The sequence below is a fragment of the Copadichromis virginalis genome, linkage group LG1, assembly GCF_057382275.1.
Source record: "Copadichromis virginalis isolate Kocher_CV1m ecotype Utaka linkage group LG1, C_Virginalis_male_GT1.1, whole genome shotgun sequence".
In the NCBI taxonomy this organism is placed as follows: Eukaryota; Metazoa; Chordata; class Actinopteri; order Cichliformes; family Cichlidae; genus Copadichromis; species Copadichromis virginalis.
Window position 1 is genome coordinate 10,968,983 of NC_140618.1, and position 56,548 is coordinate 11,025,530.

The 56,548-nt window shown below is 38.6% G+C and overlaps 3 protein-coding genes across 4 annotated transcripts; 1 reads left to right on the forward strand and 2 right to left on the reverse strand.

The window, feature by feature from the left end:
• The first annotated feature begins 14,120 nt into the window (after positions 1-14,120).
• On the forward strand, positions 14,121-32,934 carry slc12a4 (solute carrier family 12 member 4). Its single transcript, XM_085450515.1, has 24 exons — positions 14,121-14,536; positions 22,193-22,290; positions 22,380-22,511; positions 22,870-23,016; positions 23,392-23,446; positions 23,663-23,793; positions 23,954-24,195; positions 24,456-24,670; positions 24,934-25,098; positions 25,456-25,554; positions 25,677-25,734; positions 25,867-26,041; positions 26,368-26,486; positions 26,699-26,797; positions 26,945-27,064; positions 27,253-27,357; positions 28,523-28,691; positions 29,377-29,572; positions 29,845-30,014; positions 30,283-30,414; positions 30,753-30,860; positions 30,985-31,172; positions 31,344-31,477; positions 31,583-32,934. Exons 1-24 carry the CDS (start codon positions 14,401-14,403, stop codon positions 31,672-31,674), a joined length of 3,285 nt encoding a protein of 1,094 aa, XP_085306641.1. The 5' UTR covers positions 14,121-14,400; the 3' UTR covers positions 31,675-32,934.
• Positions 32,935-33,192: 258 nt separating this feature from the next.
• On the reverse strand, positions 33,193-40,487 carry dpep2 (dipeptidase 2). Of its 2 annotated transcripts, none has more exons than XM_085450526.1 (11): positions 40,384-40,487; positions 39,779-39,926; positions 39,558-39,684; positions 39,318-39,447; positions 37,824-37,974; positions 37,287-37,356; positions 36,462-36,638; positions 35,376-35,460; positions 35,224-35,299; positions 34,080-34,215; positions 33,193-33,970 (listed from the first exon to the last, which is right to left on the reverse strand). In XM_085450526.1, exons 2-11 carry the CDS (start codon positions 39,922-39,924, stop codon positions 33,767-33,769), a joined length of 1,302 nt encoding a protein of 433 aa, XP_085306652.1. In that variant the 5' UTR covers positions 39,925-39,926; positions 40,384-40,487; the 3' UTR covers positions 33,193-33,766. The 2 variants fall into 2 exon arrangements, with proteins under 2 accessions (XP_085306652.1, XP_085306645.1); XM_085450519.1 differs by having other exon boundaries at positions 39,779-39,962.
• Positions 40,488-49,548: 9,061 nt separating this feature from the next.
• Positions 49,549-51,872, reverse strand: LOC146718342 (ribonuclease P protein subunit p25-like). Its single transcript, XM_085450536.1, has one exon. The coding sequence runs from the start codon at positions 51,073-51,075 to the stop codon at positions 50,245-50,247; it is 831 nt and encodes a 276-aa protein (XP_085306662.1). The 5' UTR covers positions 51,076-51,872; the 3' UTR covers positions 49,549-50,244.
• Between the last annotated feature and the right edge of the window lie 4,676 nt (positions 51,873-56,548).

Below are 56,548 nucleotides of genomic sequence, written 5' to 3' on the forward strand. Positions count from 1 at the left end.
AAAAGGTGAAAAGTACATTTATTTCTACTTACAGTGGCTTGCAAAAGTATTCGGCCCCCTTGAACTTTCCCACATTTTGTCACATTACAGCCACAAATATGAATCAATTTTATTGGAATTCCACGTGAAAGACCGATACAAAGTGGTGTACACGTGAGAAGTGGAACGAAAATCATACATGATTCCAAACATTATTTTTTTTACAAATAAATAACTGAAAAGTGGGGTGTGCGTAATTATTCAGCCCCCTGAGTCAATACTTTGTAGAACCACCTTTTTCTGCAATTACAGCTGCCAGTCTTTTAAGGGTATGTCTCTACCAGCTCTACCAGCTACCAGCCCCCTTTGGTCTGAGTGCAGTCAGTTGCCCATAGACATTGCCTGATCTGTGCCAATGACTAAATATAGTGCACCTGTGTGTAATCTAATGTCAGTACAAATACAGCTGCTCTATGATGGTCTCAGAGGTTGTCTAGGAGCTTATTGGGAGCAACAACACCATGAAGTCCAAAGAACACACCAGACAGGTCAGGGATAAAGTTATTGAGAAATTTAAAGCAGGCTTAGGCTACAAAAAGATTTCCCAAGCCCTGAACATCCTGAGGAGCACTGTTCAAGCGATCATTCAGAAATGGAAGGAGTATGGCACAACTGTAAACCTACCAAGACAAGGCCGTCCACCTAAACTCACAGGCCGAACAAGGAGAGCGCTGATCAGAAATGCAGCCAAGAGGCCATGGTGACTCTGGACAAGCTGCATAGATCTACAGCTCAGGTGGGGGAATCTGTCCATAGGACAACTATTAGCTGTGCACTGCACAAAGTTCAAATTCAAATTCAAATTCAAATTTTATTTGTCACGTACACAGTCATACACAGTACGATATGTAGTGAAATGCTTGGACAACTGCTCGTGATCTAAAGAAAACAAAAAAGGAAAAGGCTATGAATAAGAAAGGAAATAAATATGAAAAATTAAAAAGGGTAAATTTAACTAGGAAGGAATAAAATATAAATTAAGGTTAAAAATGAAATAACTGTACAACACAAATTAGAATGAAGGGTAAATTTAACTGGGAAGAATAAGATAAAGATAAATATATAAATTAAAGTTGAAAATAAAATAACTGTACAACAAAATACACAATACACAATATAGAACTATATAAGAATGTATGAAGAAATCTAAATATAAATAAATATATACACAATAACAGCAGCTGTACAAGTATTAACCGGAAATGAAGAATATAGTGACCAGTGTTGTGCAAAACCAAAGTCCAGAAAGTCCAGTGTGTGTGTAAGAACCATATGTGTGGGTCAGTACTGTGTGGTGGTGTGATTGAGAGACCGTATTGCCTGCGGGAAGAAGCTCCTCCTCAGTCTCTCTGTGTTGGTCTTCAGGGAGCGGAATCGCTTTCCTGACCTCAACAGAGAGAACAGTCTGTTGTTGGGATGGCTGAGGTCCTTCACGATCTTCCTGGCCTTGGTCCAGCACCGCCTGCTGTAGATTGAGTGCAGGTCAGGGAGCTCGGAGCGGATGGTGTGCTCAGCTGACTGCACAACCCTCTGTAGAGCTCGTCTGTCCTGCATGGTGCTGTTCCCGAACCAGGTTAAGATGTTTCCCGCCAGGATGCTCTCTATGGTGCACGAGTAAGTTGGCCTTTATGGAAGAGTGGCAAGAAGAAAGCCATTATTAACAGAAAACCATAAGAAGTCATAGCTGGACTGGCCATCGGGCATACCGGGCACTTGCCCGGTGGGCCGCTGGCGATTTTTTGTTTTTATGGGCCGATGGATTTTTTTTTTTTTAGGAAGGGTATATATAATGAAAGGTGTTGGATTGGCCAATTGGTCATGATCGACTCTGGGCTGGACCAATTACAGCCGAGGAGGCTGGATGCACCCTCCCCCTTGTTTAGCAATCACGTGATTTTCGCGCATTGCATGCCGGGAACTCGTGGCAAAACAATCCAAGTGCCGCATCAAATGCAAGCGTTTGCAGCACCGCAAAACGTTCATTCTCCGGTTCCAATACCTTCTTGTTTTTTCTTTGCCGCACAAAAAAGGAATGTACAAAACAAAAGGAGAACAATGCCGGTCCGTACAAAGACAGACTCGACGAAAAGACAAAGAAAAATACGAGGAAAAAATCAAAGGAGTGAAAGGGTCAGACCCTTAGGAGCACCCAGAGTGGACAAAAGACGTCAGCGTGCTGCTCAACTTTCACCACGCTCAGATTTATAATTATAAGGTTCTTGGAGTGAGTGCACACACTCGTGAAGTTTAGTAACTTCAGATCACTGCAACAAGCCCAGGTACAGTTTACCGACAGATGGGTGCAGGACCTTGAAATGCACCGTGTAGAACGAAAGACCATCGTACATATCATAAGTTTACCAGTCTCACAAATCGTCCTCATAAATACACATTCGTTAACCGTTTATTAATATAACCTTTGAGCTCAACGGTAATTAATTAGTAGTGGAAATAATTTCTGGTAGCATCACAGAAATGTAGCAGTGACAATAATATTGTATGCTGTAATCGCACTGGACAATTAGTGATACAAAACAACTGTTTTACCCTGTGAATAAAAGTATATGTTTTTGTCAATGTACCATAATAACAGAAGCGAAACGCAATATTGTGTCAGGACAATTCACTATTTATGCACAATAAACAAAGGAGCATAGCGCGACAATTTCTGTTCAGCGCCAGACTTGCTTGTAACCTATATCACCAATTATGTTAAGAAAAATGACGCATTAACTACAACAAAACTCTGACCTTTGTGGGAATGCTTGGAGCAGACTAACATGTGAGCTGAAGTGTTCTGAGACGTTATATTTGGTATATCCAGACCATCCGTCGGCTCTTACTTCGGAAACATGGCTTAAAAATTTTCTCTTCAACGACGTAATCCGATAAAAAAAAACGATCTCTTTACCCGTTGGCTTCCCGTGGCTGTCATGCGACCAGCTATTGCAGTTAATAATACAACAGCTTCTTGGCATTTTTTGGGTTTCTTTTTATCGCTAGTACCTCTTGCCACAAGTTCCCAGAATCCTTTGCGGTTTTACCCCTGAATGACGTCACATTTTCAATCTTTATCCTGGTGGGCCGGTCTCTAGTCTAAATGCCCGGGCCGATTTTTTGTCCCAGTCCAGCCCTGTAAGAAGTCCCATTTGCAGTTTGCCACAAGCCATGTGGGGGACACAGCAAACATGTGGAAGAAGGTGCTCTGGTCAGATGAGACCAAAATGGAACTTTTTGGCCAAAATGCAAAACGCTATGTGTGGCGGAAAACTAACACTGCACATCACTCTGAACACACCATCCCCACTGTCAAATATGGTGGTGGCAGCATCATGCTCTGGGGGTGCTTCTCTTCAGCGGGGACAGGGAAGCTGGTCAGAGTTGAGGGGAAGATGGATGGAGCCAAATACAGGGCAGTCTTGGAAGAAAACCTCTTGGAGTCTGCTAAAGACTTGAGACTGGGTTGGAGGTTCACCTTCCAGCAGGACAACGACCCTAAACATAAAGCCAGGGCAACAATGGAATGGTTTAAAACAAAACATATCCATGTGTTAGAATGGCCCAGTCAAAGTCCAGATCTAAATCCAATCGAGAATCTGTGGCAAGATCTGAAAACTGCTGTTTACAAACGCTGTCCATCTAATCTGACTGAGCTGGAGCTGTTTTGCAAACAAGAATGGGCAAGAATTTCAGTCGCTAGATGTGCAAAGCTGGTAGAGACATACCCTAAAAGACTGGCAGCTGTAATTGCAGCAAAAGGTGGTTCTACCAAGTATTGACTCAGGGGGCTGAATAATTATGCACACCCCACTTTTCAGTTATTTCTTTGTAAAAAAAAATAAATAAATAAATGTTTGGAATCATGTATGATTTTCGTTCCACTTCTCACGTGTACACCACTTTGTGTTGGTCTTACACGTGGAATTCCAATAAAATTGATTCATATTTGTGGCTGTAATGTGACAAAATGTGGAAAAGTTCACAAATACTTTTGCGAGCCACTGTATATGAAACTTTTGCAATAACTTATATCTGGCACTAAAATCTCCTTTACAAATTTGATTGGGCACTGTCTATAATATGTGTGTGGTATCCTGCTTTGCCACCCTTTCCTTGCGATAAGACTAAGCATGTGCATGTGTGAGATGAGACATTTGACTAAATTATCTGAGATGTTTTCTCATCAGACACATTTGTAGTCTCATCCAGGGCATGTGGAAGATGCAATCCACAGAAATTACAAAGAAACAAGGTGGCACATAAAGGGAAATACAAATATCCTGGAACATATAAAGGTGTTTAAAATGTGTATATGACTCGGGGGAAGGGAACACTGGTTCTTTCCCCTATTTTCTTTGTGTCCTCTGACCTCTTCATCACTCTATCAGGAATGTGGCTGGAGCTCTTTTCCAGGTACTCCAGCAATCTTGAAACCAATATTCAAATAGAACTAGTGTCATGTCACTGAGACAGTTATTCTAATTTTGTGTCGTATCACCCCATAGTGAAATTGTAAAAAAGTGTAGACTTTACTTCAAGTGGTATTTAAAAAAAAAAAAAAAAAAAAAAAGCATTGCAATAACTGTTCTGGAATGAAAGACATTTATATTGCCTCATTTCAGAGGCTCAAAAGGTACAAACGAACAAATTTAAATAAAAGGATTATAATTTTTGAAACTCCATTTGAAAATTATTTTCAGTCATTGATTCCCATGCTTGTTTGAGGGTTTTTCTGCAAGCTGTTTTGCATTTAACAACTGAAAGCATGTTCTGTTTTGTTGAGATCAGGTGAAAATGAAGAACATTCAGTTTATTTGTCTTGAGAAACTCCTGGTTTGCTTTTGCAATATGCTTTGAATCATTATACACCGGCACTGGGGAGCACTGCCAGATCATTTTTGTAACCAGTATTTTGCAGCTTGTTATATAATCTGTGTATTTAAATTTATACGGGTGCCTCTAGATTGTAGATGTTAACAATGCTACCTGACTGAGAGTGTTCATGAAGTGCATAGCTGTTTTTTTTTGTTTTTGTTTTTGTTTTGGGTTTTTTGTTTTTTTTGTTTTTCCTCAACACTTAACACTTTACATGATCATTCACCAACAGGGATTCTTTGCTCCCCTTATTGAGAGCACCAATGAAGAGCTTCCATATGTTATTTTAATGCTCAAAGTCAACTAAGAGATTTTCTGCTTGACTTGTCCTTAGACAGGGCATGAAACTGCTTATCAGTAGTCTAGCTATGTTTGAGCTTGAATACAGAGGGTGTTTAAAAATGGCTGTACTTTCTAAACATTTAATGTGGACTTGCATTTAATGCCATATTATGTGTTACGGAAGTAACATTAGGTAGTTTTGCTCTGTCATCTAATAAACATTTGAGTTGTTTAATATGAACATTTAATTCCTACATAATTTACCAGAAACTGTATATGATAACTGAACCAGACAAAGAAGTGTCAGTGTCATACTAATGGAAATGAGTGTTTGATACCAGGGCCCTGTTTCAGGAAGCCGGTTTAGAAAACTCAGAGTTTTTTTTTTTTTTTTTTTTTTTAAATGACATCAGAAACAGCAGTATGCGACATTACGTGATGGCAGAGCTTCAGTTCATCCTTTGTCATTTTTTTTTTTTTTTTAATAAATAGGACAGGGGGAATGAATGAGAGAGAGAGGGGGAGAGAAAGAAAGAAAACCAAAGGGGAGAAGAGACGGTGAGAAGGGGGGGGAAGAGAGACAAAAAAAAACAAAAAAAAAAACTCCTGGGTCACCTGTATGGAGAAAAAAAACAAACAAACAAACAAACAAAAACAAACAGAGGAGACAGCAAACAACAAAGAGCAACATAATAATAGAGAAAACAAAGCACCATCACAATAAACTAGCTAGTCATAGATATCAGTATTTACTAAGTAATAAACGATATTGTGCAGCACGGAAGATAGACAGCGCACAGTGTGCTTTGAGGCAGCAGCCAAGAAAGCTTTAGTCCGCGTCTGTGAATACCCATGTGTGCATACCTGTGTGGATCAGCATGCTTGCATTCCAAAGGTTTCTCCATGTAATGATCTGCTAGGGAGTGTGGGGGGGCCACAGCCCCGTCCTCCAGGGTGTGAAGCGGGTATGGAGGGGATCAAAACTCCAGACATCCAGAGGCCCCCAGAACACAAGAGACCATGGAAGACCAACAGAGGGGCAGCCGCGCCACTGTCCCAGTAAGAGCTGAGGAGAGTCCCAGATGAGGGCTCGCCCAGCAGCCGCGGAGCAGAAGTCAGGGGGAGTTGCAGTGACGCGCCCGTGAGCTCCGCCGGCCCCCAGCTGCGCCTGAGTGACCGAGCCCTAGGCCGAGAGGCCGGGGGCACCCCACCTCCAAAGGGGCCCGAGCGAGCCCCAGGCCCCAGGCCCCGACAAGCGGCCGCCAAGGAGTGAGCCGGTGTGTACCCGGACGCCCACCCCCAGACACAAAGAACCACCAACACACCGACACCTGAGGGAGTCCGCCACCGGCAGGGGAAGTGGTGGTGGGTGGAGATAGGCCTCCAAACCTTGGAGGGCCTGAGGTGTCCCCAGAGAAAAAAAAAAGAAAACTCAGAGTTAAAAATGATACTCAGGGTTGAGTAACCCCGAACTGTCCAACTCGGAATATTCGGTTTCAGAAAGGCTGATAACAATTAGTTCAATCAACGCGGAGTTGCTTTAACCCCAAGTGAAGCGCGCGGACGAGGATACATAAAGCCCTGATAAGCGGAGCACAGATTAAGCGAGTCACCATGGAGACGGAGGGAAAGAAGGCGCGGTCAATGTATTTCACAGCGCTTGAGGCCGAAATTCTGATGGCAGCATATGCCGATAACATGCAAATTTCTCAGAAAAAAAGTAACACAGCCTCAGCTGCAAAACAAAGGGAGCATGCATGGCAAAACATAGCCGACAGAGTCAATGCGTGAGTGTTAATATAAACATTGATCTAGGGATTTCCACCCATTTAACACGTTATTTTATCATATGTTATTTTATTTGTTATTTTATACATTTTATTTTGTGATGTGATGTGAGCGCAGGTGCAACCCAACAGGCCCCAAACGTTCCTGGCAGCAAGTAAAAATGAAATATAAAAATATAGTCCAAACAGGTGAGGTGTAATTGTATTATGAGCCATAGTGCTTGGTCTGTTTGTCCCATGTAAATCAATTGCAGTTAGAGGCTACATTAATTTTCTTTCTGTAAGCACTTATTGAAATTATCTGAGCACATTACAAGTACATATTTGCTTACTCTGTATGCTCAAATGTGGCCCGTTATAGCCAACAGAAAAAAAGCGGAGGCCCAAAAAACAGGTGGGGGTCCTCCACCACCACCACTCACAGAGGCTGAGCAGTTGGCCCTCAGCCAAAACAGAGGGCGCCCTGTGGCCGAAGGCATCTCTGCAGGGACATCCTCTGAGTCAATAACCCCGCAAGACACAAGTGCCTACATAGGGGGTAAATTCAAAATAATACATGATGTGCATACATCCCTTCTTCACAGTCACCTTTGCAGTGCTACTCATTCATTTGATAAACTCTTTACCATAATGGATTATTTTGTAGTGAAGTTATTTTCCTACTGATTTTGCCTTCCCTCAGTCTTGGTTGTCTTTGAGAGCATAATGACAATGAAGTGTAAGGTGATTGGTATGTTTGTTAATTGCCATTTGGTCCCTTGTAAGTTATAAGTGACCTGTATAAACCTCATATTCTATCAGTTGATGGTGGTGGTGTACTGCATCTGGTGCAGCCTCCTGTTGAGCCAGACCAACATGCAGTTGTGAGTAATACTCCACAGATTATATGAGTTTACAGTAGAACAGCAATGTTGTTTATTTCTTTACTACAGGAAAATAATGAAGAAACATTGACAGCTGTTACAGAGGAGGAAGCAACAGAGACACTTTGAGGTTTACATCTTTTAATACTTTGTGTACAGGAAACACAGGCGACCAATAAAGCCAGTTGAACAAAAAATCTGTTTATTCTTCTTTCAACATGTTGAGGTGATGGGTCAAAGGAAATGATTGTGACATATGGTGTCTCTGACTGCTCTTCCATCTTGTATGTCCGTGGGAGGGTCAGGATGTTCATGGTTTGGATCACTGCTGATGTTTGGTTCAGAAGGACAGTGTTCTCCTCTAATTGTGGCAATGTTGTGAAGAATCACACATGCCACAATAATGTCACATGCCCTTTCTGGGGTGACCCTGAGTCTTTGCAGGCACTGGAACCGGGCCTTAAGCATTCCGATAGTCATTTCAATTCTGGCTCTTGTCCTGCAATTAGCCAGATTATATCGCTGCTGTGGGCCCGGGTCAGGGTAAGGGGTAAGCAAATAGGGTAAACATGGATACCCCCTATCACCAAGCAAGTAGCCAGTGAACTCTCCTAAGACAGAAGGATACACTTCAGTTCAAATGTCCCTGAAGCAATTGGTCTTTATATATTTTAAAGTATTCTCAACTCACCATGTCCAAATTTTGTGCTCAGTGTACATTCACGGAATATTTGTGAGTCATGGACAGAGCCTGGCCACTTGGCTTCCACATTTGTGATAATGTTGGCAGCATCACATATGATCTTCACAGTGCAGAGAACACAAATTAGCATCCATTACTATAATGAAATAATTTGTTAGTTTGAAATGCTACAGGGAACTATGTACCTGCACATTAATGCTGTGGAAAGACTTCCTGTTCACATAGTCTCCTTCATTTACTGAAGGAGCAATGATTGGAATGTGAGTGCCATCTGTACAGCCAATCACGCCTGGGAACCGTGAAAATAAATGTAAAATTTAAGTAGTAGTCCAAGTAGCACCACATCATAAATTAAGTTTTGGTCATCCTGATACCTGCAATTTTGTGGCATCCCTCTTTGATAAATCTTGTGGGTCTATGACCGGGGAACACAAACGAGTACAGGAGACGTTTCAGTGCAACTGTAACATTCCTGACTGCCCGACAGACGGTAGCCTTGGAAACGTGCTCAGCATCACCAATATTATACAGAAAGCTCCCGTTTGCAAAAAACCGAAGTGCAATACAAATAATATGTACAGAACTGAGAGGATGTCCACGATGTGTCACATGCGTAATATATGGCCTGAGGATGTTATCCAAATAACTTATAGATTGTGCTGAGAAACGGTAACGTTCACACAGAAAATCATCAGGAAATGATAAAATGTCCAAACGCGCTCTGATCACTCTCTCCCAGCGGAGAGCTCTGCGGAGAATTTGGGCTTCACGATCTACTGGCTCTTCAAGGAAGGGGCACGCCATGTCCGACACTTCCTACTGTCAGGTTTCCGACAAAGGGGCGGAGACAGTCAGGGTTAGTTGTAGTAAACCTGCTAGGGGGCAGGTTAGCTTCACGGAGTGTGTCGTCATAGTGACTCACTGAGGCTTCATCTGAACTCGCTTTGTGAAACCGAAAACCCAGAGTTTTCGTTAACTCAGGGTATACTTACTCAGTTTTTCCACTAAACCGGCTTCCTGAAACAGGGCCCAGGAGGCAGAGCGGGTTGTCTACCAAGGTTTGGGAATCAGGCCCCTGCTCCTCCACTCTGTATGTCAAAGTGTCATTAAGCATAATGCTGAACTTGTGATAGCTGGAAAACAGAATAAAAGTGCTGTACAGATATGTATATGTATATGATTGTGGCTGTAGCCAAAACAAACAAAAAAAAATAGTTGATTGTTTTTTACATGTTTGTTTTTGTAACAGACAAACTTGCTCTTTTAGTAATAATCCCCCAGAATTGTGCTGTTGGGAATTCTTCACTTTATTGAACAGACAAAAAAGCAACAACAACAAAAATAGCCCACATCATGCTCATACAGTAGTAACCAATCAAAAGCAGTCACATTGTAAAACATACCAATTGTTATGCTCTTTTTGACTCCATATGACCCCGTCATTCATAAAAAATAGAATGTTGTATTAAACAAGAATGAATATTGACAATTTAAAAGAATAATACATGTTGCAAGCCTAATATGACAATTACAATGGCAATTTTTGTGCATATTTCATTACATAAAAACTCAATGTGCTTAACACAAAACATAGAAATATAACAACACATGTTTGTACAAAATGCCTTAAGTCTGTGAAGGTTCTCAGGTTTGAAAGAGGAGTGAAAGAAGCCATCTATGTCCACTGTGAGCGACCATCGTTGAACAGAGGCGGGGGTTTACGACACCAACTCTCTGCCATCTATAATCCAGTTTTGAGATCCCTTCCCAGACGCCTTAACGCCCACTCACATCCTGGGCCATCTGATCTCAGGAATTCGCATGATAAGGTGGGGCCAGGTTTCACAATGAACACACCCGAAACTCTGACTGATTGGGACCCACACCCAGTTTCACACCTTGGCTCAGGCGATTAGAGGATCATCAGGGGGTCCTTTTGTCCCTCTGTGGGGGGTCACTCCCACTAGGTTTATATCTGGGACTCTCCACCATTTGACCTTAGAACTGAAGAAGCTTCTTGGATGAGAGGTGAAACGTCTTCAAGCAACTTAAAGAAGTCCAGACGCTTTTCTTTGCAAGCTCCTTTGACTAAAATGCCTTAAGGCAATGGCAATTTAAACAATTATAATATTAAAGTAATGGCATCATATTATATCAAAATATTACAAAACAACAAAATAAAACAATAATAAACACCTAGTGTAGACTTGAGTACAAAAGGTTTTGAGTCTATTTTTAGCAGGCAGCTAAATGCATGGTGTTCCTGACCAAGTTACTTGTACTTATATTATTATTATCACTATTATTATTGTTGTTGTTGTTGTTGTTGTAGGCATTTCCCCTTTCATATGAAAAGAAAACAAGCTGTGATTCGATGGGTGGCTTCTCCTCCTCTAAACCCAGTGAGTTTTGAACCAAATACTTTACTTTTGTTATTTTGTTGTTGTTGTTGTTTTGTTACAATTTTATTTCCACATAAGAGCAGGATCTTCTGCAGAGCCAAACTGACTGAAATCATCACAAATTGCTGTCAATTAGAAGACAGGCATATGTGCTTTGAAGATTATGCCAGTATTTAGTCACAATCCCAGCCAGGCCTCATGACATTCATTGTCCGCAGATCCAGATTTTCAGTGCTGGAGACAAAGTGGAAGGACCCTGCAGCCACGTCAAGCTAATCATGGCAGCCAAAGGTAATTGGATTGACTTAAGTCCCAACAGGCCCAGTATTAGAAAATTGTAATCAGTGTCATTGGTAGAAAGACAAGGGGTGCTTTGCTTTCAAAATCAATTACAGTTAGCCAGTAAAGAGTCATTTGTTAAAAATGCAGAGAAATCACTTTGTTCAGACATTTAGCTTTAAAATGCTCTCTTTTTCTCAAGAAATGTTGGAAGGTAGAATCATGGGAACAACTGGCTGTGATAAAACCTGACAAGTAAACCTAAAGGTTTCCAATATTTGACATCATTCCTGAACCTTTTGCATGACTGATTCCTGCATTGCTGAGAAAAAGGATTTAATACTAATATTCCAGTAGAGACTGTTACACCAATTGTTCTGTAATTTAAAATCCCTGACATAATTTGCATGTTTGGACTACTCTTAGGTTTCTAGAACTTATTACTCTCACAATGTAAACAAAAAGGTAACTCCAACACTATATTTCAAAATAATCAGTACTTGCTGTCATTTTTCTCTGTTGTATGGATTATTGAATTGAGTTGAGACTGTGTTTCTTATTGTGTCGGTTTTGCTTTTTTATCCCATCTCTTGGAAAGATAAATGCTGAGAGACAATCTTGAAATAAATATAAATTGATGTGTATTAAATGTATGACAGCTATAGGTTAACCATTTACATTTAGATCTGTGCTATAGCCTGAAAAGACCAGAATGAATAAGTGTTCAAACGCTGCCATCTAGCGGATGATAACCATAATCACAACTTGGTTAATGTACATGTACATGTACTGCAACAGGAAGAAAGGTCAAAAGATGGAGTGTGAGTTATGATCATATCATTCTGGTAATATATAACTTAACATCATATGGTATCACACATGCTCATGTACAAAGCTGTTGCATTATAGGAGAAAGGGTGTTAGGAAACAGAAGTTAATTCTACTTTGCAAACTGATTGTCGAAGTACACTTGATATTAAGGATATTTAAGCAAAGTTATCTACATACCTCTCCTAATTCTGACCTCAGCAAAGCATTGTTCCTTCAAGGATGAGATACTGTACTGGACAGACTCAGTACACTGAGTCTACTGGTATGCCTTAGGGCAGTGAAAAATATAATAAATTATATTTTAGAAAGTTTTATCACTGTACTTTCAGTTGCAGTAACTCACAGTACCAATTCCCAAGTTATCTTCTATGCTGTAAACAAGCTGGCTCTCACGTTTCATGGAACCTAGCAATCCTGCTAAGACATCTTTCCACAAGAATGAGTAATCATTCTTGTGTCAGTGCCCATTGCTCACTGACCTTTACTTGTACACAGCACTGCATGAGTTAGGAAATAACCTTATATGGACAAAGTCTTGTGTGTATTACTTTTTAAAGCCAGAAAACTGGTCAGGAAGACGAAGAAGAACAAGAAGAAGAAGAAGAAGAAGAAGAAGCTATAAACAATTACTACTATGGGCTGAGGAGAAATTTGATCTCATATATAATTTGGGGGTTGATGATGTGCATAAGATGACTAACAAACCTTCTTATAGGAGTATGATATTGATTGCAAAGTATTGCTTGCAAGGTGAAGCACTATGTGTTCCCAGGTTGATTTTAATGTAAATCAGATATATTGAAAACATCTTTAAAGGAGGCCATCTTCAGTATTCTTATAATCATGACAGTTACGTCATATGAGCTAAGAGGTATAGATTCAGATTAGATTTTTTTTTAATACACTTTCATATTCTAAACCTTTATATTAATTGATTTGGAGTTACATTAATTGAGATACAATGTATGGCATGTGGGAACTGACTGCTCCTAATTAAACTATAAACCTTTTTAAAAAAAAGATTTTTTTGTAGTATATCATAAAGCATTATATTTACTGTATACTCTATTTTTAGTTTCAAAAAATAGACACTATAGTCTTGACAAGGGTTAAGTAATGTACATCTTTTGCACTGGGTCAGATGCCTTTTACGTCATATAAACAATGCCATTGAACAAAAACTTGTGTCTAACTGTACAGTACACAAATCCATAGATGCAATAAATATTTTCCCCTTTTGTATGAGGTATGTGATTGTCATTCATCAAAACGTTAGCTCATTTGCATAAAATTGTTTTATAATCTTTAATAGTTTTTATAACAAAGAAAATGAAAAGTATGAGAGAAAAGAAATAACAAAGCTTCAGCAATCAAAGCCTGTGCTGCAGTAGCAGCAAGATGTGGAAAAAAAGTCATCTTAAAAAGGAACTCTAATAACAACCTTTCTAGAGTGTCTTTGATCTCTCGGTTTTTATGGTTTTATAGTTGCAGACTAGCTTCTATTCCTGGAAAGAGGAGGGTAAACTTTACTTCTCGTTCTGATGCTACTGCAGTTCATTGCAGAGGCTACCCACGCAGCTTCAACAGCTGCTGACCATCATATTCCATTAACATACAATTAATTTCACTCGGTTAATAATTATTTCACTCAGTTAATTGGTTATTTTACAAATGTTAGTTTTAAAAACATCTCCCTTAAATCTTAAAAAAGCTCTAGCTTCAAATCCTAAAATAACATCTAACTGTCCCCCTGTTTACCATGGGGCCCTAGAGTAAGTTTTTTTTTTTTTCTTCCATCTTACACTGATAAATGCTTTTTTTCCCACTCCGTCTTTTTAGGCCTGTGGTTCCACTTCACCAACATTGATTATTTTCCAAACTGCCACGTTGCTCTCTGTGTGTTTTAGGAAAAGCTTGCTTACACAGAGGACTGCCTGTCTGAACCTTGAACAGACAAGGACCACTCTGTTAGATGTCATTATGATACACGGAGACCAGAAGGGGGGGGGACCTGCACTCTCTCACGCTATGTATGACTCGGTAACTCTTTAACAATAGCTGTGCCCAACAGATTATTACTTTTATTTGGAGTTTGGGCATATGGGTGAGTGTCACACCCCTTACAGCTGAACCTTACAGTTCACACCAAAACCAAAGAAGAAGAAGAAAAATCAGCGAAGGCTGGCCTGTGGGCGGAGAGTATGATAATACCCTTCAGAGGAAGTGAGCGCAGTGTAGTGGAATGTAGCTGCCATTAGTGGGAGTTGAGCTGAAGCTGCCCAACTGCTAGCCCTCTAAGTTGTGTTTGAGCAAGAGACACCGAAAAGAGTGATGAAAACATGCCTCACTTCACGGTCGTACCAGTGAAAGATCAAGTTCAGGCTAGCTACGACAGCTTAGAGGGGATTAACTGGGTTGATTACAGGGATACTGGACAGGACTACCCTGATCATCAAGATACTGTCAGCTCTGATGGTAAGTCTAATAACTTTTACGCAATTCTCAACTTTTGAACAAAGGGACTTTTTAAGTTCTATAGTTCAAAGAAGTGTGTCCCTAAAGTGATAATTCATTAGCTGGACACGATATTTGTTGAGATTTGTTTCCTCCCGAGAGAGCCTTCTGAACAGCTGGTTGAATGGTTACCATGGCAATTCTCCATTGCCAGAAAGCAGTATTCCTGCAGTCTGTTTTTGATATTAGGGTAAAATTAGAGAAACATTTATCACATTGGAGCTGCTTTTTCCCTCCATCAGCAAGTCTTTTAACATAAACTCAGGGACAGATGAGTAACAAAGGGAAACAATGAAAGGGGTGAGGACTGTGGTGGGAAGAAACAAAGGGGATGGTGGTGTGTGAGTGGGGCCTGTACTCCGGCAACAAGAAAGGCCTCAAGTGCTTCCTCGCACAAAAGATGGAGCTCTTTTTGTACCAGAGGAGTATTTTCTTTCATAGATCAGCTGCTAAACAAAACACAAGCAGATTCCTCCCTCCCCACTTTTCAGTCCAAGCTGTTTTCTGCACTGGATCATGATAGAAAGAGTGGAACCATACTCTGAAAGAAAAGACAGGGAGAAGCTCTGAGTTTGTAGCCTTTGGGTAGGATTATGTGAGAGCATTGCCAGTTTGCATTGCCAGTTACGAGCAGGAACTTATTTGTTTTAAATAAAAGAGACACATGGGGTGTGGCCTTCAAAGGGGCACCCTGCCTTTACTAAAAGCCCAGAAGGCTGCACAAACCACAAGCAGCACTGTACATTTCTTACTATGTGACTGTGTTAGTTTATTTATTCTAGTGCAGCCACTGTTTAGTTTTTTTAAAAAATATGTTCGGCTGTGTTTGTCCAAAAATGTGGGAGTGCATGTGTGAGTAAAACATTTTCCATGATGCAGATGAGATTACACATGCTTCAGTGAGCCAAAGTCTCCAGCTGACTGATATTTGAAGCAAAACAATAAGAAATCTCAGCACATGTTGATGCAGCTCCTGGCTCGTATACTTCTGGAATATATGGAAGCCACCCATTAGAGTTGAAAAAATGGCACAAGTTGTCTTGAAATAACTCTGAAGTTTTTTTGTATTTCCCACAAGGCTTTTGCTGTTTAACCTTGTCTTCCTGCTGTCATAATTCTCTCTAACCCACAAAAGAAGCTTCCTGAAGTGCGAAAAAAAAGCAACAACCATTAAAAATTTCAGAAGGCAGCATGGATGACTATGCCAAACATGATGAGAAGGAGGAGAAGGATGTGAAACTACTAAATGATTAGAACAGCAAAATGTCCTATTGTTTTTCAGTTAATCAGATGTAGAAATTAAACTCTCTTTAGCTACTCAAGTTGACTGAGGTTTTATAGCATTGCTTTTCTTTAACATGTATGTTTTTAAAGCATCATACCATACTTAAGTATTTATGAAAATGATAATCAAAAGAAATGTGTTTTAGTAATTAAGATTGGAATATGTATAATATGAAGTAATTCTAGCTACATACATATTAATTTCTTCTCCATATTATCTTTCCATTAATCCATATTTAGACAGAAGAAAAAACTGGAAAGTAGTCTGTGGTAAACAGTTTAAGAAATGGGGGCATGATCTGGATGATTTCATCCTGGGAGTGGTGTGCCTGGCAGTGTTACATGCTGTATATGTCTGCTACAGTATGACGAATGCAGCACGGAGGAAGTGACACAGTGCGAAGTCTGTTTAAGGCTCTGAATTCAGCTCTGTTCAGCTTACAGGACAAACTGTGCAGTCATTATGTTGCTGTAGTTGAGACCCTGAAATAACAGAATTCTTCTGCTGTGGGTTTACATTCTATGATTCTTTGCCCACTGAGCTTTAAAATATTGCTTTAGGTCATTGTAGTTTGTGTAAGTTTGTTTACGTACACCTCTCTTAAGGCCCAGTCACAGTATTGTAATCAAGCTAAAGTCTGGACTTTGACTGGGGCATTGCAACACCTAAATGCTTTTTTTTCCAACAATTCTGTTGTCAATATGCTGATGTGCTTGAGATAATTGTCCTGCTGCATGATCTAATATGGACCAAAGCGCTAGACAAATACAGGCCATTTACCAAGCATTAGTCACTGGAAAGGTAGACTGTCCAAAGGAAAGTCGTTTTATTCAGTTGAAGAAGAGCACCAAAACTGCTAACATGTACTTTTTTTGTTTTTGGAAACTATTCCAAACAAGTCTTTCAGTTCAGTCTTTTTTTGATTGCACTGCCTTGAACATTGGCATTTAGCCTGTAGCCTCTGAGATGTAGTCCCTGGATTGTTGGGGAATTGAGCATTCCATGGTTTGAACTTTGAGTGAGTTTAATAGGATGTCCACTCCTGGGAAGATTGTGGCATTGTTAAGCCACACCTGAATGCTACAGGTCAGCATACTGTCAAAATGTTGCCTTTTAAAGAGGTGCTCATGCTTGCTAATGATCATTTAATTAAGAGCACCTGGCTGCTACTTACTCTCTATTTATGTCTGTCCTGTCTATGGAATCATGAAGGGTGTTAATTTTTCATAGAGAAATTGCAAAGAATTCTCTGAAAGGTTTTCTTTTTCAGGTGACTATAGGTGGCACTCTGATATAAAAGATAAACATACTTGGATGGAGTGGAAATATAGAGCTAGTGACAGAGTTAAAACACAATGTCACACACACACACACACACACACACACACACACACACACACACACCTTTCCAAGCAACATGTCTGAGTTCAAGTACTTGTAATACATTTTGTCACTGGTGACATAGACGGTCATACCCTGATTAATGGATAATTTCATGCAATGCAGCTATCTTGCCATCGTCAGCCATCTTTGTTCTATCTGCTGGTTTGCATGAAAGTGACAACAGTGCTAGCTTGAACCCCCACCTCCGAATGTTCCACCTTCCTAGCTTATGTTGAGGATCTCATACTTCAGTACAGCTGTACTTCAGTACTGTTCAGATTAAAAACAAAAACAAAACCTTCTGTACTTGTTGTGCAAGTACTGAAGGTACTAAGAAATATATATTTAGTATTTTGATCTTTTACCCCATTGCAGCATACTTTTTAGCATTCTAGGGAGATTGTGCGACCTTTCACACTAAACAAGCATTCACAAGTATTCACTCTACTTACAGAAAACACAACTTAAACCACTTCGTAAAGACACAGCAGATGTTTTCCCTGTGCTCACTACATTTTACAGTTAATTTGTTTATCAAATACTTCAGACACACTGGCATGCCCATTTATTTTATTGGTGTGTTTTTGGAAATCCATTGTATGATAAACCTTTTACGACCCCCTGAGGTAATCAGACTGAGCAACCACCCTTTTCTCATCATTAGCACACATCAGAGTTAATATGTTTGGCTGTAAGTCTCAGCAGGTTAACATTCCTCTGCTCTGGTCAGATTGTACTCGCCATGAAATACTGTCATTACAACAAACCTTGCTGTAATAGCATTGCTTTGCTTACATGATTTCTTGCCAAAGGCTAAGACAATGAGGAAAGTGGAATTTCCGACACCGTGCAGTAGGGTCCTTGATACCAGAGGCTCAGTGATGTGCAAAAGGCTGGCCTGTGTCATTTGATTGCATAGAAGAACTACTGTTGCATAGATAAAAATGGTCTAGATCTAGTTAATAACTACCTACAATGGGCACATTTGGACCAGAACTGGTTGGCTGAGTTACCATAGCTTTCAAACTCTCAGGGGAGCTTGCATTGCTTATTTTGGAAAATGATGGTAGCAAGACACTATAATAAGAAGAAAGCTGACTAAAAATGTTCTGCTGAAAAGTCTTGTGTCCTTGAGTTTATGGTTGATATTACTTTGAGTTTAAGCATTTATGTAGACCATGTAGACCTGTTGTTTTGCTCTTGTATTGCCTCTAATGAAGTAATGATTAACACATTCACAAGTAAAAGGTTGCTAGTTTGATTCCAGCTGGAGATACAAATGCCCTTTGGGGTTGTCAGGGAATCTGTAAAACTCTGCCAATTCAAACATGTGAATCTAACCGCTATGGGGACCTCTTGTGGCAAGTGAGCAGCCGAAAGTGACTTCTTGCACCAGTGTGGAAGACTTGTGCAGTACACATGCCATACGTGCCATCATGTGTAGTGAGAGAGCATACTGAGTGCACAACATAGAACAAGTTTACCTTTTAACTATTTGTATTGCTGCCACGCAGCATTTGTATCCTCTTTGCACAACCCTGTAGAATAGACACATCAATATTTGCTTTGTATAAATTTGTTATATAAAAGCAAACACACTCACACACGCACATACACACAGAGGGGGAAAGAGTGAGCTGTTTGCAGATGGTGTATTCAGTTGTCATTAGTACAATATCATTGCCAACTTACTTCATGGACTAAGCTAGGACTTAAGTCTCTCGCCCAGTGTTAAGTCTTAAATATTTATTAAAGAGGAAGTTTAGCAAAGAGGCTTTTTCAAATCCTAAGAAGCTAATAGACCACAATATTGTTTTCCATGTCTAATCAGCTTTACAAAGTAGATAAACGTTGCTAGACACACACACACACACTCACTCACTCACTCACTCACTCACTCACTTATTCTTAGCCTTTCGCCCTGTATTTTAACTTGTCAATGTAAAACTAACCCTGAGGAATATTAGTAATGCCATACTCATGTTTATTATTATTTATTTTGTTTTTATTTAATGGAATAAGTTCATTTTATATATTACTATCACTATATCATAGTAATAGTGTTAGTAAAAATAATAATAATAAAAATATCATAATAACACTGATGGATTTTAATATTTTGTGAGATATCTCAAACATGTTTTGTGAGATTTGATGAGTGTATAACATCATAAATAAACTTGAACTTTGGTTTTGTTTAGAACTTTGAAATGCTAATACACAACAGACAGATTTTATTGCATGTTGTGTTTGACATGAGCTAAATTGTTAAAGTGGAAGTAGCCAGATAGTTTCTGTTGTTTTGGAAATCTCTACATGGATATCACCATTGTCAGTCGTATAACATAGTATGATTTTCAAATGAATACAATTATACGTTAGTCAAATGCTTCTAACTGGATGTTCTTAACATGCAAAACGCACCTTATGCTGACTTTTTCAAACATTAGAGCCACCATCACTTTCAGTCGCCACAATTTTCATACAAACTGTCATCGCTGAAATAATGAGTTAAAGTACTTAAGATTGTTTAAAACAATTTTGCAATGGGATCATATTAGCTGTGAAGCCTCTAGCTAGTAGTATACTAATATTATACCGTACCAATGAGATGCACTACATCTATCTTGGAACTCGGCCTTCATTGTTGTCTGAACTACAGATGTCTAAAATTTTTGGAGTGGTTGTAACAGTGTTGTACCGACTGCCCCGTGATGGCTTTTCTATAGTGGAACTCAGAACGTCAAAACTGTATCAGCTTTGCTATCACTGCTGGTAAATAGATTTGTTGTTGTTTTTTATCTATTTACACATTTTTTCGTAGATAGATAGATAAATAGATAGTTGACTTTTATATATTTTTACTTCTATAAACTGTGTTATTCCCACAGTGAAGTTTTAAATCTTCTAGCTGTAGCTGTGAGCTGTTTTGCAGGGAGCACAGATGACAAGTTAGCACATGCAGTAAAGCCTCTGCTGCTCTGTGCTCACAGCAGGACTACAGTTTGCCTTCATAACAGGCCAGTTAATCTTTAATCTTTTAGATTAGACATTTAATGTGAGGTTATTAACAAGAAACCCCTTCTGTCTCCTTGGCTCATTGTTAAAGTCAGATTTATGTTGCCTGCCCAAAAAGGAAAGAGTTGCACGCTTAACTATTTGATGTTTTAGCTCTTTGGTTATTATGCAGAGCATTCAGCATGGCCGAGTCACAGTTCTTGCCAGGAAGCAACTGAACATCTCATGGCAAACCAAACATCAAGACAACACTAGATGGCAGTATTGAGATAGTTTTTTTTTTTTTCCTCTTATTGCCCCCTAGTCATCCTTGCATTCCAGCTATAGATAGGGGTTTCACATGAATTTGGCCTTAAACTTTCAAAGATCAAGGTTTCTTTTGTAAAGAGAAATGTCAAGTTTCATATTATATCTTGTTACTGAGAATTTGCAATGGATGGTTTTCAATAACAGGTTTTTGCATGTATGCTTATCTTTTATATTGTGTTGCTTTTTGCTGCAGCCTGGGAGCACCGAAATGTGATTTTGCATACAGATATATCCAGAATGATCATGAGCACATTTTAGAAATGCAGAAAATATAAGACTGCTCTTTAAGGTGATACCGTGAATCCAACCCAGCCTTTATATTCCTGTGAGAAGGCTTGTGTCTTACATATGTGTGTAAGTGGTGTGTATGAGTCAGTAAATTATCCCTGTTTTCTCCACTCCCCACCTCTTACCCCTCCTCACTGTACGCCATGTGTTAGATTAGGCCCCTGAATGAGTATTCACCCTGGGTGACCGAGTGTCCTGGATAGCAGAACATAGCATACGCCGCTGCACACTGCACAAACAGTGCATAAGTGCATAAGTATGCTCGCTGATAGCGCTGTTAGCAGCAGTGGGACACAGAACACAGGTGAGTAAGGACCAGCATGGAAGTTCAGCCAACTCACTTGCTGGTATTTTCTGCACAGTTGAGAATACTTTTCTATTTCATGTCCACTTGGTACATTGGCTGGGTTTTTGCTGCAGGATTCATTTGGGTTTTAAGATGCCGCTGTTAAAGTTTACATGCTCCAATAATCCAAGGTTAGGTAATTTCTAGGTAATGAGATGTGTTTATGCCTATGAGTGTGAATGTGTGTGTGTGATAAAGTTAGCAGAGCTGCTTTGCGTGCAGTAATTGCCCCAGGCGCTGTGCTTGTCTCTGTTTGATTCTCTTCCTCAAACGCAAACATTAATGAGAGTGAAACTAATTATAATCCTATTTATCACCTGGTCTTGTGCTGCTTTTGGCCTTTCATTGCAATTTTGCTGAATGAATTGTCTTTCTAAAGATTACTGCTTCGTGAACGCTGTTAAGATGTTTCAATTAAAATTAGCAGTGACAGTTAAATGCGAAGAAGAATTGCTATGGAATAAAAAAATTGAATTACTATTTGTTTCTTTTTGTTTTCATTTTTTGCTCCTGTACAAACAATAGTGTTGATAATGTTTTTCCTCTGTAATAATGTCACATATTTTATATAGTTCAGATAATTATTAATTAAAAAAAATCCATCAGGTGTTCTTTCTTTGAAGTGTTGATGTCTGTTTTGGTGTAAATCCATCGATGACTTTTTATGGGATTTGAGACTCACTGAGCCATTGTCTTTTGTCCATTTTACATATAGCTTTCATTTATTTTTTGTTAAAGAAGTGCTCGACTTTACCATCACAAGATGCTGTAATGATGCTACAATATTGTTTCAGCCTTTACAAACATTTTGGGAACCATACCTCATATTAGTGAATCAGTCATTAGCTTTGCTTATGTAAATGAGAATAATGTTTGCCATATTTACTGTCCAGAAAAACATTTGGTAGGCCTAAACTAAACTGCTGGTTTTCCACATCTTTGTTTTCATTATGTTTTTATTTACTTTTCTATCCCTTTTCTCTAACAGGACATGGCAACCATAAAGAAGACAGTCCGTTCCTTAACAGTTCTGATGCTGCTAGCAAGAAGAATGACTTCTATGACAGGAACCTGGCATTGTTTGAGGTTTATTATTTTTACTGTGCAGAATTTCTATCAGATTATAGATTAAAATCAATCTGCTGAGATTAACTTCATGTCCTGTCTTCTTTCAGGAAGAGCTGGACATCCGGCCGAAGGTTTCCTCTCTGCTCAGTCGCTTGGTCAACTACACCAACATCACCCAGGGCGCCAAAGAGCATGAAGAGGAGGAGAGTGCTGAGGCGTCACGTAGGAAGACCCCCAAGGTCAGTAGTCGGGGCAGAGCAAGGGAACACTGTGCTTCACTGTTTTAAAAATCCGTACACTCTGTCTTTTGAGGTTTGGAAACATTATACTCCTCTGGTGGTTCTCTCCCTGCCACTTTGTCCATGTTATTAAGGCTTGCTGATTGATTGCTAATGCCTTTCTACACTCTGCATTTAGACTGTGGCTGTGTAAGACCTGGATACATGCAACGAGCTGATAACATGATTGAATGACCTTTAAAAAGTACATCAATCAATACTAATGATCAATACACTTGTTTCCTGAAATGTCATGCTCAATACTCTCTCTCTCTCTCTCTCTCCCCCCCCCCCCCCCCCCCCCCCCCCAACCTCTCAGTCTCCCAACATGGGCACTCTGATGGGAGTCTACTTACCGTGTCTCCAGAACATCTTTGGTGTTATTCTCTTTCTCCGACTGACATGGATTGTCGGGATGGCTGGCATCGTACAGTCCCTCTTGATTGTCCTTATGTGCTGTTCATGTGTTAGTATGCGCAAGCACACTATACCCAGATATACACACAAAATAAAACCTGCTTAGTTCTCCGACCAGTGTGGGACATTAGCCAATGTTTTGTTGCTAAACCAGTCAATCAAATTCAAATGTTGGATTACGTAAAACTGCAGCAATTATTCAAAACTAAACAGTTTTTTTCTGCTCACCATGCCCCCACTGTCTTGTCTCAACAAATACTGTGCATGTTCTAAGTTACATATTCTGATCCTTGTAGGACTAGATGAATACCAAGACTTTTCCTTAGCTATTAGTTAGATCTGCAGATGTTAACATTATACCCAAGAAAGAGAAGTTGCCGTGGTGTCTGCATATGTTTATTTTCTTTTCTCTTTTGTTTTTTAGACTATGCTGACAGCCATATCTATGAGTGCCATTGCTACTAATGGAGTTGTTCCAGGTAACACTTAGAACGTCTTTATTCTCTTCAGTTCAGTGTAAAGGTTTCTTTAATTTTATTCTATATTATTTTTTATCCGTTTTAAATATGTGTAGATTATTTTGCCAGTTAATTAAAATTGCACATTGGCATTTGCTATATAATCTGCTGGGTGCTCGAAAAAGAAAATGAGAGAAATTTCCAGTGAAGTTTTGTGTTGATGTCTTTTGTGTATAGCTGGGGGAGCTTACTTCATGATCTCACGCTCACTTGGTCCTGAATTTGGAGGAGCTGTGGGGCTGTGTTTCTACTTGGGCACTACCTTTGCTTCTGCCATGTACATACTGGGGGCCATCGAAATCTTCTTGGTCAGTTTGCCAAAATGATATTCTCCTGTTGCATTCAAGCTCACATTTGTATAGTAAAATATAGTTCTAGATATGGTTTATTAGTTGCATACTATGGGTTTTATACTGTATAGGGTTTATATCCTGCTATGATTTTTATTGTATTTGTTTTCCTTTCTAGAAATATCTGGTTCCCCAGGCAGCCATCTTTCATGACACGGAGCCCCATAGGAGTGACAGTGCCATGCTGAACAACATGAGAGTTTATGGCTCTTTATGCCTCAGCCTGATGGCTGTGGTCGTTTTTGTAGGAGTCAAATATGTCAACAAGTTGGCCTCTCTTTTTCTGGCCTGTGTGATTATCTCAATTGTCGCGATTTATGCTGGGGCAATCAAATCTGTGACTCATCCACCCGAATTCCCGTAAGTCATAGTAAAATAAACATGTCTTAACAAAACATGGTGAGAAATATGTTGTTTTTTTTATGTTTTTTTTTTCTAAAATAGAAAAACTAGTTAAATGCCTAAACAGGCTTATTGAAGTCAATTTGAGGTAATCATTCCTAAAAAAAAGAAATGAGTATGAGTTTAATAGATGGTTATACTAATGCAGCTGATATGTTTTATGTTATACTGATGTGTAACGTTGATATTTTCATCTTTTGTCCATGTTCTTGTTGTAGGATCTGCATGTTGGGCAACAGGACTTTGGTCAGAGATCGCTTCGACGTCTGTGCTAAAACTATAATAAAGGGCAACATCACAGCACCCAGTCAGCTGTGGGATAAGTTTTGCCTACCAGGGAACATGAGCAGTGCTCATTGTGATGACTACTTTATCCAGAACAATGTGACAGAGATACAGGGCATCCCTGGACTTGGCAGTGGAATTATTAGAGGTAAAAACTGACAAGGTATTAGTATTTGGTATTCTGCATTTTAAGAGTAGGCTGCCCTTGAGGTGGCATGAAGCATACAAGTTAGTAGAAAACAAGCTGCCCTAGTGTTTTCTTAATGTAATCTCATGTAGTCTTACGTTACAAAGAGATAAATGTGATATCAGGAAGTTTTCTTTTCAATGGCAGTGAGGCGTTGAAGTTCATGAAAGTCCAATTTTAAGTTCTGTCTAAACATCAAATCTATCTTTTTTTTCATCCTATAGACAACATGTGGGGAAACTACCTAGAGAAAGGAGAGCTCTTGGAGAAGGCGGGGCTACAGTCTGTGAATGCCCATGGGGCTCTGGAGAACTTTGGCATGTATGTCTCAGCAGATATTGCTACATCATTCACACTTCTGGTGGGGATCTTCTTTCCATCTGCCACAGGTAGGACAGTATGATAAAGCTGACAATCTAACTTTAAGAATAAGATATACAGCTTTTATGACACTAACGTCAGCCTAATGGAAAGGTAGAAACCCATTTTTAAACATTACATTCGTCAAACATGACATGGTTGTGACAATAGCTTGAGTGTGCGATTATATGAATGTTCTTTAGAGTTTAAAGCATTAATATACATTTAGTAATTTTATGCTACCTTTCATGTTCTCATTTCTAAAGTAACACATGAACAGTCAAATTGTGTGGAGATGGCACAATGCTCCCTACAGACAGTAGGGGGCATTGTTTAACAGTTTTAAAATTTGTGTTGTTTTTATCTGTGGTCCATTCCTATTGCAGGTATCATGGCAGGCTCCAACAGATCTGGTGATCTCAAAGATGCTCAGAAGTCTATCCCTGTGGGAACTATCTTAGCCATTACCACCACTTCACTTGTTTGTATCCTCACTTCTGGCGAATACAAACTCACAATGTTTATTTTTGCAATTTAAAGTTGACTGAAAAGCAGGTATGCAATGCACATTGGTTTTACTTCGAGATCCTTAACTTATGGTAATCAGATTTTAGTTCTGTGGTCCTGTTTGGCTCATGCATTGAAGGAGTAGTCCTTAGGGACAAGTAAGTTTATTTTTGCAATTATAATGACTTTACTATTACAACACTTACTGTAAATGGTAAGGTTTCACAATTGGAAATAAATAAATATACATATAGTAGTTAGATATTTATTCAATCAGCTTGTACTTGCAGGTTTGGGGATGCAGTTAAAAAAAATTTGGTGGTGGGAACTCTTGCCTGGCCATCTCCATGGGTCATTGTTATTGGCTCCTTCTTCTCTACTGTTGGAGCAGGCCTGCAGTCTCTCACAGGAGCTCCACGACTTCTACAAGCCATTGCAAAGGACAACATCATTCCCTTCCTGAGGGTAGGACAGCACAGCTTTGATGTGGTTCAACAGCTATTTCTGTAGGGGAAAAACATTAAAGCAACTCTGCAAAACAGAAATAGCCTCTGTACATATACAGTATAATAAGAAAATAGGTTAATCCAATTTTCATTTTTTTCCTTCTTTTGGGGTTTTTGTTTTGTTTTCCCCCTGAAATATTTGAATACTTGCGGTAACTTCCCAATACTTATTTGCATCAGGTAATATCTTATTTACAGGATTGTTTGAATATAAAACAGTATGAAGCACGAAGACATTTGCATTGCTTTATGCGAACTATTTGAATTTTTTTTTTTTTTTTTTAGGTGTTTGGTCATGGTAAGACAAATGGGGAGCCTACGTGGGCACTGCTGCTGACTGGGCTTATCGCTGAGCTGGGGATCCTTATTGCCTCTCTGGACATGGTGGCTCCTATCCTTTCTATGTAAGCTCACATATATGATATTATGTATTGTAAAATATTGAGCATATATTCCACAAACAGGCCTTTCTCTTTCATCAGAGCCATCAAATATATCTTTTGTCTTTTTGTTAAAATCTTTTATCACTTTACTTATCTCAGGCATCAAATTTCCTCTCTGTGGTGCTCTACTATATTATCTACTTTACATGTTTTATTTTGTGCCCTTTTAACAGGTTCTTCTTGATGTGCTATCTCTTTGTGAACTTAGCCTGTGCAGTGCAAACTCTTTTACGCACACCAAACTGGAGGCCAAGGTTCAAATATTACCACTGGTAAGTAAATGTGTTGTATATTTATGTTTTATGATGAATTTTACTAGTTTTGCACCCTTTATAGTTTTATTGGTGACACATGAGAACCAGTGGCACCTACGTTATCATGCAAAAAATAATTTCAGCTTTTATGTATCGTACTAACAGGGCTCTGTCATTCCTGGGCATGAGTATGTGCCTTGCTCTGATGTTCATCTCCTCCTGGTACTATGCCATTGTGGCCATGGGCATTGCTGGGATGATCTATAAGTACATTGAGTACCAGGGGTACGTCTGGAATTCACTTTACACTGTTTTGATGTTCCTATCCTGCAACTATAAATTTTCATGTGGTTTGTTGTGGTGGTTGTTTTTCCATGTGACCTTTGCATACAAGTAGTAAATATCATTTGACAACTAATTATTTCATCTGTCTTGCATTACTATGACTTTTTTCCTCTCTTAAACAAAAACAGAGCAGAGAAGGAGTGGGGAGATGGCATAAGAGGACTCTCTCTTAGCGCTGCACGCTATGCCCTACTAAGACTAGAGGCTGGACCACCACACACAAAGAACTGGAGGTATAGCTACACTTCAACACCAGCGTTGACTGTTTCTCTTTAGATACTAACATTTGGATCCCATTTTCGAGGAACATGCTGCATGCTGGGACATAAATAGTGCAATAGTCAACGGTGCAATAGACTCAATACTTGAAATGTGCAATTCACTTGTATTTTTATTTTTATTCCTATTTATTCTATTTATCCCCTTCGTATATTTTATTTATATTGTCTCTGTATTTATATATATGTGTGTGTGTGTATAACTCTGTAACTTCTGTCGGTGCTGTGCTTTTTTGGAAATCGAATTTCCCAGAGGAACCCACCCGAGAGATTAATAAAGTTCTATCTTATCTTATCTTATCTTATCTTATCTTAAAAGTTTCCACATGTGTGTTTATGAGAAGAATGTACACACAATAAACAAAGCAGCATCCAACATCCTGCAATCTACTGACCACAAGCAAATAGCTGACATTGGTACTGGTTCCTTGTAACAGCACAACATATTCATTGAGTATTATGTTTAAAGTAGCACAACCAATGTTATAGAAGTTTTGGTCAGATTTTTTTTTTTTTTCCCCCTTGTTTTTAGTTGATAGCGTGACTGCTTGGGAGTTTCAGTAAGTTAGCTTGCCACACTGATATTGCCACACTAAGTCTGAACTTCCTGTCACAATGAAAGAGAAAAAAAAAGTCACTATCTGCAGAAAACAATTCAATCAAGGCAATAGTTAGATTAAATGTAAAGATGATAGCCTAATAAGCAAAATCAAAAATATCTAGGTAACTGGGCAAACTTTTGGTATTCACGTAATACTTTGGTGAATACCAAATTCTGGTCAATGTGGAAATCAGTCCTAAGACTTCAGTATTTCAATAGGACCTAATTCATACTGAAACAAATATGATATGGGTCTAAATAACTGGAACACTGGTGTTTCAGTAGTTAAACAACAATCCTACAGTTTGTAATTAATAAGCACAAAGTCACAGCCCACTCTTTCATCATTCCTTGTTTATGGTGAGTCATAGTTCATTGTCATGAGCGTATTCGTGATGTCCTTATTTTGGTCAGAGTTGCAGCACTGAATTAGAATTTCTCCATTTGCTATTTACTACTTTGTACATTGCAAATGGAGAGGATGCATTCTCATATAATCTATGACTTTCCGCATTGCAGACCTCAACTGTTGGTGCTGTTGAAACTAGATGAGGACCTCCATGTAAAATATCCCCGACTGCTCACCTTTGCCTCGCAGCTGAAAGCAGGAAAAGGCTTGACCATTGTGGGCTCTGTTATCCACGGTAACTTCCTGGACAGCTATGGAGAAATGCAGGCAGCTGAGCAGGTAGACGCGTGAAAGGGATGCATGGAGCACTCTATTGTTTTCTATTATACTGTGCTGCTGAGAAAGCGGCTGATTGTTACAAATGAACACCCTTTGTAATTTGAAAAACACAATGAAGCATAGAAATGCTTCAGCGTGAATTGTGAAATTTATGTCACATTTCTTCAGCGGTGATTGCTTTATCATTATTTTTTAATGCCTTTGTGATGTTATTCAAAGGGTATGGCAGCAAAGTGCTTGTTGTTAGCGGTCTAACGACCAATGAGCCATTTCAGACAAAATAAGGGGCAGTGCTGTAAGATTTTTCCTAATGTGATATGACTGGTATGACTCCCCCAGAGAATATAACAACAGAACCAGGTTTTCTGTTGGCTATGTTGCAAGAAAATACTGAAACCGCTCATCTTCTGTTCACTAAATGCTGAGGTTATTCATATATTTTTCATTAGGATGGATACTGTGGATACTGAGCAGGGAGGCAAACACATGCATTTAATTTATCTGATGAATAGCTTTATTATCATCCTCTGTCATCTATGATTCCATTTCTATAACTAATTATCTATTTTCTTCAGTGATTATTATGTAGGTCTACTATGTGTAGTTTACCAATGTAAAACTTTTTTTTAATTTTTTTTATAAAGAACTACTATTCAGTCTTTCCACATATTTCTTCCCCTCCCAGGCTATCAAGAATATGATGGAAATTGAGCGGGTCAAAGGCTTCTGCCAGGTTGTGGTTGCATCTAAGGTACGGGAGGGCATTGTCCATTTGATCCAGTCATGTGGTCTGGGTGGTATGAAGCACAACACTGTCGTAATGGGATGGCCATATGGCTGGAGACAGAGTGAGGACCCTCGAGCCTGGAAGACTTTTATAAGTAAGAATCTTAAGAAAATGAAAACTCACAAATTCAGCGGGGTCCCCAGTGATGGCTGCTTACCCAGATTATGTTTTAGACAATCTACAAACCTCTATAATAAAGCTAGTCTAACTTGTAAATATACCTTGTGGATGCTTAACCATGGGTTTCAGTTGGATTGATATATCTAGTCAGCCACTCATTTGTTTGCATTATCTGTATCCAGTATACTTTTTACACTATGTGATTTGTGTAAATATCTTAGCCTGCACATTTTCATCCAAACCCAGACACGGTTCGCTGCACGACAGCTGCACAGCTGGCCCTGATGGTGCCCAAAAATGTGTCCTTCTATCCAAGCAACCATGAACGTTTCACAGATGGCAACATTGATGTGTGGTGGATTGTCCATGATGGGGGGATGTTAATGCTGCTGCCTTTCTTGCTTAAACAGCATAAGGTGAGATGAAAGTATTACATATATGTGAGGGTTTTTTTTTTTTTTAAATTCATGTTAATTCTGAGCTTAAATGTTTCACTTTTCATCAAAAACACGATTTAATAATAATCTGCTTAAATAACTCCTTTTCTTTAACCCGCCTTTGTTAAGTTTGACTTTATATGCTGTTCTAGGAATTGTCTTTAAAACTGAGGTTTCTTTTTTAATCATTTATTTATTGCACAGTATATTATCGTTGTGATATCTCAAGACTTTATTTGTAATTTAGGTCTGGAGGAAGTGCAAGATGCGCATCTTTACTGTAGCCCAGATGGATGACAATAGCATCCAGATGAAGAAAGATCTGGCCACTTTTCTTTATCAGCTGAGAATAGAAGCTGAGGTGGAAGTGGTGGAGATGGTGAGTCCCACTTATACAACTAATTTTGAAAAAAAAGAAAAGGAATTCTTATGCTTTGGATTAAAAAAAAATGTTAGTGACTTGGTCATTTAACAAAAAATCTCAAACCAGTCGTGTATGACGTCAGGTTAAACTGAAAACATCAAGTTCGTTGCTTACTATAAGGCTCCACCAACCTGTACGTGAAGAAAAATGAAAAGCTGGAACAAACTAGTGCTTAACTTAATATTTCAGATAACAGAACACCATGAATGAATTCGTTTGCACCTCCAAACTCCCTATGTTTCATTTACTATAACCATTAACATTACTCCCCCGCTCCCCAAATGTCATTCCAGCATGATAGTGACATTTCAGCATACACCTATGAACGAACATTAATGATGGAGCAGAGGTCCCAAATGCTGAGGCAAATGAGGCTTTCCAGTGCAGAAAGACAGCGAGAGGTAGGGTTGTTTTGAACCTTGTTAAACTCCGGAAAGTTATATTTGTGAAATATATGCATTTTTCGAGTTTAAGCTTAATAGAGTGACAAAATAAAACCTCATTTGACTCCTATGGAATCCCAAGGCTCAGCTTGTTAAAGACAGACACTCCTTGGTGCGTATGGGGAGTCTGTACTCAGATGAAGAAGAGGAGATTGTGGAAGCTCCTCCAGAGAAGCTTCAGATGACATGGACTCGAGAGAAGTGTGAGGCTGAGAGGAGGAACAAAAACAATGCACCTGAGAACTTTAGAGAGCTCATAAGCCTCAAACCGTGAGTCTGACTAAGTCAGATTAAGCTTCAGCTTCTTCTGGAATGATTAAACCATTTTACTTTTAACCACTAAAAGCACACACGTTGAAAATTTATCTATTACTTCTCTGTGTGTCTGAGTGAAAACCTTTTAGAGGCACAAATCAAACTATCTCCATTGCTACATTCCAGGGATCAGTCCAATGTGCGGAGAATGCATACAGCTGTGAAGCTGAACGAAGTAATAGTAAACAGATCCCATGATGCTCGATTAGTACTGCTCAACATGCCAGGACCACCCCGAAACACAGACGGAGATGAGAACTGTATCCTTTGCCACTGAAATTAAAAATGCTGTTTTGGGTTGTAGTGTGTATACAGAATGTATAGGTTTTTGTCTAATTGGTATAGTTTCTTTAACGGTACCTCAGACATGGAGTTTCTGGAGGTGCTGACTGAAGGTTTGGAAAGGGTGCTTCTGGTGAGAGGTGGAGGGCGGGAAGTTATTACTATCTACTCATGACTAAATAAGAGCTGCTATACGAGGGCACTGACCTCATCAGAATAAATTCCACCTCTGTTCAAAAGGTGGCAACCAATTTGCCTGCAGACAATTATGCGTAGATGCATAAATTTGATATTTTTTTTATGGACTTTTGATTATAAAAAGAGGTTCATTCTATTCTTGTAGAATATTGGGACACTTTTGAATACATATCATCCTGTTTGTTCATTCTTTTATAAATGAAAGCTGTCATTTATGCTCTTTTATTTCAAAACTTGTCAGAAACAAACTTTTGGGAATTTGTTCTTATTTTTTTAAGGTACTGATTCTGTACCTCTTGTACATGATATTATAGCTATATTTGGCAATTTGATAGGCAGGATTGTACCGAGTATTACACATTTTGTTAGAACAGTATTAATAGGATGCCAGATTATTATTCTGAAACAATTCTCTGATTATTTTAGGGAAACACAAATATTTATTTATTTATTTTCTAAACATTTCCCCGATGAGAATAAAGAAAATGTTACTGTGGGTATCGAACAAAGCGATGGATATTTTGTGTGTTGTACAGGTGGCTTACAATCTAGATTGTAAATCTGGATGATGGACATTATAATGCAAGAGGAAAGAGTAAGAATTTGTATTTTTTTAAGATATGAGTCAAAGTGTTCATGAACATGACCTTTAAACTGTTGCATGTATACTGATAAGCTTACATGTTTATAAAAAAAGATGCTTTAATTTAAAGTTGGAATCCTTATGGTTTAATTATTATTTTTTTTTTTTAAATCTACTCATTATTTACAGTTGACCTTTTCTTTAACTGCCACTCTAAATCCATTCTATAAAACAATGGCTATCTGTATCAAATCTATACCTATTAGTGTGGAAGTCTTCTTTTTTTGCACTGAATTGTAATTTTCAGACTACACACACACACACACACACACACACACACACACACACACACTATTTTGTAGCTTCTAATAGTTTATATTACCACAGGCATCACTAATTCAACTAAGACTGAAACTCTACAAGGATTACATCTTTAAATTAATCTAATCTAGAATCTGAATATGTTTTTAGACTTTGTTTTGTGTATGTTTTACCTGAGAAACTGAAGATAATCAGTATTTTAGATCAGGGTGTAGTGTCTGGAACGACTATATTTTTTTGTGTTGACTAAATAGTTTTTTTTAAAGGCAAGGGTGTGTCTTATGGAAAGTATGACAAGTGTGCAACTATTAAACACTCAATGTCAGAACAGCATTCCTGGTTCAAATTTATTTACGCTATTTAAACCATTGTTAATTGCAGCAAACTAAATATGTATTTTTTTGTTTTTATTTCTCTTTTTTTTGGTTACTGTATTTCTGGCACAGTCCACTACTTCAATAGGAACTTTAATAGAGTCGTATTTTATTTCATTCATAACTGTAGGTTTTTAAGAAGCAATAAAACTACCAAGTCAAATCCTATGATTACACGAAGATCAACATCACCACCTCAAGTGAGCACACCAAAGCAGATATTTATCAAATTTATTGCCATTGGGTTGTGAGCAACAAGGCTACATGAATGACGTAAAACCATAATATTGTCTTATGCTATGAGAGTAAATAGAACAAATATTTGCTTTGAAACTGATATTCTGTACAACTTTGTTAAAGTGCTTGAAGCATTATAAACTTAAGTAGACAACCTCAGCTTCTAAGCTGTTTCCTAGTCAATCCTAGATACAAAGTATAATCTCTAAAGTTATATTTATCAAGTTTATCATTCTATTATATTTTGTAATCTTCTATGGACATCATGAAAAAAATGTTCTGCCAACTAAATAACAAAATAAATAGTGAATTAAAAAAAAAAAAAAAAGATAAAACCAAGAGGTCTCTTTCAGACATCTTCTGAATTTTTAATTAATTGATTAACGTATGTACAGGAGTTTGCATTTTAATTATAGCAAAAATGAGGTTAGACATTAAAGTCATTAAATTCCTCCTAATCTCCACTGATGTGCAGCACTGTGACACTCCTTTCTGTGTACTCCTTTCTATACAACTTCAAAAGAATGATACGGCTGAACTGAGATTGTTAATATTCATTCAATCAAAAATATTCTGGAAAGCACCTGAACTGTGGCAAGGATTAACAGACCAGGTAATCCACCTTCTGCTCCAGAGGACTGATCTGAGGGCAGGCTTCTTGGGTCTGGACGTCTAAGGACTAGCCTGCATGGGTTGTGTGCCTCTTCAAATGGAATCTGGACCTCACTTGGTAGATTTGAACTCAACTGATCACGGACCTTGGTGAAAATAAAGGAAGGAAATAAGAGTATGCCAACATATAAAATACTTAAACTCATGAATCTTTCACCATCTATTCTCGTTATATAAATGTATTCTCTCGCTCACCCTCTCAACCTGTTCAAACACACGCAAGAAGTTGCGTCGAAGGACACCAGCCAGCTCATTCTCAGTCCAGTTTCTTCTCAGCAGTTCCTGGATTAGGGCTGGGTATTTTGAGACATCCTCTAACCCATGAGGGAAGCTTTTAACCAAAATGAAAACAAAATTACTCTCAAATTATTGTTTTTAGGCGAACCATTGTAGAAACAGATCCCTCATTCTGAAAATTATGGTGTTGCTAAATACATTTAGTTTCATACCTTTGATACGTGGAATTACAAAAGTAAACACAGAAACATGATTTGTTTTATTCTCAGTTCTAATAAGATTTTGGGCTGAAGAATTCTGCAAGAAGAGCCTTGGCATCGACTCTCCAAGTCAATGGGTCAGGAAGAATTTTAACCTTTATTAAATTCCTTTATTTAAAGTTTGCTGTAACAGGCTGGAACAAAAGCTCCAAAAGGCAATGAAGAAATTTGGTCACTGTTAAAGACATGGGGTATGATTCATGGCATTTTTATATTAATTGCAGTATTCAATAATGAGCTTTGTTTTCTTTTTTCTTTTGTTTCATCACAAAACTACCTGATACTGATTGTTTAAGACAATTCCGTTTAAGAGGACTTTGCGCACTTTGCACCCAGCAGCACAACAGAGTCACTGCATCCTCTCACTGTAGGGGTTAAAAGTTCTGATTCTGATTTTCCTTAAATTTGTCACCCCTCTGTATGCATAGCAATAACCTAATATCCACCATCTTGCAGAAAATCTACCGCAGCATAGCAGCCTCCATTTATGCCTATTAGAGGTATAAAGTTATTGATTTTTAACCCACTTCAGTCTGTTGACAACTGGACAGCTAAATTGCTGATATGACAAGCAAACAAAAACCACACAATTGATTTGGCTCAACAACGGCCTTTGAAATAATCTGTCTGGAGAGTGCCTCAGACAAGCGTGTTGCCTATTAGTATTAGCTTTGTTTTGTCTCAAAAGCTTTTCATTCATCATGACTATAGAATATAAAGAAGATTTAAGGTAACTTGCATGGATTTTCTGTTTGCAACATTTACCACAACAATTACAAACAAACAGTTACCTCTTTAGCTAATAATTTGTGTTATCTGGTTATTGCAAATTGATTTCTTACCTTGTAGCACCTTCATAATCCCCTCCAATTCCTATTGATTCAGCTCCAATCAATTTCTTAATGTAATCAAAATGGTCTGTAAAAATAGTGGAATAATGTATAAACTGAGATATAAGAAATACAAACACATCCATTCCAGATGGACAGCTCACCAGCCACATGAGAGATGTTAGCCTCATCTATGCAGGAAACAAATGTGTTGTGGAGATTCACCATGATCAACCCTTGGTTCTTTTTCTGAAACAAAAACACACAGGGCCATTACCAGGCGTGGAGAAAAGGGTTAAATGCCACCAAACAGACTAAAATAATCTATGCATGTGTACACTCTACAGAAAAGTTATTGTTTAATCATTTCATTTGCATATAGTGTAAATTATTATGTCTGGCATATCGAGATGCCACTCAGATCCCAAAAAGAAAAACAATAAGACTAGAAGTCAAGAGGGTTTTAGAACTGTTTTATCTAGTTCTTCCTGTTCAAATGATGATTTACTGAGCTTATGTGTATGAGTAATCACACAGAAAAAAAAAACACGTGGAAATATCAAATTCGTGGCTATGATAAAATGTAAGTATTGATACTATTTATTTTTCAACTTGATTAATAAATAGAAGAAAAGAATATTCTCAGTTTAAAAATAAAGAGCCTGAAATTACCCCGACACTGTTGACAGTAGGCTTACACACAGCTTGAATTCTTGATCATCAGCCTGTCATTAACCACTATAAGCATTTTTTTTTTAAAGTAGAGGGAGGAAAATGACTATCATTGTTAGGGTAAACAATCTGATATTCTCATTAATAGGTCCTCACTATAGTACTTTTATTTCATCCTGTGAGATCACGTTCTGGTGCCTGTCTGTGTATGCAAGTAAAGGGGAAATGGCAAGAGCTAAAGATGGCTGAGGAAATCATGGAGAACACAGAACGACATAAAGACAGAAGAAATGCATTAAGTTGATTGTGCAAATAAAGCCTTAGGATTGAAATCAATAACTCTTAGTGGGTGAAAACTGAATAATTTCTAATGGTGGAAATCTGTTCATAAATGTTTTATGCTGTTGATACACAAAAAGCCTAACCATTACAAAAATTGTCTGACAGTTTTTCTTCTTTAGATATACACATAAAGAGACACAATTAAAATGAGCCAGTCATCAATGTGACTGATCAGACAGTTGTTTAATCAAGCGGTTAAGAAGGCAAGCAATTACTTTTAAGGTTGTATTTCTCACCAGTTCAAGTAGCAGATTGTCAGGAACATTGCGGCTGTGGTTACATATGGAGTAGGAAGAGGAATGGCTAAAAATAACCGGAGCCTTAGAGTGACTCAGAACAGCAAAGGATGTGTTCCACGATGTGTGGGAGAGGTCCACTATCATTCCGAGTCTGTTCATCTCCTCGACTACGACCTCAAAAACACAATTAAGAACATTTTGGTGGCATCAGGAAGGAAGTCATTTATTCAGAGGAGAGGATGTTGTTACATGTAAACTATTAGAAAACACTCATGCAGATAACAATCAAGAGTGTCCCTGCACTTTGCTGTTGAGACGGAGATCTGAATGGGAAAGGAGTAATAAAGATGTTTTCTATGTTTAAATAAGCTGCCTATAATATATTACCATATTCCAGTAATACACAAGGAGTTATTAAATGAGAAAAGTCCAGTTTGGGTTAACAGAGATTCTCTTTCCACAGCTTCCTATCAGGAGAAGATTTAGTATGCACAGTATTCCCAAATTCTAATAGTAATGAGGTTCATTTTATTCAGAAGGTTCTCAAGTTGCAATAACTATACAATCTCTATTAATGCAAACATAACAACAACAATAATGCATAGTAGTTTTATAATAGTTATAATAGTTACTTAGTTAATACAGTTTTATGTCAACAACTGAATTTCTCTTATTTCTTCAATACAGTATGGAAGGACTGATATGTTTTATGCTTTCTGAAAAAGGGTCAGGCAAAACTGGCATGCACGCTGACATACTACTCTGTGGAATGTGAGATAATGAAATACAGCTGTGGCTAATGTTACTGAAACTCAGAATTACCTTCCCAAAGGATGTCAGGCTGTTATTCTCCCTCTTATATACAGGGTAAAAAGTTGAGGATGATTCAGCCCTGCATAGAAACAATATATGTATTTTAATGTCACAAGTGCTGCAAATTATTCTTCTCCTGTTTGTAATTACTTAAAATTACTTTGGGTATCTGAAGGGAACTGCTTCAGATACCCACAGCTATAGTCAATGTGAGATATCTGAGAGAGGACATATATAGGTTAATTTGCATAAAAGAAAAGGATGTCGAGGTGAAAATGTAAATATGTTTCACCTTTCTATCTTTCCTATTCTATAAACAAATACTTCTTAGATTAAATGTAGCTCAGTAGTTCCTGCTTTAAAGTTGCTATGTAGCAATAGACCATTACAGAGCCAATGCTACGTATTTGATAAAATAGAAATTCTATTCAAAACCCAATTTATTGCTTAAATGATCATTTAAGAAAAGATCGAGATATGACTTTTTAAATACAAAGTACTAGATATACTGTAAAATATATGCTGTATAAAGTCTTTTCCTATTACCAGGGTGTATTACAAGAATGCGTGAGACCCATGGAGCGGACTCCAAGCTGGTAAAACATCCGCAGGGCAGGAAGGCTGCTGTCAATAGAGTGGCCTCCTTCGATACTTATTAAACAGGCTATCTTACCCTTGTCCTTAGAATCTTTTAGCTCTGCAATGACAGGCCCACATACAAAGCACATAAACACATAATTGGACATCATTACCTTCAGTTATCAGTTCTACTTTTCATCTGGTTACAGAAATGCAAGCTAACGTAACCATCATATTTTAGAAAAACAAACAAACAAACAAGATACATTTCAAAACAGTAATCTAGTAACCTAAAAACATTAAGGAAATGACCTCTAGTTTCAAAATTTCTTGAGAAAGTAGTTAGTAGGAAGTTCTTATCTGATTTATTCCAATCTGGCTTTAGAAAAACATCACATTACAGAAATCACTTTATGACATTTTAATGAGTGTGGACCCTGGAAATTTTACAGTTCATATTACCTCATCCTTCTCTTCAACAGACTCAGAAATGAGCTTGGGTTAGGTGGAACTGCACCCAAATAGTTCTAATCCAATCAAACAGAGTATTTAGAATCACTGTGGTTAATTTTAGCTCATCGAGTTTCTCCCACGACTCAGTCCAAGGGCCTATTTTGTTTAGTTTACATTTGTTACCACTTGGCTATGTAATTTGTAATTATACACAAGCATCTGACCATTGTTATGTCAATGGCTGCCAGTTAGAATGAGTCATTTAATCCTGGAGAACACAAAAATCTAGACTTCATTCATTCCTATTTTACTGGCATTAAGGATGGGATAAAATTAAAGTTCTTGTTCTTCTTATTGGTCCTGATGATTATTCTTATAGTCGCCCTGCTGACCTTGAACAATGACTCACTGACCTAAAATCATCTGCTGGAGGTTTAGGGGAGTATTTCTGATCAACAACTTAATTTCAAACAGCATATCAAAAGTCCAGACTAGTCTTGTGTTGTGAAATATTTGTTGCATAACTCAGACCAGTACTTATGAATAATATAACGGCATACCTTATATCTGCACCCTCATTTCCCCCTGATTAGATTACTGCAACTCACTGTTTACATGCCTAAAAGTTTGGAGGAGTGCACCATCTATAAAACACAGCAGCAGTACTACTCACCAACACTTGGTGAGATGAACATGCCATTCCAGTCCTTGCAGATTTACACTAGCTTCACTACAGAGTTCAATTTAAGATTTCCACTGATTACTTTTAAATCACTTCACAGTGAAGCTGCACTTTCTATTTTAGAAGTCCTAACGTCTAATAGATCAGAGAATCGATTACTTCTACATGTTCCACAGTCCAAGCTTAAAACCAAGGGGTTTTCATGCATTTTGAATAGTTTTTAAACCAATGTTTTGTGTAAATACTGCGAAACACCTTATAACTTTGGTTTAGAAATGTGCCATAGAAATATAGTTAATTATTATTATTAAGAAAGTATACAATACCCTGGACAGATGTGACCAGTTCAAACTCCTGGTACTCAGTGCACATACGTCTCACCACATCTATTTGTTCCAGAGTAAGCCTCACAGCATCCTTCTGCTGAGCACCACACAGTACGTAGACAGCAAACATCTGATACAACATATCACAGAACATTAGACACATTTTACTAACCAATAAATCTCAGATGTAGATGGATTTTTTTCCAGATTGCGCTGTGAACACTTGTGAAATTGCAATACCTGTGTCTGCACATGCCCTGCTTTGAAACGGGATATGTCTGTGGATACTTTGGAGAGGTTACGGAGGTCAACTTGGCTTAGGTAGTTGTTGTGACGAATCCTCAACTGGAGAGCGAGGTCATTGTGACTGACAGAGAGATGGGATAGTGGGTGATACAAAATTGAGGGACATTTTAATTTATGATAATTTATGTATCTTGTATGTATGAAGCACACTTTACCCATCAATCAGTGGATATGTGGACATCAATTCATCTACGTCAGAGCATCCACATATTTTGGCACACAGAGAGAAAACCACCAGAGCTTCGATAAACTGCATCCAGAAGCTGTGTGAAGCATGTTTTTCACTTTTCCAAGAAGGCATATCTGAACACAGAACACGCATCAACGCGTTACAGTTATCTGATAAGGCAAAGAAGAATAACATGTGAATGATCAACACGTGCACACAAAGAATATTTTGGATCTGTAATTTATTTTGAAAGGATCACAGCGCAGCTTGGATTGTTACAGAAATATTATAGCGGCACTTTTAAATATCGTCGCAATAAACTTCCTGCTTTTTATCGAATGTATGAGTTCTGGAATACATTAAACTGCAACTCCGATAAATATAATACGTATTTTGGGATCGTCTGTTTTTTTTTTAAATTGAAACTTAAGTCCACATTAAAATAGCATATAAAAACAACGTACCATTTAAGCGTGCTTGAAAGTGGAATAATGAAAAAGGTAATTGCTCGGGATAATTAGTGCATGCTCATAATGAACCATTTGTAACTATAGACAGCGCGGAACAGCAAAATTTAAACAATATACTTACCAGCCAGGTCGCTGAAAAATGAGCCGTATGGCCACTTTGTTTAGCAACTGTGCACACACTGTACCAACTTTCCAGCTCTCCGCCCCACACAAACGTAGAGCAAACCTTTACAAAACTGGAGAGCTGCCTGTGTGGTGCATTCATGTGCTATCGGAAAATTGCTAATTCATATAAATTATTTATCGCTTGATGTTGTAGAAGAACTGCATTTTGCAGGACCGGGTTCTACAAGGACCTTAATCATGCTTTTCTTCGTTCTGTCGCTTCTCTTTTGACTTATAGCAGCTTCCAAATTTGGTAGTGGTAAAGCCTGCTATCAACGGGTAAGCAAAACAAACAAATAAATGAAGATGTGAGGGAAAAACTACAAAAACTGTATTTCACATTTTTTACGTATTCTATACTGTTGTATCTGTAGGTTCCATAACTAGTATGTGGCGTTTTAAGTATACATTTATTTGCTAAACTGCGTCGCCTTATTTGGAAATACAAATTGACGACTGCGAATTGAAAGCATGATAAAACCTGAACATTTGAAGTTGCCATCTGCTGGCCAGATAGTAAATCACATTGTTAATGACCCATGTGTTTGATTTGGCAAAGAATTTACGTTGGTTGGAGAGGGTAGTCGACTTTTTGACCAGATTGTTTAACACTATCCAGGTCAGTAAGAAACTTAAGGAAGGCAAAAGAAGTGTACCGTGTATGTGCAGAGCTGTAGTAACCACAGAGGGATAAAGTTGAATTAAGCTGCATTAAGAAGAGAGGTGACAATTAGCGAACAGTTTAGTTTCATGCCGAGAGACTGCCAGTTGCGATGATTGCTTTGAGGGTGTTGATGGAGAAGTATTGAGATGGTCAGAAGGAGCTGCAGTGTGTATTTTGAGGATGTGACGAAACAGATCATAGAGTGCCAAGAAACTAACGTGAGGGTGGTGCAAGACATGCATGAGGACAGCGAGACAGTGGTGAGGTGTGCGATAGGAGACTGATGGATTACAACGGGGATCGGCTCTGAATCCGTTGTTCTTTGCAATGATGATAAGTAGGATGACAGATGATGATGCTGTCAGGCAGGAGTCTCTGTGGACTATGATGTTTGATCACAACATTGTGATCTGTAGTGACATTAGGTAGCAGATGAAAGAGAACCTGGAGAGGTGGAGGTATACTCTTTAGAAAAGAAGAAAACAGTCAGTACAAGTAAAGCAACATACCACGTGTGCAAATGAAAGGGGAACAGGTGTAACAGTGAAGATGCAAAGTGTAGAGATAGTGAATGTGGACAAGTTTAAATAGCCAAAGCGATGGACAGTACACATGAGTGATGAAGAAGAGAGTGCACACAGGTTGGAGCAGGTGAGTATCAGGGGTGAAAGGAATAGCACATAGTGAGGCCTGCTGTTATGTATGGATTGGAGATGGTGGAACTGAAGAAAAGAGTTGGAGGTTTGGAAAAGTTGAAGTTTAGGTTTTTGCCGGGGGTGACCAGGACGGACAGAATTAGAAATTAGTTTATCAGATGGACAACTCAGGCTGTTTAAGATGGTTTGAACACGTGCAGAGGAGGGATAGCAGATATACTGGACTGGAATATGTAGATGTCAGGCAAGAGGAAATGAGGAAGATCGCAGAGAAGATTCGTGGATATAGTGAAAGAGGACATGCAGACAGAGGAGGATGCTAGAGATGGGATGAGATGGAGACAAATGTGCTAAACCCTAATGGAAGCAGCCAGAAGAAGATCTGTTGTTGAGACAAGCCTGTTGCTAGGAGAGGGGAAAAGAACAAAAACCTGACCCCATGGTCACCATCGAGTTTAGCTAAGTTACGGCAGTAGTGGTTAAAAGTTACATCGTTTCTGATCAGCTGACAAAATATTTTAGTAAGTGAATTTAAAAGATTTGTTAAAAAAAAGGGGGGGGGGGGGTTGGTGGTAAATAAAACTAAAAGTACTTCATTTGGTGACAAGAGGATATTAGTAACAGGCCTATTTCATAACAGACATCCTCACAATTGTAGAAGGAAAATGACAGCATCTTTAATCACATTACCTGTGGTGAGTGAGGCATCATCAAGACTGAAAACTAAAACTTAAAACACCAAGACTGAAATGAGTCTTGGTGTTTTAAATAAAAATAATAAAATAATTCATTTTATTATTTGGGACTACAGATGCTCACATTTTCTACTGTGGCTTGTGATTTGTAAATTTGTAAGAAGTTTCAGGCTTTGCAGTGTTACGACAACTGATACCAAATTGTGCTTTCAGGAAGCTGGATGATTTTTCACGCTCACAGAGAGACAGTGACTATTTGCAACACAAATTTGCAGTTTTGCATTAAAGCACCACCACAAAAACTCAAAGTAAGAACCCATTTATATAAAACAGTAATCATATGTTTACTATTTATACAATAATGAGGGTCCTGGGATGATATTCAGGGCCTGAACCGATTGTAGAAATTTGGCTCTTTACTTTTGAGAGGAAAACTCATTTTAGAGTAGTCTAGTGGAGAAATTGTGATACATTTTCAGTTTACTTTTTTTGCGTTAACTTGGTTTACTCTGGAGATATGACACCTCTTCCTGTTTTGTACCAGTGGTGTGCATACTTTGTGTGCTACTGATACAGAGCTATGTAGATTGTGAGTTATGTGGCGCAAGTATGTGTCACACACAGATAAATAGATAATGCTTGACATTTAATCTGTTTCTATGCAGTTGTTTTATTAAAATTGTAATTTCTGAATTAGTTCAACCATAAATGAAAACACTAAAGTTGCTCAAATTTGTGCAGTTGCAGTGAACTTACGACCTAAACTCAGTGGATGGCCTACTCTTCTTCAGATTTGAATAAGAAGATATCCAGGGGAAATTTCTGTTTTGCTTTCATTATTATTATTATTACTATTATTATTGTTATTTTTTTATTCCTTCTCTAATTTAACATATCCAAACATATATCTAATTGAAAAGCTCTCTGAGCTCTGCTTCATTATTGTTAACAGGCACCAGAATAAGGAAAAGTGTGTGTGTGTGTGTGTGTGTGTGTGTGTGTGTGCGTGCGTGTGTGTGTGCGTGTGTGTGTGTGCGTGTGTGTGTGTGTGAAAACTTCCATTATAATATCACTGAAACATGAAAAAACACTGGCTGCTTTTTCTACATTTAGTGAAAATTATAATGAAGCTGTTTTGGCTACGTTTCATTTTCTGTAAGGTACAATGTCTCCTTTTGAAACTGTTCTACATACATGTACTTACACTTTTCTGTATTAAATGTCTGATTACTGAAGAAAGAAAAAGTAAAAACAGCCTGATCATCAAAACCAGCTGGCTGGGGACCATCAAACATTTGTGCCCAGGTCTGTCTACATGGTATGTTTTCATCTGTAAACATGAAAGCTCAATTTGTGCTTAGGAGTCTTTGTCTTGATGCTTTAGGCATGTGTGCAAGACATCACTTTTTAAAACTATGGGCTGTTTACCAATTTATATACAAATTATGATTTAAAAATAATAATAAAAATTAATAATAATAATAATAATTATTATTATTATTATATTTTGTAAGTTTATCTATTTATGCTAAAAAACACTGCATAATGTACAGTTACCATACAATCTGAACCTCACCATAAAAGGTGAAGTTCAGATTACAAGCCCTGCTTTGTAATGCTTTTTTACTTGGAATGTGCTTGCACTTAATGAACCTGAGTTGAATTGTGCAAATGTGAATTAGTCTGGTGTTGATGGGGAGCATCAGGGCACCACAAATGAATTTCAATTAATTTCAGTGGGAACATGCAAAGCCTGATTTTGTGGTCCACCCACTGATATTTGGCCTTGTAGTCTGTAATGAGTAGAGTGATTCGGCTCTGATTGGAGCACCCCACTGTTGCAATGGAGTAATCACAACCGTGTTGATATTACTCTACCAATCCTCCCACTGCGCAGAGTGGACCCCCAGCTGACACTGTTTGAATTCAAATAACCAAATCATTTAGTCATATTGTCAACCTTGCTGTGGAATGTGATTGGCAAAATAACTGATGAAATCCTGTTAAAACCTTATAGTGTGTGTTCACAGTTTGATGACGGAGCTTAAGCCAAATCCTTTTAATTAGCATGCGGATTCCTGCATGTGTTTTATTTTATGACATTGAAAGCATGAGTGCAAGGGTTGGGCTACATTTAGGTTAGTCATGTCAGAAAATAGATTTTCTGAATAATTATACTCATCTTCTGTGGAGATGGAGTCACGGAAAAACATTTTGATCTTGAGGGAAAAAATGTATAGTGACAAAATGACAGTTATGTGTCATTTTTATATTTATATATCTCTGATCACCACAAATATATGTTGTGAACCCTCTTTTGCTATTGATTTCTCACATTTCTGAAAGGCAATTCTGTGTGTCAAATGCAATCTTTTAAAAAAAAAGCTTCTGAAAGTCATGTAACAAGGTGATCACTCTTTTAATTTATGTAGCAATGTATTGAAAATCATTATTGAGGCATTTGTTTTATTCCTGCATTATTCATTTGACTGGTTAGACTTGAGTTTTATAGCAGACATGTTAAATGTTTTTCTGGGTTGTGGTTCACTTTAATTCAATTTATGTTTATTTATATAGATCCAAATTACAACAACAGTTGCTTCATAGTGTTTTATACAGTAAGGTAAAGGCCCTACTGTAATGTGGAGAAAATTCATTAACGTCAATAATCAAATTATTTCCTATGAGAAAGACTTCCTATGAGAGGCTGCCCCTCCCTGAACCATTCTCTTGGAATAACAGCCATCTGCCATGATGAGTTGAGGGGTGATAAGAGCAGTTTCCATCAATTCCAAAGAAAAAATAAACGAAATAAAACAGAAACATACAAAACAAAGAATACTAACTAAAATTGTGTGAAATGCAACGTAGTATGTACTCAGTAAGCTGTGCAGTCACTGTAATATCATGTCATGTTGTGATATTAGAAATCAATGGCAGTGCAAGTTAAATTGGTGTCAAACAGAGATTCCAACAACCAAAATATTTTCAGCCCAACACAGAGGAAAAAAGCCATCTAAGGATTTGTGTTGAATTCCATTATTCCTCTGTGAATTAAAAAAAAAAAAGATGTTGAAAAAGACACCGTAGCAGTCTAATTATACTACATTTTCACTTTATTTTGTGCCCGCATTATCCTGGTCTTTTCTTTTTCCTTTTTGGTCTTTTAAGAAAACTTCTTCTTTTCTCACACAGGAAATCATGATTTAGTTTCACAGTTAAATGCAGCCAGACAGTGCTAAGAATTATGAATTGTATGTTTTCATCTCTACACATAGGCAGTATTTTTGAGCAGTTCATTCGCAATATTAACTGCAGTCCTGCATCTTCAACAGATTGCACATGTGCACAGTTGAGATCAAAAGGTGAAGCCTGGAAAAATTTAAAGGGTCTTACTGTTTCCAGCTTACCATTAGGGTTTATTTCCTTCTTCTATCTTCTTCTGAGCATTACTGGAAAAGTACAAAGCTAATGTTGTTTGTTTTTTCCCCCTGTAATTCACAGATATCGGTCCCTGAGCCTAGCCTCTTTGTTCCTCATCAAGGCCTTTCAGAAAAGATACGGGGCATAATGTGTTACCATGAAACCTCATTTATTCAAATTCTTTAATCTAATTGAGTCCTCTCATTATCGCATAGAGGAAGAAATGAGGATAAAAGGGTGAAATGTTGTTGTCTCTGAGAAAAGGCAAGACTTTAACATACCAGCCTTGAGATTGCCATTAAATGATCCAAAAAATAGCATAGCCCAGAGCTCCCATTTGCTTGTTGTAAATGCTTTGTTATATTCTTAAAACTGTATTATAGATAATAAGCTCGTCAGATAATGGTGTTGTATTCTGTGGCCATTTAGCTTTGTTGTGGAAATCATCTAGTGCACTGGGCCAGTTATGTCTGTCAGATACATCAATAATAGTGCTCTTGAGCAAGTTGTTTTTCTGCGGTTGACTTGAAACTTACTTCTCCACTAGAGAGCAGCAGCCATTAGTTGATTTTTTTTTTTCATATTTCTAAACCTATCTCTTATATAGGAAAATTATTTGAATACCAGTGTAATGTATATCACTTACAGCTGCATGTTAGTTATGGAATACAGCAAAAAGAGCTCCAGAAAATCCTCAATTTTCCCAGATTTTCAAACTTAAAATCTTTGACTTTGTCAAATTTTCCTCTAACAAAGTCTAAGAGCAAACTCTGAGTGATTGTTTTAGTTGTCGGGTATTTAAAAAAAAAAATCAGTTTAAATACATTTAAATACACCAAGCCTTCGTCTTCAGTCGCAGCTTTTGAAAAAATGTTGAAGACGTCTTGGTCTTCAAACTTCTCATTTCTTTTGCCCTGGATTCTGGCAGCCCTGTAGTCAGTGTTCATTATCTGCTCTTACAGCTTTGACTTCAGCACAGCAATTACATCCTCAGCTGCACTGATTAATCCAACATGGAGGCATTTCACAAAATGGTTTTGAAAAGACATTTCCAGACACTTACCAGGGAGTAGCTGTGGCACAGCTTGTTTATGCAGATAGACCACAGCCAGTCAATTGGCAATAAGATGTTTTCAATGACTGCTTAAGTGTTCTCTTAACCTCTAGTGTACACTGTGCAGAAAACAATAGACTGTCTGGAAAATGATTAATTTAATCTGCTTTAGCCCTGACATATAGTTGAGGTGCCTGATGTCATTTTTGGGTAATGTATGTTTCTCTATTGTTCAACATATTCCCTCTTTGGCCATTCATTAATATGTCTCCAGCGCTCTCTGCTTAACTGCTTAACCTTCCATTCTTTCCTAGCAATCACATAATCAATCACTGGCCCATTACTTGACAAGGCAGACAAAGAGAGTGTATGAGTGAGAAAAACCTTTTGGCCTGTCTCAACAAGCAAGAGGAATGTCGACTTCAGAGGGCTAACACAAGCAGAAAACATAGGCCCAGTAAATATTCAATTTAAAGGATTCCCAGATAAGGCGAGTTGAAAAATTGAGGCAGCACCCATTCTTCTAGATAAGAGAAGACGGAGCCATCTGGAGGCTGGGAGATAGCGAACTCCCACGCCATCCCAGAGACCTCACTCTCATCTGCTGCAGCGGCAGAGAAGGGGAAAAAAATGGAGTGCCAACACTTTCATTATGTTAACTTCAAAATGAATTTATTCACATTCAGTGCATGTAGTCATTGGCTTTGGCAAGAAGGAGGTTACTGTTGTGTCCACCATAACAGAAAACTGTAATCAGCCTTAAAGTAATGCTTTCCTTTGTCATTTATGATTGAAGTATGTAGTGAGTATTTAATGAATTGTTCACAGAAGAACATTCTGACCTTCAGAAAAAACGAGAATGCAATATATATACGTAACATATATACGTAATACGTAATATATATGTATGCGGTGCGTGTGCATCCGTGTATGATGTGTGTGTGTGTGGCGCATTAACTAAACGAACAGAATTTAAGCCTAGGCCTGTATTTCCTCCAAATTCACCTTGACTGCATGCTTGAAAACCACCAGCTAAACATTACTGGCAAAACAGACTCTCAGCTTGTGAATAACCTTGTCCACATTCCTGTAATGCACTTTGTTGACTCCTTCACCATACTATTTCATGCCAGCCTCATTGGATTTAGCGCTGGGATGATGCTTTTGTCAGGATGTTTTATCTGTTCTCTCAGTCAGGTACGCTTTGCCATTATCCCTAATTACCCCCACTGCATTTCACACTTGGCCCAGAATTCTTAGTGCTTAATAACAGATGCGGGTCGATTTGAAATGTACTTATAGTGGCATTATCTGTTCAACCTGGATCGTAGACTGACTGTCCCATAGGCTCTTGGATGAAAGCTGTTAACTCTGTGATAACAATGACCTGGAATGATAACCTTCCTGCAGTCTTGAGGACACACAGTTTGCTACATATGTCCTGTATTGCAGTCACAGCATTTTGTATTCAACCTTGGGTGCTCTGCTGTGCTCTGATTCATTTAATGGGATCGAGAGGGAGGTTAATCACTATGTCCGTCATAGACTGTTAAAGTGCTATATGAAATACTAGCATTTTTCTTTCTTTGTCCAGTGAGTTCGAAAGCAAATGCCATAGACCTGACTATACCTTTTTTTCTCCTCCTAAAATCTGCTAACAATGCCCCCCTCCAATTAGGAGTCACTTTGATTAATCTACTTTAGGGGGTCGACATTTGCATTTGCAGATTTTCATTAAGATCGGCATTAAGACAAGGTTCCACTTATCTAAGTTATTATGCGTGGAACATATGGGTGATTAAATGGAAAAGGTCTTAAGTATTTGGATTGATTAATTCACCGGAAGGTTTATTTTGTTTGTGTTGCTCAGAACAACTTTTAAAGAAATTTTTAATCCATAAAATTCATTACATATGCCCTCAGTTGTTGTTTTTTCCTACTGCTGTGGAGTCTGCAGAGGGTAGAATTTTGATCCAAGCACCAAAAGCGTCTGCAGCATCCAGTTAAGCTTTTGCAATTACTTAGAGGTACTGCTTTTGCAACTAAAATGGTATCTAAATGGCGTGAAAATGCAGGGAGGCAATGCATTTAAAAAATGGAAAAAGTATACAGCCATTTTATGTGCTGTCTGTCAACTCCAAGTGCATAGCGTTACTTTGAAAGCTTAGCTCCTTTTATACCATATTTTATAGCATATTATTTTGCTTATGAAATGTAAGAATATACCCGAAGAGCTAGACTACAATTGATATAGTGGGTGGCTAGGCCTATAGGCTGAAACAGGAAGGAGAGCAGCTAGTTGGTTTGATTTAATATTTTGCAGGAACAGTGTAGTGTGAAGCTCTGTCAAACCTAGTTTTAATCCTTTTCTCCACTGTGTTGTGTGATGTTATATTGCTATCTTAATGATAATCTGTGCCTGTATTTCTGCCCTAGGCATTTCTGTCAGGCTGGGTTGGTTTAGGACTGCGCCTTATCAACAGCTTTGTCATTAAATCAGCTTTTTCTACAGACAAATTTCACTGCTGTTATTCTTATCAAAAGAACAGCGCACTGTGATTTTCTGTTCAATCGCAGCTTTGCAAATTCAATGATGTTTGAGTAAGAAAGATGAAATACAAATGAAAAATCCCACTGAAAAAAAGCATTTATTTAATTTTGTTTTCATGAGATTTAATACTCAGACAAATAAAATGTGTATGCTGTGCATTTGTCATGTCACCAGTGGCTTTGGTTGTGTGTGTGTGTGTGTGTGTGTGTGTGTGTGTGTGTGTGTGTGTGTGTGTGTGTGGTGTGTGTGTGTGTGTGCACATGTGCGTTTGCGTACGTGTGTGTGTCTACTCGGATCTACGTTTTATATTCCGAAAGGTTAAATTTAAAAGCATGGGGAAAATGGTTGCCGAGATGACTGTAGCATAAGGCAAACAAATGATTTTATCCACAGGTTGTTAATAGTTTACTGAAAGCAGTAACCTAGAACCTATGAAATTCATGGCTTTTGTTAGTGTGAAATAGGATGTAATATTTTTTTCTAGATGTCATATATTAGCATGGTAGCACACATCATCAAAGTTTTCTGGATGTGAGAGACCATGTTGGACGTACCACAAAAGACGTCCTGTAAATGCTGTATGTCCAGAGGCAGCCTGTTAGGTCCCAGTCAAACTGACCTCTGGAGGATGGAATTGGTAGTCAGTTCTTCTGAGAAAGCACTGTTCTGTCTGAGTGGATGTTCTGATTGTCTCAGCATTGTGCTTGAGTGGAGTGCAGTGCCAAATGAACGCCTCTGATTCAATCCTCTCCACTGTGACACCAGTTGGGCCAGTCAGTGAGGAGGAAGGACTGAGGCTCCTTCCCCTAAACACACTCTCTTACAGTCAGGGAAACTGGTGTATTGCAAAGGTCCAAGGGATCTCTTGGATGCTGTCGCAGGTTCGGTACCCTCTCTTTCTTCCCACAATGCACTGAGAGTCTCTGGAGGCTGGTAGCCTGGTTCCTGGGGATCCAGAGGATCTTTGGAAAGAAGGATGCTGATGGAGGGCACAGTCCTGTGCACTGTCATCTCGGATGTCCCTCCTTCAGTACTCTCCCACACTTCTTTTACAACCTTATACCGGAGTTTGGTCAGCTGGTGCAAACAGCCCACTTTTCGTTTCATGATCTCGGCACAGGTGATGGTCTTTGTGACGGCACGACCTGACCCGGTAAAAACCACTTGTCTGAGCCCACCACCACTTGAATTTACCCCACTTACTCCCTTCTCTCCTTGCATCCGTGCCATGGCAAATCCCATTAAATTGCGAATCTTGCTTCCTTCCTTAACGCGCATCTCCAACACCCCAGAAGATAGCCCTGGGAAGGGACAGGGACTGTCCTCCTCAGTTCGGCACACTTTTTTGAATCCTTCTTGCCCTAATTTGAGTGCAGGAGGAGGGACTGGGAGTGGTGCTGGTTTCACTGGCCTAGAAACATTATTAACCCCACCTGGCTGTCCAGCATTGTTATAGGCTTGGCTTTGATAAACAGGGCACATGCTTGAAGTTACCCCATTCTCCATTTGGATTGGTCTGTTCAACTCCAGTCCTGGGTGGGGCTTCACGCCATCTCTGCTCAGGTACTGGTTCTGGCCACTGACCACTCCACACGCCGTAAACATTTGTGCAGTCCTCAGTGATCCACCGTAATGTTAGTCCAGGCACACACTTTTCCCACAGCTTAACATAATTTTCTTATGCACGTGGCACTTCTCTTTCTCTCTCCAGTGAACAGCTGTAAAGTTTCAAGACTTCATATTACCTCCTCCTCAAGAGCGCTATCAAAAAATTATTTAATGCTCTCCAAGACAGAGCTGCAGAAACAAGATAAATGTGTTGCTGGTAAATTAAGAGCAGTGCTGGGACCTTTAAAGATGTTCTTTAAAGAGCATCTAAATTTCATACCACAGACTGTTTGGAAAGTGCTCTGAAGATGAATAAAAAATCAATATATAAAGCTAAGTTATACACTTTCTTTAATTTGTAAGTATTTTATACGGTGGGTTATTTTCTTCTTGAATAGCAGTAAAAAATAAAATAGAGTTCTCTGTTGATTCTTCAGCAAAACTTTTCTAAAGAGAACCTGAAAGCTCAAATTAGGACTCCACCTTTTCTTTAGCGATCCAATCCAGCGCTGTTAATTTTGATGTGCTGGTCGTGTCACGTTCAACTCAAAATTGACATCTGGGGATGTCCATCTCTTAAGTTCCACGTCCTGTTTTGGACCTCTGGATGTTTTACTCCAGCTTGAGTAGGTCTGTGTCTCCTCTCCGTGTTCTCATTTTGACATCCACTGTAGATGAGGCCAGGGTTACACAGATGTCTGCAACTGGGGTGTCGTCCCTAGAGTTCTGTCTTGTCTTCAGTGATGCTCTGGGAAGTGTGTTCTGTTCCCCACAAAGAGACATAAGGGACAGAAGCTGCCTCACAAATGCTCACAGGAGGAGTGTCTGTGTGGCTGAGGGGGAGCATGAGGGAAAGGGGAGACAGCCCTCTTAAAGGCACAGGTCTTTTCATCTTTTAGACGAACACCCTCCCCTCCACAACTGAAGCCTGCCATCTGAGGAAAAAGAGAAGGGAGACGGCTACTGTGTCCCTTTAAAACCTAGAATGCAGATCCCCGGCAACTTTGTCAATCTCTTTAGAGGACGTTCCAGTGTTCAATGTACATGACTGATTAAACCTGAGTTCTGAAATAGAGACTCAGTCAACCTTTAAAAATGCATTTTCAGCTTCGAAACAATGAATTAAATTAGCTCTGTTATAATTGAAAACATCCTTCAAAGAGCTACTGAAAGTCAGCAGCATTAAATTGCACTGTACTTAGCCTTTATCCTATTAGATGTTTGTGACCATTACTATTTACATAATGCACCATTAATGGCTTCATTGCCGAGGCAATCAGGTCGTGCGGTAAGAATGCCTGTCTCTTAACGCATGGATTGTTATATTGTCGCAACCCTGGATAATCCTTGCGATCAAGGACACAAAGATCGCAAAATGCATAGAAGCATGACTTTTATCTTCAGAGTGCTGTATTAATGATAACTGTCTTCATTACTCTCTACTATATGTCGAGGTGAGGTGATGGACCCGACAGGTGAGGAAATAAGCATCTTAATGGGCTTTTTATCACCAGTGGAGGGCGCTGGCCTGCTCGCTTCCACTAAGTCAAGCCCAGACATCTGTAGTATAGCCCTGTTCAGCCCAGTCTACCGGTCGACAGGTGGATTTGTTTTCGTGTGTGACTGACAGATGAAAAAATAGGTGAAGACAGCCCACTGAGGCTGAACCTATGAGGCAGAGAGAGAGCCAGACAAGTCCTAACTACTTTCAGCTCAGTGTATTCCATGGTGCACAGTAGTACACAGGCAGTATAAACTCACTGCGACTCACACAGGCTTTATGGTGAGGCTAATTCACAATGGCATGTGTATTATATTAGATCCCTATGGTAATCAAGGAAAAAATAAGGAACAACCAACCCCCACCCCCTCACCACCACCTCCACTACCACCACCACACCCCCCAATCCAACTTCAAAGTATCTTCTATTACATGGATATGAATCGTCACTGAAGTATCAATAGTTTGATTGTATCCATGGAATTAGATTATTGACTTTAAAAAATCCCACAAGGTGGTAGAGCTGTTTATCTTTGTAACCATTCCAGACAATGCAGGAGGCACGGTAGCAAATATCTTTCTTGCCTTTTTTGTAACCTAAAAAAAAAAAAAGATGGGAGAAAGGGAAGACAGAGGGAGGAGGGAGGGTCTGTAGCGCTCACCACCAAAGTGATCATTCTGTTGTTTGGGAGAAATTACCCTCATCAGTCATACAGAGATGCACAGCTGCCTAAGGGGATCTGGTAATGTTACTGCATAATAAACTGTGTTTGTGTGTGTGCGCACATGTCCATGTTCAGTGAAAATGAGACGAGGCACGAAAGAAATGCAAGAGGGCATGGGGTAAAAGAAGTCTGATTTAACCACAGAGAGGTTAAAATTGATGATAAAAGCAGCTCTATAATCATCCCTCCTTACTACACGTTGTTGGCATATCATTTATTGCTTCTCAGTTTAGCTATAGGAACCCATTTTCTGGTGGGAATGTGATAGATTAAGCAACTCAGCTTCTGAGTAAAAAGGCAGGGTTCTGAGTAGTGTCTTCAGACACATATTAAAAACATTTTCGTCTCCATCGAAGAAAAAAAAACCCCTCTTCTCTGGATGCCTAAATAAAACCATCAGAGCTTTGCAAAAGTGTTGTGTATTGACCTTTTTGAGCAGAGCATTTTTCCTTTAAGTGGCTTCATTTAATGATGGGTAGAGGCGATGTTCATGCTTGGTCACTCACTCCTTCACACCTCCTCCACAGAGCTGGCCTCTGCCCCTGTAGCTCTCCAAGCACTTACTCCTCACTTTATGTGACCTTGGCTGGCATCTGTGACAGTCCAGGAATTCTCCCCTGCACTCTATCCTCCCTGTCTTCGTTTGAACAACCACCCTCAGCTTTTTCTCCTGACCAACAGAATTTAAGTAAAGATAAACAAAGACTGTGACAAATGGTAGTGATTCTCCCACTTTCTATGTACTTCAGGTGTCGAAGTCGGTTGCTGTTACAAATTGTAGGGCTGTCTCTTTGTTGTTTGTTACAGCACTGCAGAGTCTAGTTGTAGAGAAGCTTGTTGTGCTGTTGTCAGGGCTGCACATAAGCGCAGTGTCTCGCTGTGACAGCCGGTCGCTCACTTTACGTTAACCGCAAGTGTTTTCACGGTCATCAACCAATGGTGGCCTGGAGGCTGTCATTTCACTCTGTGTGGAGCTCGCCCGCGGCTTGGTTCTGCCCCACAAACTCACAGCCAGCCCTGGTGGGGGACAGAGCAACACACACTCATGCATATGTACACACTTAAAGACAGACACACACCCACTGGATAGACACACACACATGCACACACATACACACACACAAAAACTATATGCTCAGCATAAGGCAGGCTGCTGGAGCAATTACAGAAACATGGCAGAACACGATGAAGCAGGCCCCACTATCAGAAGGGAAATAGAGTGAGTAGAGGAAAAATGATGATGCCATTAATAATAGGGAGGCACAGAGGCTCACAGGGAGGTGGGGGTGGATGACCCCGTCTGTGATTTCCCTATGACAGCACTTTGAGATGCAAATGGTTGTGTTTGTATTAGATTTTGGCTGTTTAAATGGGCATGTTTTTGTGTCAAAGAAAAAAAAAGAAGAGAAAAAAGTAAACTGGGATACTAAATGATGTTTGAAGTGATATTTTCCTTTCACTCATGCATCCATTATTTTTGTAAATGACAGATCACGCTTCCTTATTCTCTCTTTTTTCCTCTTTACACCTTGGTCTAAAGCTATTCATATGTACATTTCTTCTACTCCAGCCATCGCTTTCCCCTTGGTACTGCAATGCAGATGTGTCTCACACAGTGGCAGAAAACTTCCACTGAAGACAGTTATGAAAGAGGAACATGAGAGACTGGAAGGAAGACCATGAAAAAGATAGAAACAGCGGTGGAAGGAACAGAAGTTTACATATATATATACTTATTGTCAAGTTTAGAAGCAAAGCATTAAAATATGAACATTTTAATGGAACTGGGTGGAGCTGAACCCTATTGCTCTATGCTTTTAGGTGTACTGTTGTTAGGGAAAAAGCAGGCATGGCAACATTTGATTTATGAGGCCTGTCTACAAAAAAGGGGTGTCTTCAGCTTCATCAACTAAACATCATTGCAAAGCTATCATGTCACCAAATAAATGCAATTTAGATGCTTTTGAAATACTACCATGATATAAACAGCTGCCTTTTCCCCCCAACATTTAATGGAACTGGGTGGAGCTGAACCCTATTGCTCTATGCTTTTAGGTGTACTGTTGCCCACAGTTTGATTAACAGCATTGTCTCCAATTTAAATTGGCAACAGCAGTTGAAAATAGCATTTGTGTTTGGTACTTCTGTTTTGTGTGGCCTCTGGGTAAAAATTAATGGATTTCATGGAAAAAAAAAGATCAATTACATCAAGAATTAATTGGCCATGTTGAAACAAATGCAAAACCCAAACAGATGCCTCAGAGGAAGTAGATTTTAATTTAGGATTCTTGTGCTGCTTACTGTATATATGTATACAAAACATTTGGAATGGGCGATGTATGAAGAATGGCACCTGAGTCGTCAACATCAGTACCAAAGATTGCTTGGGTTGATGATGTGTGGTGGTGTTTCTTTTTTGTCTAAAAATATGAACCGAAATGTTTCAACATGTGTACAAATTGTAATGTTTTCAGATTCATATAACCCCATATTAGTATCTATAGAATGTACAACAGTACAGCTGTAACTCAAGGTAAGTGAAAGATGCCTGTCCATGCTTGTATAACTCCTGTGCACGTATGTTAAAGTTTGTCTTTGAAAAGTAAAGTGAACATTTTCTAATCCTGATGGATTCAGTGAAAGAGCAGCCCAAAGGATTTAAGCCGACTGATGATAATTAATGGCCTGCTATAAGACCAAATGCTGCTTATCCATTAAAATCAAGACTCGCCAAATTTTATTTAATCAGTCGTATGTAGTATATTTATTGAAACTGCACTAGGATCTGTAAATTTAATTAATTTTATTAATTTACTTATTTTTATTATACAATTTTTGTGTGTTTCATGTTTTTTTTAGTGGTTTAGTGTTGAGGATATATTAAAGTTGAAGAGGACAGGCGTGAGTTTTTGAAATTATAACTGCAGTAGAAAGTGTCTGTGTGTCTTGTAGTAGTAGTAGTTTTGAAAAGACCAAATTCCAGTGTTGGCTATCAAAAGCATCATATTTCAAACTGTTGTTGAAGGACACAATAGCTGCTGAGATTTAAATCTGCTGGCTAGTTTCATTTATTATCCATTTTGAATTTCTCTTAGTGTCTCTGGCTTCTTTTAGTTAAATACAACTTCAAAAAAAAGAAATTATAATTCTAACCAATACATAACAGCACAGTGGTCTGTACAACAGTGTCATTGACAATCAAAGAACTGCAAAGTTCGGACATAACCTTGATTAAACAGTGTTA

Coding starts and splice junctions, on each gene's coding strand:
- slc12a4 (XM_085450515.1), top strand. CDS start 14,401: ATGCCTCACTTCACGGTCGTACCAGTGAAAGATCAAGTTCAGGCTAGC. Junction 22,512..22,869: donor CACGTAGGAAGACCCCCAAG/GTCAGTAGTCGG, acceptor CCAACCTCTCAG/TCTCCCAACATGGGCACTCT. Junction 27,358..28,522: donor CCACACACAAAGAACTGGAG/GTATAGCTACAC, acceptor TCCGCATTGCAG/ACCTCAACTGTTGGTGCTGT.
- dpep2 (XM_085450519.1), bottom strand. CDS start 39,945: ATGCGTGTTCTGTGTTCAGATATGCCTTCTTGGAAAAGTGAAAAACAT. Junction 39,685..39,778: donor ACATATCCACTGATTGATGG/GTAAAGTGTGCT, acceptor TCTCTCTGTCAG/TCACAATGACCTCGCTCTCC. Junction 35,300..35,375: donor TAACATCTCTCATGTGGCTG/GTGAGCTGTCCA, acceptor CTATTTTTACAG/ACCATTTTGATTACATTAAG.
- LOC146718342 (XM_085450536.1), bottom strand. CDS start 51,075: ATGTTTACGGCGTGTGGAGTGGTCAGTGGCCAGAACCAGTACCTGAGC.